General features: G+C 41.7%; 1 protein-coding gene across 1 annotated transcript; it reads left to right on the top strand.

Annotated features, from left to right (window-relative positions):
* The first annotated feature begins 10,426 nt into the window (after positions 1–10,426).
* On the top strand, positions 10,427–26,210 carry utp11 (UTP11 small subunit processome component). Its single transcript, XM_055656205.1, has 8 exons — positions 10,427–10,575; positions 12,739–12,800; positions 14,955–15,057; positions 18,494–18,607; positions 21,239–21,332; positions 22,543–22,673; positions 24,023–24,133; positions 25,808–26,210. The coding sequence occupies exons 1-8, from the start codon at positions 10,513–10,515 to the stop codon at positions 25,889–25,891; spliced, it is 762 nt and encodes a 253-aa protein (XP_055512180.1). The 5' UTR covers positions 10,427–10,512; the 3' UTR covers positions 25,892–26,210.
* Positions 26,211–72,089: the final 45,879 nt, after the last annotated feature.

A 72,089-nucleotide genomic window follows, 5' to 3' on the forward strand; every position in this document is an offset into this window, starting at 1 on the left:
AGATATATGCATAGCAGAGACACATATAAGGAAAATATATGGATGTAGAAATTTCTCCACACTCCGTCAACTTTAAGAGTTGTCTGAAAGAAATATGGTGCTGGAATGGCTCAACCCAATTGGGAACTCAACTTTGACATTTTTATGCAGGATTTTCATTCACACTCGTACCTATTTTTCAGTGTAAAACACTCTCAATCGGCATCAACATCAGTGTAAGTCACAAAACTCATCACATGTGATTCTTCAAATGTCATCAATCTGAAAGATGACTGTCTTCATCTGCACATTGAACAACCAGTTTTAATTAACATCATTTTCCACAAAACCAGATCACTGAACGGAGCAGAGTATTTCCCCTCATTCCTACACTCATCTCTGATCCCCGAGTCCCTCATTTCCCTTGCATTCTCCCCTCTTTCCACTTTCCCCTGTTGCCTTCCACCTATACTCCTCCCTTAGGTTTTACATTTCACTCCTCTCCTCTACTTATCTGACATTCTTACATCTCTTTTTCACCTCTCGCCTTTGTCACTTGTTCCGCCTATCTGCCCATTAACCCCCACTCTGTCACTTGCCAGGTATTGTCCCACCCCCTACCTCTCTTTTCTAGCATTTTCCCCCTTACTACAATCAATCTGAAGAAGGGTCCTGACCCAAAATGTCCAGTCCTTCCACAGATGTTGCCTGACCTACTGAGTTCCTCCAGGACTTTGTGTTTTGCTCACGATTCCAGCATCTACCATTCCTCGTATCGTCAAGGAAGGAGAGTTCATTCACTTTTTCTGCAACTAACACAAATTGGAAGTGCGGAGATTTGTCTGCAATGCAAGATTCCTTCGAGCGCAAGGTGCCTGGTGCACACTGGTCAAATTACTGCTTATAGAAACCTGCCTGACAACTACCAGCTGGTAGCCACAAATGCTGGAGTAACTCAGCGGGAAAGACAGCATCCTGGGAGAGAAGGAACGGGCGACGTTTTGGGTCGAGACTCTTCTTCAGACTGAGAATGACCAGAGAGGAAGTGTCTAGGTATGAAGAAGGGTCTCGAACATCACCCATCCATTTTCTCCAGAGATGCTGCTTGTCCCACTGAGTTACTCCAGCATTTGTGTCTATCTTCGATTTAAACCAGCACCTGCAGTTCTTTCTTACACGGGCTGTACCTGCTGGCTGTGCCTGACTGTCAGCGTTAAAGGGTCTCTTTGCAGAAAGAACGTAGCTCCTACAGAAGATAGACAAAAAGTATATCTGTAGTGTGAGATTCAAAAATCACAAATGCTCTTGAGACAAATTCAGACAAAGAAGTGTTTTTATTAATTTCATATTCTGCAGAATAGGTGCCTCTCCTCTGATGTCCCCTAGAGGCACACAGAAGATGGAGATGCTTTCTATCTTTATACAGTTCATTTCATTATTATCACATTCTCATCCCTCCCCATTGAGCTTCTTCCAATCATAACATAAAGCCCTGTTTCCCACGAGAACGTCTGGGAACGCCCACCTAACGTCAAAGACACCTCCCCTATCATGCATCGCATGTGCATTTAAATTAGGCATCTTGTCATAGTGGGTGTGCGTACATATTCATGTAATCTCATCAAGCATGCGTAGTTGAGCGTGACTTCGTGTCCCTTTCCCCTTCGTTCTAATTTCTTTACTATCTCCTGCTGAAGTCTTTCTACTGCTACTTTTTATCTAGAATTTCTCTCTGTTCTTATATCGTTACTTTCTAATCTACTAGCAGTCTGGTTTTCTGCCTTATTTCTTTCTAAGTTATTTTTATATCCCTAGTCTAAATCAACCATGCCTGCTAACTCTTTCCTCACAATCCATCCTTTTCTTTTTGCTACGCACCCTTGATTTACACTATCTCCTTTTCTAATGCTAGCAGAAGTTTCTTCACCTCCCTATCCTCCTCTCGTAGGTCATACTGTGGTCTGAGGGCCATTATGGTGGCTGCACTGTTCTTCGTCAGGGCTGTTTCTATCAATCGCTGAGCCAATCCCCGTACGCAGGGAATGATACAACATCCGAACAAACACAGTAACCCCACCATGACTATCACTGATGTTAGGGCAGATGTAAAGATGTGCTTCCATTTCCCAAACCAGGAGTCTAGAAACCCGGTCCAGGAGGTGTCAACTCCAGAGTTCTCAGCCAATTCGATAGACAGAGAGGTGAGCCCTGCTAGGGCTCTTGACACTGACCCATCCGGAGCAGTGTTGTTGGGGATGAATGTGCAACATTGTTCGCCAAACATTACACACACCCCTCCCTTCGCAGCCAGTAGCATGTCCAAGGCCATGCGATTTTGCCAGGCCATTTGGCTGGTAGCTGTCAGTTGTTCCGCTAATCCTTCAACTGCATCTCGAGTGTAATTTATAAAGCGTTGTTGATTGTAGTATAACTAGTTGATCCAGTCCACATTTTTATTAATTGTGGACCACCAGAAGAGTATGGACTCAAAGCCCGCAGCTATCTGATTTCTGGCTTTAAATTCATCGGGTACCCCTCTTGGCACCCCTATCGCATCTATATAGATGTGTGTGTCGAATGATCCTCTCACCTTTCTCTTTTGTCGTCGGCTTCCTTTATTGAGTTCTACAGCATGTTCTACTGCTATGGTGAAGGGCATCATCAGTTGTATGAGGGTACAGGTTCCCGTCCATGACCCTGGTAACCGGGGCCACAGGGTATTCTCCCCGCACCACCACCAGACATCGGCTCTACTGACTATCTGCTTGTTCAGCCAGGAGCTATTGAACAGTGGCCCCTGTTCCTCAGCCGTTATGTTATACGTCTGATTGCAGTTGAGCACCTCCCCCATGTCCTGTCCCTCTGGGTTATTTCTTGTATAGCACTCAAACCCCTCCTCCCCAAAAGGAATGGTAAATGGAGGAGGTCGAGGATCTTCCCTTCGGCCCTTCGTATTGTTGTTGCTGGTCGGAAATAGGTAATGATAACTCTGGCATATCTCATTTTTTTGTAAGAGGGGATTCGTGAATAGCTGCAGTATATATGTCATAGCCCTAGGTGTTCTATCCCAATTCAGGGGAAATGGTACTGGGACCAGCTGAGGCCTAGCTCCAGCGCAGGCGTAACAATTGGTTTGTTGCATACTTCTGGCTGTGTACATCATCCAGGCAAGCCAGGTGTTGGCTCCTTTTCCCCCTGTTGGTATTCCCTTCTCATATAACTGCCTTAATCCTGTTTCTCCTGCTACTATCATTATCTTCAGCTTCTTAGACTCATTTTCCCTGGTGACATTGCTGACTACTGGTGGTGCTGGTGTTGCCCCGGGATCCCTATTCTGACTGTCATCTATCTTGAACACCTCTCCCCTATCCTCGTATATTACCATCTTCCCATCTCGCTTTACTTCTATCTCAAACTTCAGACATGCGTCCTTCCCTGTTTTATCTGCACATATCCAATACCTACCACTTTCCTGTATCTGAACACTCTGTATGCTCACATATACGCGTCCTGGCAATTTCTCGTTTGGGTTTTGATATACTCTCCACCTATCAGTTTGATAGGTGGTCCGATGCCACCCATATTTTGATGAAGTAAACACCGCGTGCCAATCTTTACAGGGATGGGTGCATACATACATTCTATAGCCGCACCACCTTTTTCCTTTACATACATTAAATGGGATGGTGGTGGACCTTCTATTCTGTGGTATTGTGATTTTTATGCATGTTACATTACTTACAAGTTGGGTAACCACCCAACACACGACCCACCAACACGAAATCTTCATTTTTCCTGCGGGTTCTTGGTAAATATTAAAGTCAATGGTTCTTCTCCTTTGCGCACTGTCCACGGGCTGATATCGTCTGGTGGGGCCTCCACAGGACCCTTAACTCGACTTGCGTGTGTCCACCTTTCTCTTTTGTTCGTACTGCTGTCTCCATGATTAGTAATGCCAAGTAGGGTCCAGTCCACTTAGGTTGCAGCTTTTCTTCTTTCCACGTTTTTTATTAATACCCAGTCTCCAGCCTTGACTGAGTGAATTGGAAAGTCCAGTGGTGGGCTCTGGGCCAGCAATCCTTTAATTTTTAGTTCTGTAAGAGATTGGGACACTGCCAGTAAATAGTTCCTCAGGAACACATCGTTCCCTTGTATTGTTGGGACCCCTTCTATCTTCCCTAAGTATGGGAGCCCGAATAACATTTCATATGGTGATATCCCTATGTCTTTTCGAGGTGCCGTTCGGATTCTCAACAGGGCTATCGGGAGGCACTTAGTCCAGGGGAGTCTCGTTTCCTCTATCAACTTGGTAATTTGGGTCTTTAAGGTGCCATTCATTCTTTCCACCTTTCCTGAGCTCTGGGGATGCCATGGTGTATGCAATTTCCATTCTATTCCCAGTGCTTCACATATCATTTCATGTGTTTTTGAGGCAAAATGGGTCCCTCTATCTGAGTCTATTGTTTCCACAATCCCATATCTGGGTATAATTTGTTCTAATAATATCTTGGCTACCGCCTGTGCGGTGGTGGCAGTTGCCGTGGGGAATGCCTCTACCCATCTGGTGAAATGGTCCACTACCACTAACAGGTACTTCCATGTTCGTACCCGGGGCAGCTCGGTAAAATCTATCTGTATTCTTTGGAAGGGCCTAACTGCTAATGGTTGTCCTCCACCTGGGACTGCTCTCATGATTTTCTTATTAATTCGCTGACGTATCACACAGCCCCTTATGACCTGTTTGGCCATGGTAAACATCCCACAGCAAGCGTAGGTTCTGAGGAGGGTGTCACAGAGGGCTTGTGTTCCCCAATGGCTTTGTCCATGTAATCTCCCTAATAACTCCCTCATTATTTCTTTGTTCAATAGCTGCTTTCCATTTGGTGTCCACCATTTCCCATTTGAAGTACGCTGAGCCCCCATTTCTTTCATATTTTCCTGTTCTTTCTCACTAAAGATAGGTATCTTTTCCTCTGGTTCCCTTAACGGTATTAGTGACTTCATTTCTACCATCTGTTCTGTGGCTGCTCTTTTTGCAACCTCATCCACTGCCCTATTTCCTCTGGCCTCCAGGGTGTTACCCTTCTGATGCCCTGCCACATGTGCTATGGCTATTCGTTCTGGTTTTTGCAAGGCTTCCAGTGCCTGTCCTATCAATTGCCCATGTGCTAGTTCTTTACCTCGAGTTGTTATCATTCCTCGCTCTTTCCAGATCTTCCCAAAGGTGTGTACTACTCCAAAAGCGTATTTTGAATCGGTATATACTGTTCCTTCCTTCCCCTCCAATAATTCCAAAGCTCTCATTAATGCATATAATTCACAAGATTGAGCTGACCAACTACCAGGCAGCCTGCCGCTTTCAATTTCCTCCATAGTTTCCCCGTTCACTATACCGTACCCACTATGTCTTTTTCCATCTATGCACCTGGAGGATCCATCTATGAACCACCGGCTGCCCTCAGCCAGAGGTTGCTCTTCTAAGTCTTCTCTACTTTTTGTCTGTAAATCTATTATTTCACTACAGCAGTGTACTGGGCCCTCTTCCTTGTCACCCTGTTTCTCTGCTGGATACAGGAATTGGGACGGGTTAAGGTTCTTATCCGTAATTATCATCAAATCGTCTTTTTCCATCAGGATGGCCTTAAAAGTCTGGAGTCTGTTAACCATCTGTTGGATTTCTGAGTTAGTATGGTTCTTACTGTGTGTGGTGTAGAAACAACCAGAGTGTCTCCAAAGGTTAATTTCCTACTCTCTTCCACCAATATTGCGGTAGCTGCTACCGCTTGTATGCATCCCGGCCATCCCCTGCAGACTGGATCTAATATTTTTGAGAGGAAGGCCACTGGCTGTCGATTTCCCCCTCTTTTCTGGGTGAGTACCCCTAGTGCCACCCCCTTGTCTGAATTTACAAACAGGTGGAAAGGTTGTTCTACTGAGGGCAGAGCCAACACGGGAGCAGTAATCAAACTGTTCTTTAATTTCCCAAATTTCACCTCCTGTTCTGGAGTCCACTGAACTTTGTCTTTTTTCTTCTCCCAATTTATCATACAGGAATTTTACTTGTCTGGAGTAATCATCTATCCACAGTCGACAGTATTCTATCAATCCCAGGAATTTTCGGATCTCTTTCTTATCCTTTGGTAGTGGTATTCCCGTGATCCCAGCTATCCTTTCGGGGTTTATTCGTCTCTTTCCTCCACTTATCAAATGTCCCAGATATTTTACCTCTTGTTTCACAAATTGAAGCTTGTTACGGGACACTCTTAACCCCTTCCTTCCCAAGAAGTTTAGCAGGCTTATTGTGGCATCCCTCACTTCCATTTCTCTTGCTCCTGACAAAAGGAGGCCATCCACATACTGTAATAGTTGCGTTTCCCCGTGACCTGGGAAATCCTCCAATACCTGCTCTAAAATTTGGCCGAATAAATACATACACCTTGTCTTCAGGTTTAAAGGGTCCTTCCTCCTGGTCCATCTCCGACAGCTTTTACTTTACCTGTTCATAAATAGACTTGTATATCATTATTAACTGTTTCATATACTTTTTAAATTCTATCTGTAACTGTTCCAAACTCGGTCCCTTGCAGGAACTTCTCCATTGTGTCACCTGCTGGTTAGTTTGCATGCAACATTTCTTCAGTGCCAATGGCAGAGCATTACACAAATCTTATTTATTTTAACCTTCAATGTTCCATTTATTCTTTTCATCAAATGAAAACAATCCGTTGTCAAAGCTGATTTCTGTGGGTTTACCAAACCTCTTAATTACCTTATTCAGCATAAACGACACTACAGTGCTCATACCTAAATCGATTCAGACTTACCCTGGACATCTCTTCCAGATGCTGTTTCAGCTGCTTGGTCTGCATTTTAATTTAACTTCTTTGACATGTACTTTTTCCATTTCACCATACAATTTCAAAATTTCCAATCTAGTCTGAACTATATCCTGCCTTTCCCAAGGTCATCATCTGCTGTCTTATATTCTGAAGTATTTCTCTCTCTTCACTTGTGGAACAAACCAACAAATTGTCCACATCAGCAAATACTTTCTAAGGGAATACCATATAACCATATATCGAACCTGCCTCCACCACCTTCACTGGAAGCTCATTCCACACAGCTACCGCTCTCTGAGTAAAGCTGCCTGGCTCTCCCTCTCTGTCTGTATCTCTGTGTCTGGCTTTCTCTCTCTGTCTGTATCTCTGTGTCTGGCTCTCTCTCTCTCTGGCTGTATCTCTGTGTCTGGCTCTCTCTCTCTGGCTGTATCTCTGTGTTTGGCTCTCTCTCTCTGGCTGTATCTCTGTGTTTCGGTGTCTGTATCTCTCTCTCTCTCTGTTTCTCAACTTGAATGTCTACCATAAAACAACAAACCATAAAAGCTGGTCATGTTTCATCAATTAACTTATTTCCAATTATTTCAATCCATATTCACCATTATTTTAAATGTCCAATTCCTAGTACTAGTAACAATTTTCCAAATTAACTTTACTGACAAGAAATCTAAAAGAACATTGAATCTGAAATCTAAACCAACATCAAGAAACGATTAAAAGAAAATCAAAAGCTGATTTTTACAACTTCCCTTTTTCACGTTACGAGGATACAAAGAGTTAATTTTACAGCTTGTTCGCAATCCAATTTGAACTACAGTGGAAATTTTCGCCCCCGCCACAAGGGGGGGGGGGGGGGGGTCTGTGTTCAATTTTACAACTTGCTCATTCCAACCTTTCATCTTACAACCATTCGTTCCAAACCGGTTTTTACATACAAATCACATTCGTTCCATTCTTCAAATAGATTATTCATTTTATATTTTCTCCCTGTCCTGAACTCTTGTCCCCGGCCTTTGCCGTCTTCTTATCTGCTACTTTCGGGAGTAACTCCCTCATCATCCTGTCTCTCTCTGTTCCTTATTTGCTGTTTTTCTACTGCCTGCAACATAATCTTTACTACTTGTTTTTCACTCCTGTGAAAAGGAATTGATCTAACTGTTCATGTCAGACCTAAAGGATCTTCAAGGAGGCTATTTAACAAACCCCCTCCCCCTCAGGGTCCTCTCCTAGGTACCTCCCTCGGGGGTCTAATTTCAACCAAACTTATCTTCCCCTTCTGCCCTTTGACCCCCCGTCCTGTTGGCCGGGTGATCTTCGTCCACCCCGGCCCCTGTATTCTCTTTCCTTTGGGTATTTTGGCCCCCTCCGGCTCTGCATTTGTCCCAACGGACTATACCTTATCATTGTTGGCTTCTCCAACCCCTGGGTATTTCCTGCCCTCCAGGGTCCAGCATTTGCCCCAACGGACTATTGGGCAGAATGCGGGGATTTGGCCCACAGCCTTTTCCCCTCCCTTTTTCTTAACACCGTGTTTAATTACCTTATTTATCATAATCATATTCTTAATACCATGTTCATCATATTCTCAATACAGTGTTCATCATATCTGCCTTGCCCGTACAAGGTCTTATATATTCTTAATACGTGTTCATCATACCGTGTTCATCATTCTCAAGTGCCCAGGAAGTACTTAATAGTCATTTTCCTACCTGGGTGCCATGCACAGAAATTGCTCGATTGATGTTTCACGATTTGCAACTACTCCCACTTCTTTGCCGAGTCTCTGTGTGGTCCGGATACTACTGCTTAAACAGCTGATGGCAAGCAAGGAGTCTGAGACTGCTGAACTCAGCAGGGTGCACCTTCCCTTCGTCCGTCTACTCCCGTCAGCTGTCTAGAGTATTGGATCCCGGACGAGCCCCCAAGTTGTGAGATTCAAAAATCACAAATGCTCTTGAGACAAATTCAGACAAAGAAGTGTTTTTATTAATTTCATATTCTGCAGAATAGGTGCCTCTCCTCTGATGTCCCCTAGAGGCACACAGAAGATGGAGATGCTTTCTATCTTTATACAGTTCATTTCATTATTATCACATTCTCATCCCTCCCCATTGAGCTTCTTCCAATCATAACATAAAGCCCTGTTTCCCACGAGAACGTCTGGGAACGCCCACCTAACGTCAAAGACACCTCCCCTATCATGCATCGCATGTGCATTTAAATTAGGCATCTTGTCATAGTGGGTGTGCGTACATATTCATGTAATCTCATCAAGCATGCGTAGTTGAGCGTGACTTCGTGTCCCTTTCCCCTTCGTTCTAATTTCTTTACTATCTCCTGCTGAAGTCTTTCTACTGCTACTTTTTATCTAGAATTTCTCTCTGTTCTTATATCGTTACTTTCTAATCTACTAGCAGTCTGGTTTCTGCCTTATTTCTTTCTAAGTTATTTTTCGAAGGGGAAAGGGACACGAAGTCACGCTCAACTATGCATGCTGAAGTCTTTCTACTGCTACTTTTTATCTAGAATTTCTCTCTGTTCTTATATCGTTACTTTCTAATCTACTAGCAGTCTGGTTTCTGCCTTATTTCTTTCTAAGTTATTTTTCTATCCCTAGTCTAAATCAACCATGCCTGCTAACTCTTTCCTCACATGTAGGATCGCAAAGCCTGTGCTTGGTCTCAGCGATGTAGAGATAGGCCTAGTTATTAGTGGTTTTCAGTGAGAAACACCTGCCCCATTGCTTGTAAGGCAAAACTCCGTGCCTCAGGGTCCTTTCTAATTGGTACAGGATATTTGTGAGGGATGATGGACATACCCTTGAATTGCAATTCACTAAGGAGCACCCATAGCTCTTGATGCCCTGCATAAATTACTGGAGATACTGGAGAATCTCTAGATTTCAAAACAGCCTTATCAGTGCTAGACTATGTGCATCCTCTGTCCCTCTGTGGCCAAATGAGCAGAGGAAAAACTATGTGCTAATTTGTTTGTGAGCTCTATTCAATCATGTGTAATGGGAGGATTTTGCAAAAGAAAATGTGGTGCTTTATGGCTGCTGTTGACCCTTTGAACATCATCACTGTCTGAAAGCATCTTCTCAAGTCTGAACATGGTTCCTTTGTGAAATACCTCTTACATTGTTCATAACTTGGAAGTTGTGCATTAGTGACTGTGGCACCTTCACCCACCGCCCCAAGCCAAAATATAGCCGATGAATGTCCACCAGAGATGTTGCCTGTCCTGTTGAGTTACTCTTTTGTGTCCTGCTGAATGAATCTTTTCTGCCTGGTGTTCCCCTATCATCTTTCTCTTCTGCCCTCCCCTCCCCACATCTCAAAACCTGTCCCAACTCTAACTTTGTGAAGTTCTGTAGAAAGGTCTTTAAATTTGAAAAGGCCATTGCTGTTTCCCTCCCATTCCTAGTCTCTAGAGATGCTGCCTGTCCCGCTGTTATTCCAGCATTTAGTGTCTGTCTCCCTCCTCACAGATGCTGAATTGGACCTTCAGCAGGTCCAAGCCAAAGATGCTAGCTCCTCTAGTATCTTTGGGTCCAAGCTTCCTGGGCCCCTCCTTCTCCCTTGTGGGGCGCAGCGAGTGCAGTACAGGGCCGCCAACAGGCGGGGGCGCTAGAGAGCCGGCCATCATTGACCCCTGACCCGGAAAGGTGCCAGTTGTTCCTGGACACCGGCTCAAGATGGCGGCCGCCTTTCGCAAGGCGCAGAAATCGGTGCAGCGGGACCACCGGGAGCGGAGCCAGGTGGGGACGGGGATGGGGAAGGGAAGAATGAGAGGGAGGCACCGGGCAAGGAGCCGAATAGGCAATGGCTGCGTCTTCAGCGAGCCGGCCCGGGTCAGAGCGCATCGTCCACCCAGTGTTCCCGGTGCCTGGGCAGGACGTGGCGGCGGCGGCAGCAGCAGGAGGAGGAGGAGGAGGCTGGTGGCGCTGTCCACGGGGGGAGATCTTTCCCCTACCGCCACCTGCCTCTCTCATCAGCCCTCGTCTTCTTTACTCTTGCCAAGAGTAAAGAAGACGAGGGCTGAGAGTCTTGGGGTCCTGAACCCAAAATCTCAGCAGCCCCTCAACCATTGGAAGGTCTGGGCACCTTGGACACCGAGTAGCTCAGCACATTCAGTTATTGAGTCAGATCTTAATCTCTAATACCTTTCCTATCCACGTACATGTCCATTTAAAAAAAAACGCATTACCACTTCCTCTAGCATCTTGTACCACATACCCACTACCCTCTTGTAAGAAATATTTGTCCCTCAATCCCCGTTTACATCTTCCACTCTGACCGTAAATCTATTTCCTTTAGATTTAGTGTCCTATCCTAAGAAAGAGACTGACCCTGTACTTTTTGATTTATCTTGCGTCTATAAGGTAACCCCTCCAGTCCTGATAACATTGGTGGGCACAAGGATCTACAGGTGCTGGATTACCAAAAAAAAGACAAAATGCTGGACTAACTCAGAATGTCAGGAAGCCTCTCTGGTGAACACTTCCTCCAATTCTGCCTCTTGCAAAGATGATATCCCCACATCACCCTCCGACATTTCTGTGAACTCAAATAAGATTCCACCATCAATCACATCATCCCATTTTCACCTAATGCACAGACTGCTCCCTCTGCAATTCCTTGTCTCACTCATTCCATCCCACCCAAACCATCTGCTTCCCAGGGAATTTCCCCCACAACCGTAAGTGATGTAACACCCGTCCCTATACATCTTCCCTTTGCTGAAGGATCCCGACTGGAAACATCACCGATCCATGTTCTCCGGAGATGCTGCCTGACCCGCTGAGTTACTCCAGCACTGTGTCTTTTTCTGATAACATTGGCAATTACTATTGATGATTGTTTTGGAAGTGTAAAGATCACTCTTGCCCAGTGGTACAGCTCATTATTCTATACATGATTGAGAGGTTGCAGTGTTGATTGTGTCATCTTTTAGCCAAGACATTAAAATATGGTCCCATCTACTGATCCAGATTATTGTAAAGATTTAAGTTTAAAATCTTAACCTAGGATCTTGTAAAAGTTCCCATGACAGAAGTGCACAAACAATTTAATAGATTTTCTGACCATATTTATTTGAAAGAAGATTATTTCCTCATTATCTCGCTGCTATTGTAGCAGCTTGTTGTGTGTACATTGGTTGCTGTGTTCCTTACATTTCAAGTCTGGGATGTCAGAAATAAATCATAAAGTGCTCTAAGATATTTTGAAAGTGATGTGAAAGGCACTTTACATCTATTATTCTTTATTCTTTTCGAGTGAAATTAAGTAAACACACACGCACCTAGGCGTGCACGCATACTTAGCACTGAGAAGTCGAATCTCTGTTGTGGATATAATATAATATTCAAATCTTTAACTGCTCTGTTTGTAAAATTAACAGCTGTGCACAGCCTTAAATGACCCAAGTGTGTTTGATGCAAATGGTAAATGAGATGTTTTCCTATAATCGATGAATTAAAGCAGAAGTCTATTTACCAACCTGTAATAAATGTGATTATATAGACGGGAGGTAATTCTTGTACTTCATTCATCAATCTCTGCCACTTCTTTGGAGATTTGCTTTGTACAAATTGTATTCACCATGGATGTAAATGCCTACCTCTTATGTTTGGCATCATCCATGTATAATAAGTTATTTTTACTTTTAAGTTGGTCAACATGATTTTCACAAGCACTGCAAACTGGACATTTTACTGATTAATCAACAATTATGTTTACAGTTAGGCAAATAATCCAATTTTATCAGTGCAATTATATCTCTTGAATAATACCATTATACCATGCCAAGTTATAAGAGAGTGTATCATTTCAATTGTATGTACTTGCACAACCATAGAATTTCACAATTTTACAAACATTTCTATATTTTCTGGTAACATACTTTTTCCGTATTTTTACAGCTTGGATTTCGAAAACAACTGGGCTTTTTGGAGAAGAAGAAAGATTACCAGATCCGTGCACAGTGAGTGCCTCATGAACCATAAAGCCAAAGCATTTGGTGTGAATTATTTGTCATAATTTAAAAAAAAATTAAACTACAGATGCTGAAAACGTGGAATAAAAATAGGAAGTGCTGGAAATATATAGCAGCTCAGGCAGCATCTTTTGCCTCTCATAATTTTATATACTTTTATTATATGCTTCTACCAAATCTCCCCATATTCTCCGATGACCAAGATAAAACAATCCCAATCTATTCAACCTCTCCTTGTAGCTGTAGCAGAAACCTTCTAATCCAGGCATAATTCTGGTAAATCTCGTACCCTCTCCAAAACCTCTGCATTGTTCATGTAATGGGGTGACTAGAACTGTACGCAATACTCCAAATGCAAGCTATCCAAGGTCTAATAGAGCTGCATCATGACTTCCTGACTCTTATATTCAATGCCCCTTGTGCTGCCACCTTCAGTGAGCTATGAACCTGGACTCCAAGACTCCAAGATCCCCATGCATATCAATGCTGTTAAGGGTACTGCCATTAACTGTAAACTCTCTCCTTGCATGCAGCACCCAAAGCACCTTGCGCTTACCTGGGTTAAACTCCATCAGTCATTTCTCTGCCCATTTCTCCAGCTGATAAACATCCCACTACATGGTTTAGGACCAAAGTATATCACTGACATGCTTCCACTATATAAGCCTTCTAGACCGCTAAGATCTTCTGAAACCAATCTGTTAGTGATTCTTAGAGTAAATGCAAAACATGGGAAAGCAGGATTTAGTTACTAGGCAACAAATAGCTGGAATAAACTTCCTGAAGATTTAAGACTTGCCTCAACTTTGACCACTTTTAAAACAAGACTGAAAACTTTTATGTTTACTTTAGCTTTCAGCTAAATCTTAACTGCATTGCACTTTTAACTTTTGCACTTTTTATAATGCATTTTTAATTTTGCTTTTCTTTTCTTTTAATTCTTCTATTTTATTTCATTTTATTATTTCATTTTATTGTATGACATGTTTTTATGTGAAGCACTTTGAGTGCCTCGTGTATGAAATGTGCTATATAAATAAAGTTGCCTTGCCTATCTTTTGGCAGCATTCCCCACTGTCTGAAATCTGTCTACATTTACGTCTAGGTCATTTGTATCTATCACAAAAGCAGACGTCTCAGCAAAGATTTTCTTATGTGTTCTCTCTAACTACCCTCATTCCACTATTAAATTGAAGACTCAGAAAACACTGCAACATTTGGACAACCTTAGACACTCCTGTAGTTCTCACCACTCTCCTCTTCTGGAAGTTATCATGAAGAACTGAAATGTTAACTCACTCTTTCTCTATGGGTACTGCATGATCTAATTTTCCTGCATTGCCATTTTAATTTGTCATAGTTTTTACTTTGCAAGACTTTAAAATTTGGATATCTTTGTCTACATGTTGTATTCTAGTTAATTTGCAAGTTACTCAGTGCTGTGGTAAGATGTGCATTATTCTTTTTGACTGATTTGTTTGGGCTTTTATCAAAGAAGGATGAGTGTAATTTTCTCTTATTTTTGTTTGCTATGCAATTATTATCCGCAGGAGAGTCGTACAGCTTGGAAACAGGACTGTCGAGCATGATGCCCCATCTACACCAGTGGCATCTGCCCACATTTAGCTCAAGCTCTGTCCCTATTCATGTACTTGTCCAAATGTCTCAAATGTTGTCAATGTAATCATTGTGTGATTTAGTTTAGAGATACAGTACAGAAACAGGCCCATCGATCCACCGTCCACCCCAACCATCAATCACCTATTCACACTAGTTCTGAGTTATCCCACTTTCCCATCCACTTCCTACACAATGGGGGTAATTTAGAGGCCGATTAACCTACATATCTTTGGGATATGGGAGGAAACTGGAGTGCCTGGAAAAAGCCAACATAGTCACAGGGAGAAATTGCAAACTCCACACAGACAGCACCCAAAGTCAAGATTGAACCCAGGTCTCTGGCACTGAACCAGAGAAATGTATTTGGCTCATTGAGTTCCTGCTGGTTCTGTATAAGAATGTGACTTTCTAAGGTTCTTGATAGTATCTAAATATTTAAGATAGATATTTCATGAAACATTTATTTGGTAATTCCAACTTGTCCTCTATGTAATCTTGATAATTTATTATTGTGCTTTTCAGAAACTACCATCGCAAACAAAATGTCTTAAAGGCACTACGCCAAAAGGCATTAGATAAAAATCCAGATGAATTTTACTTTCGAATGACCAGCAATAAACTCCAGGTGAGATTTTTAAGGTACTGAAAGTTTGATTTGTTCAAAAGAGATGGGGAGAAGAGTCCTTTTCCACATTTTATCTCTAAATAATAATATGGACCCTAGATGGCCAACAAAATGATCTTGCCTTTGAACCAAATAAACCACTTGGGACATCCTCTCCTATCCAGATACAACCAGACAAAGTGTCGGATGTTCCGCTAACTTTATGCATTTCCAAATGTTTCTTGCAAAAATCAATTAATCAGCATGAAGAAGGCTCTAAACCCTAAAGCAAAGAGTAGGAGTGAACGGGTCCTTTTCACAATGGCAGGCAGTGACTAGTGGGGTACCGCAAGGCTCAGTTCTGGGACCCCAGCTATTTACGATATAAATGATTTGGATGAGGGAATTGAATGCAACATCTCCAAGTTTGCGGATGACAGGAAGCTGGGGGGGGGGGGGGGGGGGGCAGTGTTAGCTGTGAGGAGGATGCTAGGAGGCTGCAAGGTGACTTGGCTAGGTGGGTCAGTGGGAAAATGCATGGCAGATGCAGTATAATGTGGGTAAATGTGAGGTTATCCACTTTGGTGGCAAAAACAGGAAAGTAGATTATTATCTGAATGGTGGCCGATTAGGAAAGGGGGAGATGCAACGAGACCTGGGTGTCATGGTACACCAGTCATTAAAAGTAGGCATGCAGGTGCAGCAGGCAGTGAAGAAGGGGAATGGTATGTTAGCATTCATAGCAAAAGGATTTGAGTATAGGAGCAGGGAGGTTCTACTGCAGTTGTACAGGGTCTTGGTGAGACCACACATGGAGTATTGCGTACAGTTTTGGTCTCCTAATCTGAGGAAAGACATTCTTGCCATAGAGGGAGTACAGAGAAGGTTCACCAGACTGATTCCTGGGATGTCAGGACTTTCATATGAAGAAAGACTGGATAGACTCGGTTTGTACTCACTAGAATTTAGAAGATTAAGGGGGGATCTTATAGAAACTTACAAAATTCTTAAGGGGTTGGACAGGCTAGATGCAGGAAGATTGTTCCCGGTGTTGGGGAAGTCCAGAACAAGGGGTCATAGTTTAAGGATAAGGGGGAAATCTTTTAGGACCGAGATGAGGAAAACTTTTTTTACACAGAGAGTGGTGAATCTCTGGAATTCTCTGCCGCAGAATGTAGTTGAGGCCAGTTCATTGGCTATATTTAAGAGGGAGTTAGATGGGGCCCTTGTGGCTAAAGGGATCAGGGGGTATGGAGAGAAGGCAGGAACAGGATACTGAGTTGGATGATCAGCCATGATCATATTGAATGGCGTTGCAGGCTCGAAGGGCCGAATGGCCTACTCCTGCACCTATTTTCTATGTTTCTAAACGTCACCCATTCCTTCTCTCCAGAGATGCCGCCTGCCCCGCTGAGTTACTCCAGCATTTTGTGTCTACCTTTAATTATTTATATGGGTCTGCTAGTTCAATTAGCTTTGCTGAGAAAAAAATAAACAGATCACGATGCAAAAAAGGAAGCCAAATTTTGCTCCCCAAGTCTATTTCTATGTGTATGAATGGATGTTAACCCAGTAGAGACCAATTTGAGGTTGGTGGTGTTCATGATCCCATACCCCACACTGCCAGACATCTGTAAACATCACATCACAAGCTGCTTGATATCCTGGGCAATTATACCGTTTAATATTATTCAGAATTCTAGGATCTGCTTAATAGCTGAGCATTTACAATCCTCTGTGGTAGACAATTTCAAATATTTGCAATCCTTTCTATGAGCAAATACCTATGCCTCACTACCAACTGGCTGTCTGTATTTTCTAAGATTGCCATGACTTCAAATACCCCATTCAAGGATGTATGTTGTAGCATCTGCAATGTTCATGTGATAGGAGCAGAATTAGGCTATTCGACCCATCAAATCTACTACCCCATTCAACCATGGCTGATCTATCTTTCCCTCTGAACCCCATTCTCCTGCCTTCTCCCCATAGGAGTCCCCATGGGAGTCCAAAATCACTCCCAATATGGTCTGGACAGCACCTTGTAAAGGCCTCAGCATTACATTCCTGTTTTTGTATTCTAGTCCTCTCGAAACAAATGCCACCATTGTGCTTACTGCCGATTTGGCTTGCAATTTAACGTTTTGGGAATCCTACGCCAGCACTCCCAAGTCCCATTGCACCTCTGATTTCTAAATTCTCTTCCCATTTAAAAAATAGTCTACACCTTTATTCTTACTACCAAAATGCATGACTCCACACTTTGACAGTGGCAGTATATCATTTGCCACTTCTCTGTCCACTCTCCCAACCTGTCCAAGTCCTGCAGAGTCCCTACTTTCTCTACACTACCTGCCCCTCCACCTATCTTTGTATCATCCGTCCTGCCAAGTACTGAGAATTATTTGTGTCAATAAAATAACTTCTGTACCACCTGAACAATGGGATTATGGGCCCAATCTCTTCAATCTTCAATCATGGAATCAGCCACTTCATCCAAAAAAAGCACGTTTTTAAAATAGCAATCCCTCAAAGATGTAACCCTTACAGTAGTGAGAACATGGTATAATGCAGGTGCATCAAGGACCTGCATAATTACAACAAAACCTCTAATGCTTTTTTTGCAATAAACGTCTTCAACCTGAAATTATAAATTTGTTTCTCCCTTTTTAGCTTCTGTCTGATCTGCTGAGTGCTTTTCAGCATTTTCAGTCTTTATTTCAGATTACCAGTTTCTGCAATAATCTGCTTTGGCATACAATTTGTCTTTTCAATTGATTACTCGAATTGAATGTTGAAAATGTGAGTAAGCATTTGAGGAATTTTGATACCATAATTTTAAGTAATTTTGATAGAAAATGCAAAGCAACCTACCTCTGAAGAGCAGAAAGTACATTTCTTAACTCATATCTTTGAGCAAATAATCTGTCTCAGTGCTTTTTCTTATTCCCATTGATAGACTGTAAGTTATAAAGGTTACTCATTTGATCTGCCAATTTCCCTTTGTCTTGGATATTATGACTGCCTTAAAATGGAATGGTTTGTAAAAGCATTGTTTAAAAACAACCGGAATTAGAAACTTATCTGTGTTCAAGATCAAAGAGATGTTACATCATCAGCTACTCGCTGCATTGAATTGTTCTCACTTAAATTGAATATTGGGATGGGAATACTGCGACTGATTGTACAATTCCTGTTTATTGTTTGCGATTAATGCCAAATTTCTGCCTTTTTGTGCCTAAGCTGTGCTAGTACATTTTCTGTGTTTCATCACAAAGCCTCTAAAATCTTTCACTTCATTTGTTGCATATATTTTATTTAATTGGCCAGGCTACATATTAGTTCCAGTTTATGTCTACTTGCACTCATAAAAGTAATTTTCTTCTTGACTGAAATCTTTGGGCAAATGTTCCAGATTGCTTCTGTTCATATTTTTAGTGGGTTCCTTTGTGTTTAGGATGGAGTTCACATCATCAAGCAGTCTAGAGATGAAGCAACAGAGGAGCAGCTGAAGATTATGAGAACACAGGATATTAAATATGTGGAAACGAAACGCGCTATGGAGGCAAAGGTGAACTCAAATTTTTGTTATATTTATGCTTTGACAAGAATTTTCCAAGAATGCCCCCCGCCTTCAATTGATTAGGATCTGTCTCTGAATTTTAAAGATAAATATACCAAAGTGTTTATCAGCATAGATATTTTTTGATATTTGTGACTGTAGAATTTGTTTTTTGAAGAGAAGGGGAAATCATAACTTCCGTCTCATACTTATTATGGCCATCGTAGAGATGGTTAATTAATCGTCGACTGCTGTTTCTCATTACAAAATTCTTTTCAGAAAATATTTCATTAGTTGCAGTAGTGATGGAATGTCCACAAGATGGCACCAAAACATCTTCAGTTGAATTTTTCACTGTGCTGAAAGAATGAATGAGACCCAACAAAATGCCGGAAACATTCAGCAAGTCAGCTGAAAAGAGAAACAATTAATGTTTCTTGTCTGAGACCCTTTGACAGAACTTAGGAAGAAAGAAAGAAAAGTTAAGAGTCATTCAGCAGGGAAACGACTATCGTCCCAACTTGTCTATGCCATACAAGATGCCCTATCTACACCAGACTCCCCTTCCTGCATTTGGCCCATATCCTTCTAAACTGTTCCTATCTGTGTACCTGTCCAAATGTAAGTTAAATGTTCTAGCACCTGCCTCAACTACCTCTGGCAGCTTGTTCCATATACCAGCCACCCTCTGTGTGGAAAAAATTGCCCTTCAGGTTCCTGTCAAAATGTTGCCCTCTCATCTTAAATTTATGTTCCCTGTTTCTTGATTCCTCCACTCTGGGTGAAAGACTGTTCCCCTCATGATCTTATACAACTCTAAGATCACCCCTCGTCCTCCTGCACTCCAAGGGATATAGTCCTAGCCTACCCAACCTCCCCCTATAGCTTAGTCCTTGTAAATATTTTGTGCACTCTTTTCAGCTGAACAACATCTTTCCTATAGCAGGGTGACTAAAACTGAACACAACACTCCAAATGCCGCCTCACCGACATCTTGTACAACTGTAACATAACATACTCCATACCCAGACTGATGCCATAACTGCCAGTGTACCGAAAGCGAATGCACTGGACAAGCGAAGAGTTGCTGTAGCGCAAACTTGTATGGTGCCTCGTTTCAACTGCAGAAAGCCACAAGTGCATTTGGGGAGTTAATGTTAGGCAACGGGAAGTTCTGGGTCACTCCTGCGGACTGAACATCTGGGCTCCAAAAAATAATCGCCGATTCCACACTTGGTTTTTGCAATGTCGTGGAAACCACATTGTGAACAGGACGATAGATTGTAGAAGTGCAAATGCATCATTCTACACCTGGAAAGATGTGTGACAGGAAGGGAAGAGGTGAAAGGACATGATTTGCAACTCATGCATCCTTTCAGAGATAACCTTGCTGTTTCCAACCCTGGTTAATAAAGTACATTCCATTTTTGGACATTCCAACTTTAGCTAATGGTTCTATGAGAGACTGAAAAGTCTCCTGGAAGTTATTGTAAATGATTACACTGACTTCAGTCACCTCTTCAAAATAAAATGTGATTATTTTTCGACAACCAAGATGTAGTCTTTACATCTATACCATCTCTGCCTTGGTCAACTGGGAATTTTCAAGTTGTACATCCTTCTACTAATTATAGACACTAATAATTATCCAACAGCAGATGTTAGGCTAACTGGCCTATAATTCCCTGGTTTCCTTTTCTTTCTTTTCTTAAATATTGATGTGACAAGTGGAATTTTCCAATTTAAAGAAACAATTCCCAAATTAAAAGGCTGTTGGAAAGTTATAATTAAAATGTTAAGAATGGAAAGATTTTATGAAAGCTACATTGCACCAGTAGAGGGCGCCGATAATGAATTAGCTGCTAAATTGAAGAAGGTAGATTATTACTGAAGAAACATTTAATCGACATTCCTTGTAATAAATGATGGAACCCGGTAAATTTGGTACGAGCCCATCTTCTGAGGCTTCTGCATTTTCGCACTTTGCAGAGTCTGTTAGAAAATATTTGATTTTTGTGTTTAAAACGCTGTCTGCTTATTTATTACTTGCGTATACATTTTCAGGCAGACACAAGAAACCTTGTCCTCCTTCCCTTTGACTTTACATTTCAATCTTCTTACCTTATCTGAGACCCTTTGTCTCCATTTCATCTCTAGCCTTTGTCCACCTATCTGCAAATCAGAACCTCCTCAGTATCCACCTATCAATCACCAGGCTTTGTCCTGCTCTCGCCTCTCTTCCAGCATTCTCTACTCTACTACAATCAATTTGAAGAAGAGTCCAGATTCGAAATATCACCTATCTATTCCCTCCGTGGATGCTTCATGACCAGCACTTTGTATTTTTCCATGCCTTTTGATTCCATATAATATTTTTCTTAATGTTGCCCCATCAGCATTAACAGGCACCATCACATCAAACCATTGATCGTACTACTTGAGCATAAAGTTTACCAAAGGATATTTGAAATAGACAATTAATATGGCTTTGACTGATCTCCAAAACTGACTACAAATTTGCACATTTCAAATATTTGGAACAACTATTGATGAATGAAATAGTAGAAGTTGTATTGAGACTATTCAATGTTATTAGTTGATATCTTTATTTGTGTTTGTAACTTTGCATTCCATTTACAGAAAATCGAACGGCTCAAGTCTGAACTTCACTTTTTAGATGCTGATGGAAAGTCCCGAAACAAGCACATCTTTTTCTGCAAATCTAAAAAGGAAGGTACTGTATTCTGTGCATGATTTTTACAATTTGTTTCTAGAATATGGTAATGCTTTACCTTAATTGTAGAGGAACACTTTATTAAATCGAGTATAATTTTTGGATTATTTCTATTTTATTCTGTTGCGTTTAATATCCTACTTTGAAATACTCAAATTCAAAATACTTTGAGGGAATATTATTAATTAAAGTAAAAATTGCCATTTATTGCTCAAAAGTAAGTGTTTTGAACAGAATAGATAGTCACAGTCTTGATATGAAAATAGGTCCTTCAACCCAACTTGGCTGGGCCAACCAAGATTCTCATCTACGCTTGTTCCATTTACCTGTGTTTGACTCGTATCACTCTAAACGTTTCCTATCCACCTACCTGTTCAAATGGCAGATCAAATCAGTTGACTGGAAAATGTGCAAGGTTTATGGTGGTCAACACAGTGGCAATGCTAATACAGCTGGGTCACGGCCCCAGCAAGTTGGGTTCAAGACTGACCTGGAGTTTACACATTCTTCTTGTGGCTGTGTGAGTTTCCTGCAGATACTCTCTGGGGATCTCCCATTGGAGATTAGTAGGTTAATTGGCCATTTTTAATTGCCCCTAGTGTGGAGACAAGAGGTACAATCTGCAGATCTATAATGACGAACTATTGAATCATTGGCTTTTCTATCCAAGCTTTGGCTGTAATTTTCTAATTCTTTATAAAATCCTGACTTGAAGCATGATCTTCAGATATATTCAAATACCTGCAGTTTCTTCACCTACATCCTTTAAAATTCTGACGTGGATACCATTGAGTTCCAGCGATATGTCAGTTTACCGTGACTATATTTTTAATGCCCCAAATATCCGGGTATGTTGTTCCTTTTGTATGACAATTGAAGTTTACTGACATTTACTGAGTGTCTAATATTATTTTTGCTTTTAAAAGCCACACATTGCCTTTGCTTCCCTCTTTTTCATCTAACATACTACATCCCCCTGTAACAGTAACATTGTGATAGTAGCATTGCTACTCTAGTTGAGATACTTAACAGAAATTACAATCATACTTTAATTTGTTTTGCACCATTCTAGTCTTGATAAAACTAATTTTACAACATGCTATTGAAGTTGCTTGTGAAGTGATATGCTTTGACTCATTTTCAGTTCACTGTAATTATTTCCTTTCTATCATAATAGTTGCTAAATTCTCCCATTTAAATTTGTGAACAGTGAAGGAATTTAACTTGGCAAAGCACCTCAACACTTTACCAGAGTTGGTGGGCCGAGTATATAACCGACCAACCATTGAAACTTTACGAAAGGAGAAAATTAAAGGAGCCACTCATCCCAGTGCTCTGAAGGTAATGAGAAATCTAATTTATAGTACATTTTGCTTTAATAAAATGCGAGGAATTCCCCTGGCGTTCTAATGTTTTAGAAAGATAATTGGTTTGGTTTAGTTTATTATTATCACCTGTACTGAGGTACAGTGAAAAATGTTTGTATGCTATCCAACTAAATCAGATCATACTACCAATCCAGACACAAGTACAATAAGTAGTGCAAAGAAAATAATACCCAAGTACAAAATATAGGTTTAGGTTTATTATAGTCACATGTACCGAGGTACAATAAAAAGCATTGTTTTGCATGCCATCTTGATGCCACATCGGGTAATACTATACGTAAATACCATCAGTTCAAACTCAATTACAGCAGGTGGAGGGAAGGGAAATATAGCGTGCGGGTTATAGTTCTCAGTGTTGTAATAATAATAATAATAAATTTTATTTATTGGGCGCCTTTCAGACATCTCAAGGACACCTTACATAGGTTAACAGGAAATATAAACATATAATCAGAATAAAATAAATAATAAAGACATCACAGAAACACAAATTAAAAACGGAATTCAGTCCAAAAACAAAAATCAAAAACACAATGTGCACTAGTTCCATGGACAAAGTCCAGTGTCTGCAATGGGGTAAAGTGAATCAGACAGTACCCTAGCTTATAGTATTGTAGCGTTAGCTACAGAGAAAAAGTTGAGAGTCCACAATGATGGTGTGTTGGAAGACGGGACTGCCCTCTAACCTATAGGGGGACCATTCCATAGTCAGATAACGGGGGATGAAGCTGGTCCCGAATCTAGTGCTACTTGCTTTAAAGATTTACAACTTCTGCTGGACAAACGATGGGAGAGGAGAGAATGACCAGGGTAATAATGGTCTTGGATTATGTTTGCTGCTTTCCTGGGGCAGTGCGTAGTGTAGATAGAGTTGATGGTGGGGAATCATGTCTGAGTGATGGACTGGGCTACAACCTCAACTCTCTGCAGTTTAATTGTTAAGTGGATCCTCCTGTTCAGGACCAGGAGTTAGTGTGTGCAGTTGGCCAGCTGTCTCAATTCCAAAGGAATGCCCAATTCAATTGTCACTTTAAACCTGTTGCTCTTAGCTGTACACAGTCATTCTTCCAGCTATGAAGAGCATTGTGATGGTGTTGCTGATACCCTTTGTTTGCTGTGAAAAGCAACACGAATGTAATTCCAGCATTAATTCTAGCATTCATTAATTGCTACTATAACTATATTTTTAACGAATATGCAAAGAAGCATAAATCAGTCCTATTTCAAGCTCTCTTTTCCCCTTTGTAAATGATGCAGTGACTATTTATCTTTGCCACAATTATTTGTAATTTGCCCTTTCAGAAACTCGCTCGACAGAGGAAACATCAGTACTCCCTACTGAAACAACACATAGAGAGAGAGAAGAAAATGTTTGTAGTAGCCCAGAAAATTCAGACACGAACAGACCTAATGGTAAGTGTGCAGCCTACATAAGTTTACAGTATTTGGTGGATTTCTTATTCGAATTAACTATTTCTATAATCTTCAAAGCAAGATACTGTATTGTTTGTTCAATCAAAGGCCACATATATAAGAATTAACAATTTTCAAATTGATTGAAATAAGTTGCAGCCAACTTTGGAAGCTTGAGTGGATAATACCGCCTTTCTTAAGCCCCTGTCCCACTTTCACGACCTAATTGGCAACCTCTGCCGAGTTTGCCCTTGACTCGTACTCGCAGCATGGTCGCCACGAGGTTGCAGGAGGTCTTTGTAACTCTTCCTCATGCTCGTGAGTAGTCTCCGCGTACTCGTGGCCTCAAGTAGGTCGCAGCGTTTTTTCCAGCCTGATAAAAAATGTCCATGAGTAAAAAGAAAAGTCGGCATGGAAAAAATGGATGCTTTTTACTCGTAGGTAGGTCGTAGTAGGTCGTGATGCTAGTCGTAGGTCGGTAACTGGCCCGCGAAAAAAAGTGCAAAAATTGACATAATTTTATCATGTGATCATTTTCAATTCGTAGTTGGTCTTAGGTGTGGAAGACTGAGGTCGAGGGGGGTTGTAGGAGGTCGTAGACATAGTCGTAGGAGGTCGTAGACACAGTTGTAGCAGGTCCTTTCTTTCAGCGAGTCAACACAACCTTGACATTTTTTTCAACTCGTCTAGGGTCTTCTAAACTCGTGGATTAGGTCGTCCAAGTGGGACAGGCCATTTACACTAACTAACTCGTCCTTTCACTGAAAAAAAAATCACATGGCATGGATGAAAAGAGAAAGATTTGGAAGTGTTTTTGACCAATGCTCTGCCGTATTTGTAATATCTGAACAAGTGGATCTGACCGTGTGCCAAAATCAGCACTTGGCATGAATGCTATAAACTATAAGACGATGAAAAAGGTGATCCTATGCGGTACCGCTGGGATATTCTAGTTTTTGTTTTGCCTATATAGAGTCTTAGTGGGCATAATAAAACTTGGCTTGTCTCCATCAATTTGCATTTAACTAGATCATTGACACCAAAGAATCTTCCCTATGCATTAAGGAGACTATGGCACTGCTAAAACAACCCATTCCAACTACCCAAGTCAACTGTGTTAAGCTTGACAATTCCAGTGATAATATTGGAACATTATAATGAGCCCAAATTTGACAATGCTATTTGTGTTTGGAGGACCAGAGTTTGGGGATTGTAGGTCTTGGAGTGTTTTTCTGCCCTGCTGGTCGAGTATCTTCTTTTATGCCTGTCTTAACCTGGGAAATTAGTCATTTGCTGCTACGGTACAAGAAAAAAAATTACCCCTGCTGTATGGAATTTTATGAATCAAAGATAATCCATTGGTTTGGTGTAAAGCCAGCCCTTCCAAAAATATAGTTCAGATTTCTCAACAGACTACATCAGCTTTTCTTAAAAACTCCAATTCTGTTTGTGTACATGCTGTGAATGAAATCAATTGAATTTCTACTCGTATTGGAAATGATAGGTCACGGCAACCTTAAGATAGTTTGCTACTAAAGCTATTCATTTTAAAGACTCGCTAAACAGATTGGATTTGTTTAAAATATATATTAATATAATAAAAAGGCCTGTGGGGATTTTGTAAAGTTGGACCTTTTAATCAATTTTACCTGAATTCGAATAATCTTTTCACAGGACAAGACCAAGAAGGTGAAAGTAAAGAAAGAAACGGTGGACTCTCCAGCTATTTACAAATTCCAGTTTAAGAGAAAACGTTGACATATCTTCAAAAAGCAATACGAGTTCTGCAATCCCTTTTCTTAATTGTTTTCTGGGAATATTGTTTTTTCAAATCCATGTATTTTTGTAACATTTAATATTGTTGTCAATGTAATAAATTAATGGGGGGAGGGAACAGATACTTTAGTTTGGATGATGAGCTTTCTGTCGATGGCTTTTAACCAAGTCACTTGAAAGTTAAGTAAAAAGTTATTGTATTCAGATGTAATTTTATCAATATGATATCGATCGTGTACTTTCAAGTAAGAACATTTTGACCAAATGAGTTATCCTTTAAAATAAATTTTATCGTGAGCATGTTTTTGACTATCTTTCTTGTCACTATCCTATGTCTTTTTGCGTCCATCACAGGAACAATCAAAAGTTGAATACAATATTAAAAATTAGTAAGGTACAAAACTATAATGAAAACATACCTGTTTTGTGCTGGCAGTTTAGATCATGCTGGCTCTTTGTTGTAGAGGTTCAGACAATCGTCCTTCAGTGCCCATGAGGCAAGTAGGTACTATTAAAGACCCAGAATACCATGACGGTAATTTGGGAACTGTTTCTAGATGACTCTGAACTCAAAGCTCCTTAAACAGATTTTGCTTCAAGCATACCAACACGTTTAAACAATACTTGAAAAACTAGTAAGGAATGTAAAAACTTTAAACTGAATGTAAGTAAACTCCTTGCCTGTTCTTGCCTCCTTCCACAGGAACTCAATCCTATTCAAATAAATGGTGCCTCTGTCTGAATGCTCACCAGTGCTGGCTTCAAACTGAGGATGTGGATGTGAAGTGCATCTGGCCATTTTCCCCAGCACATAGAACATAGAAAAGTACATCACAGGAACGGGCCTTTGGCTCACAATATCTGAGACGAACATAATGCCAAGATAAACCATGTGCCTATCTAAAGTATCTTAAACATTCTTGCCCTGCTGCTGGATTCAAGGAATGAAAGGTCAGGTTCTTACACTTCTGACCTCCAAGGTTTCTTTTGGTTTCTATGTTTGGCCTAGTGTTTGTTAAAATCTGACATAAACTGAGCTGTGCATGTCTGACAGCCCTTCCCTCTGGAACTGCCGGCCGTTAATTAGTTTAATTTCAGCCAAACTAATATGTTTTACATTATTAAGGGGAGAAGGGAAGACAAATATGTTTTTAATACAATCCGTTGACCCCCTGTTGAAAGTTGTTTTGTGACAACGGGATTAGACTTGGCTGTTGGTTCCATTCCCCCTGCATCTTGTAGTTGGATATCTGCCAAAACCCACTGGAACCAAACCTCACCCGGCATTATCTTGAGAGAAGACGGCCACAAATTGGCCAAATAAGAACAATCTCTAATGATGACACACAGCGCTCTAATGTTCTTATTCAAATTTGAAACCCATAATCGTTAGCTGCTGATTTCAAGCACACTGATGAAAGATAATTTAATACATGGTCATGGTTAATGTTGAGTATGTACATCGCTAGTTATTCCTTCGATTCCAGCGCTGTGGAAAGCATTGCCATAATCGCTGTCTATTTTGAACATCAGTGTGTAATAAATTTTCCTGCTCCTCTTTGAAAGTTCCGACTCTCAGTATTTAACTGTGCACCATGTGAATTTCTGGACACAGCGCTGGGTTTTGTTGGCGCGCTGACAAACTTGCTACTCCCACATTGCATTCTAAATGGATTTGATTACCCAAGCAGTTGCCACCTGTGTCCCTTACCTGAAGATTGCTGATTTATTATTCACCGTCATTCTGGAGCAGCGAGAGTCTTCATTAGAGCCCAAGGAAGATCTGTTTTGTCTGCCTCGTCAGCATCGCTGAACCTCATCCCCAGGAGGCTTGATACAAATTAATTAACCTAATTAAAAGCACTGATTGCAGAGATGATTGGTGTGATGCTGGCGGCACTTGCACATAAGCTGTGTGGGGCGGAAATGCAGCCAACTGATGTGTGACTGCAGAGACAAGACCGCAGAACTAAGCAAACCTCATTAGAGCAGATTTAATTTTGCAGAACTTGTTCTTTTTTTTAAAAATAAATGCAAAGTTTGAGCTGGTTACCAACCTTTCCACTTAAAAAATGCTAAATAATCAGTGATGGTTTATTCACTAGTTACTAGCAATGGATCATATCAAACTTGTGCAAGTCATATGTACTAGTGACTAGTACATATGTCTTGCACAAGTTTGATATGATCCATTGCCAAGTTTTGCTGCAAAAGACCATTTGCGATTCATTCCGAACCAACTAAGCAAAGTAAAACATGTTAATCTCTTGCATGCTTTTTGTTTATAGTCTTCAGGCTGATTAAAGCTGAAGTGTAATTTTAAAATCTACTATTAAAAGCTAGAGTTAAATATCCCTTTGTCCTTACTGACTTGCAATTGCAACATGGTTAAGGGATAGGGCAGCGCAGTGGTGGAGTTGCTGCCTTACTGCGTCAGAGACCTGAGTTCGATCGTGACTACAGGTGCTTTCTGTGCCGAGTTTGTAAGTTCACCCCGTGACCTGCGTGGGTTTTCCCCAGGTGCTCCGGTTTCCTCCCACACTTCAAAGACATAGGTTTATTGGCTTTGGTAAAAATTGTAAATTGTTCCTAGTGTAATGATGATCGCTGCTTGGTGCAGACTGTAGGACGAAGGGCCTGTTTCCACGCTGCATCTCTAAACTAAACTAATGATAGTTAGTGACTGATTTATCTGTGAGTGCCAGCCAGGGATTTAGACCTCGTATGTAAGTGAATAGAACAGCCAATGAAAGACCACCATACTTTAGTAATTCATCATTTAGCAGCTCTTTTGTGTAATTATTTTGATAAATGTGATGGTTTAACCAGAATGTAGTGTGTGAATTGATTATCATTGTAAGCAGACTACACAGGTGAGCAGGTGGCAGCAAGTTTACTATTTCAAAATTAGATGAATTATATTGTGCAATGAAAACAATATTTCATTCCAGTTTGAGAAAGGATGTGAAAATTGCAAGGATTTCTCATGCACGATTGTCACCTGAAGAATGCTGAGGCATTATTTTATAGTGCATTTAATGTCAGCGGACTATTCATCTATGAAAGGCTGCAGAGTCTGATTCCCATTACCATTATCATCGGAATTGCAAGGGCCTATGAGGTAACACAGCTAGTAGAGCTGTCGCCTTCCAGCTCCAGAAACGCAGGTTCATCCATAGTTCTGATGCTGTCTTTGTGAAGTTTACATGTTCTCATTGTGATCTTAGGTATGTCCTTTGGGTGCATTAGACCCAAAAGTATGTAGGTTGGTTGTTAATTGAACACAAAATTTGCTGCAAATGTGTGGATCAGTGGTAGAATCTGGAGGAGTTGATGGGACTGTGGAGAGTAGATAGAATCGGTCATTGTACAGGTTGCTCACATGCTTCAGCTTACACTGTAATCTTTCTACTTAATGTAACTGTTCTTTTTTTGTTTTATAGCTTATTGTATGTTTATTTGTTGTGCTGTTGCATTAATGTGCCTGTAAAGCTGCGGCAAGTCTTCTTTCGTGTCCATCTTCCATGTTTCAAATGTTGTCATCGCTGTAATCATCCGTCCTGAAAAGGACGCAAACTTCTGGCGACAATCACTGGGAGCCATCGCTTGTTGCAATAGATGATGGTGGTAGCAGAATTAGCTCGGGATACTTCCAGTTTCCAGCCCCGTGACGTGGACGCTTCTGCTATGGGGCCGCTGTGGCAAGTAACAATTTATCTGTTCCTGGTGCATATGACAATTAAACACTCTTTTCTCGTCATCCCAAAACTTGGTTAATTTGGTGAGTAGGTGGACCTACACGCAGCAGGAAAGCTGTCGAATGCAGCAGTGGGAAAGGTGTTGTGAACTAGTCCAGTGTTCCCATGCATTTGGTGATGGCAAGGGTGCTACCTATGAGCCAAGCTTGCACAGACAATCAGTGTATTCCTGGCATCAGTTTAACCAAAACAGCTTGACCAATGCAAGGCGATAATGGCAGAACTTTCAGGAGCATGAGGTACAGAAGATTCTTGAGGTGTAAGTCCATAGCTCTCTAAAAGTGGCAATACAAGTAGATAGGGTGATAGAGTAGGTACATTGTCAATTTGCCTTCATCAGTCAGGGCAATTAATGTAAAATTTGGCAAATAATGTTGCAATTGAATACCATTTTGGTTAGGCCACATTCGGATGCACTGGCCACATCTGTCCTGCAAAGTGACGGATGTGAAGATTTTGGAGAGAGCGTCGAAAAGGTTCATTAGAATGTTGCTAAGATTTCAGACTCAGCTATCAGAAGTTGGACAAATTTGGATTGTTTTATCTGAAGCGTCAAAGCTTGAGGGGGTAAAATGATCATAGTTTATAAAATTATGAGTAGTATAGATGGGGTCCTTCCCAGAATGGAAATATCAATTACTATAGGGCATAGGTCTAAGCTGAGAAAAGGAATGGTTAAAAGAGATTTTCAAGGCAATATTTTATACAGAGAATTGTAGGTGCCTCAAACATGTTGCCAGGGGTGGTGGTGGAAGCAGATATGATTACAGTATTTAGGAAGAATTTAGACAGACACATGAACTGGCAGGGTAAAGAGGAATACAGACCATGTATAGGAATATGGGATTGGTTAATTTGGCATTATGGTCGGTGCAGATGTTGGGCCAAAGTGCGTGTTCTTGAGCTGCGCCATTATACGTTCTATTTTCAAATTTGTTTTTAGTTATTTTACAATAAATTGAATCATTTCATTTCATTTCATTTCATTTCATCTAATGAAGGTTGTTCTAAACTATGATAAATTGAGGCTTCACTGCAACGTTGCCCAGTTTTAGAGAGTTGAAGATGAAAAGTTTAGCGTTTGTTTAAAATTATGATGGTCGTGGCCACGGTATTCAGCGAATAATTCCTCTGTTCAACAAAATAACAAAAGACATATCATTTTACCCCATTACATTCCTGATAATAGTTTTCATTTGGTGGTATTATATTTGCAAAGTATACTCGAATAACTGTTAAAAATAGATAATTACTTCGACAAATGCCCTGGTGCGGCTAATAAATATCAGAGTTGTGCGTAGGTGAGAATGTAGCTACTATCTCAACCAAATTCAAACTAATCTCAACTACAGGCAGAATCCCATTATAGTTATAGTGCCATTGTAACATAATGAAGTACAGCATGCTGCAAGGTAATTTAGGGAAAGCTTCATCTATACCTTTTCAATATAGGAGCATCCAAAATGAAACAGAAAGTGTCAGTAAAGTCAATATATCACAATTATAATAATTCACTTGAAATATCAAATCTGTTTCTGGAAATGCTGCCTGACAAGCTGAATATTTCCAGTATTTTGTTTTATGTAAAATGTCCAGTATTTACTGATTTTTTTAAAGCTTGTCATTGATTAGTACCAAACCTTTGTGTGTAAACATCTATTAACATTATCATGCTACAGTCGACGGTCACAATCAAGTTGGAAAAAACCCGGGGACGTATTTTGCAGCACGCATTCCTGAATGTTGCTCTGTGCATGCAATGTCTTGTGATATGTTAGTTAAATGTGACTTAGTGTTTAGCACTTTGGAGGCAGCTGGACAGGGCAAGGATCTAATATGCAATGTACATGCCAGTCTGAACTTTGCAACCCTGATCTGAAAAAAAAGGGTCATTGGCTGGAATACAGAGAACAAGAGAGTTCTCTTTGTGCAATTGTTGTACAATAAGTTAAAGGAGTAAAGAATAATTTAGTGAAAGCTTCAGTCTGTGCGTGTTTGGCTTTATGTACAGCAATGAATTTGAACTTGCCTCAAGAGATAATGTTTCCTTCTAGTCCGCTGCCATCCACCTACACAAGGGTCCAGCACATAATATTTCAAAACAAGCCCTCATTCTTTCAGTTTTCTAAATCAAAATGCCTCTTTTGAGTATAATTGTCACATGTATCAAGAGATAATGCAGTATGTCTTATTACAACCCACACTCATTGCAGCAAACAGCTGAAGTCTGCACGAGCCAGGTCACAAGGCTGCATACTTTTTATAAGTCATCTTTTGTATGTGTGTGACCATTATTCCTTCAGAATGCATCTTGTGTTATCTTTGAACCAGAGGAAAAGCTCTAAACTATAACCTACACCTCCGGTCCATGTTTACTGGCCTCCGTTAACGCTAACTCTTTGATCCATTTGTGTTGGTACCAATGTCGGGTGGTCAGGCCCACGTGCACAGAATATATTACTTTTTCAAAGATTCAGATTGGCAGCGCTAGATCCGGTAAAGATTTTGGTTGTAAAAGGAACATTTATGGTTTTAATGTACATCATCCAATCTGTGATACCAATAGGTTTATGGCAAATCAAGAGAAATTTCAGCTTCCTTAAAGCTGCAGTTTAAAGATGGTGGAATATTTAGGGCAACGCATCATGATATTAACCACATCGGCTAACATTCTTTCTCAAAGTAGAAATGTTTAAATATACACAATTTTTGTCCAAATGTACCGTTCCTTTATTTTTTTCCTTCAATTTTATCAGTCTTTCACTTTTTCTTTCTTTCCATTGTTTGCACTTTTTCTTCAATGTCTTCTTCCTTTATTCTCTTCCAATTATTTTACAAATGGGAATGATACCTGTTAGCTAACAAAAACCTGATAAGTTAATGTGAGATAGGGAGTGCACTTGATCATTGAAATATATCAACAGTAGTTTATACTTTCATAGAAACCATTAATTGTCATGGGTATATTATCAGTACATAATTTTCCCAAGTTAAATTAAATTAATTCATGTAGAAATAAGGATAGTGTATCACATGTTTCATATAGACTTACATCCAAAAACCTTTTGCAGTTTTTTCAAATAGAAAACGAGTAAGATGCCTCAATGGCAGTGATAATCTGAACAACTTCTGATATCTCTGCGATATCTAATGCTATCAATAATTCGGAGCAAGATATAAAACGGCAGATATGATGGTGAGCATTGCCTGTAATTCCTTCAGAAATCACAGATGTTGTTCTGGGGACTTGGCCACTACTTACCCTCAATATTTCTACTTAACATATTGGCACAGATCTTCCATTCAGGGCTGATGCTGGGTCTGAATCACATTTCTGCACAGATATCCCGGTTTTCAATGCTGAACTTGACCTAATCATGCTACAAAATCTTCCACCCTGCTGGAAGTACCTCAGTGGACTCCTTCTAGTTAAGCTTTGTACAAGCATAGCTGGCTCCTTGAAGTTAATGTGAGGAATCACCTACTAGGAGACGGGTAAGGAATGCTTTAAAAAATATATTTTTTGATTGGTTTCACTGCTTTTGATCATACAAAATGTATTTTTAGTGTTTCAGTGACGATTTGTTAAGGGACTCACATTTTATCAAATTACTTTGGTGTACGCATTCATTTAAAGTACAACGTTGACAGCTGGTGAGCCAAGGTACAAGGCCTCACTCTTTGCCAAAGTCTTCATGAGGTTGCAGTGGGCTGACCCAGCAACACCATAATGTTGGGAGCTGGATTCCCCACACTGTATCAGGGACGGCCAGCTCAAACAATGAAACCCACTGGCAAACAACTAGTAATTTGAGGAAAATAGATGTTAGGGATTATGTGTAGGAAGGAACTGCAGATGCTGGTTTACACCGAAGATAGAAACACAATGCTGGAGTAACTCAGAGGGACAGGCAGCATCTCTGGAGAGAAGGAATGGGTGACATTTCGGATCGAAACCCTACTCCAGATGTCGGGGAATATTCAGGAGTTGTAAAATTATAGCAGCCATTAATTCAAACAAGAACCAATCTTCAGAAACCCTGTACTGATGTTCCTTGGAAGTGGTAACCAGTCTGTAATTAAAAGTGCAGCTTAGAAAAACCGTGATCTACTGACGTGGCCATGAGACACCATCATATGCATTAACCCAATGTAAAACAATGGTGTATGTTAATAGGCCTACATCAAACCAAACTTTCAGCAAGTTGTTTTGCTCCTTTGTGATGCCAATGAAGGAAACTTCCAGACCAGACATTTTGTCACTTGGTACATCAAACTTGGCCATAGGCATATTTGTATGTCTATTGATAGTGAGACCACACCTGGAGTATTGCGTACAGTTTTGGTCTCCTAATCTGAGGAAAGACATTCATGCCATAGAGGGGGTACAGAGAAGGTTCACCAGACTGATTCCTGGGATGCCAGGACTTTCATATGAAGAAAGACTGGATAGACTCGGCTTGTACTCGCTAGAATTTAGAAGATTGAGGGGGGATCTTATAGAAACTTACAAAATTATTAAGGGGTTGGACAGGCTAGATGCAGGAAAATTGTTCCCGATGTTGGAGAAGTCCAGAACAAGGGGTCACACTTTAAGGATAAGGGGGAAATCTTTTAGGACCGAGATGAGGAAAACATTTTTCACACAGAGAGTGGTGAATCTCTGGAATTCTCTGCCACAGAAGGTAGTTGAGGCCAGTTCATTGGCTATATTTAAGAGGGAGTTAGATGTGGCTAAAGGGATCAGGGGGTATGGAGAGAAGGCAGGTACACGATACTGAGTTGGATGATCAGCCATGATCATATTGAATGGCGGTGCAGGCTCGAAGGGCCGAATGGCCTACTACTGCACCCATCTTCTATGTTTGTATGTTTCTATGTCTATAATTGCAATACTTGTGTACTAAAGGGTCAGCCCGCAAAACACTAATTTTGGATGTCCAGGTTCCATAGGTTCATAAATCATAGGAGCAGAATTAAGCCATTCGGCCCATTGAGTTTACACCGCCATTCAATCATGGTTGACCTATCTCTCCTTCAACCCTATCTTCCTGCCTTCTCCCTGTAACCTTTGATGCCCGAATCTCCACTTTAAAAATACCCAAAGACTTTGCCTGCACAGCTGACTGTGGCAATGGAATCCACAAATTCACCCACCGTCTGGCTAAAGAAATTCCTTCTCATTTCCTTTCTAAAGAAAGGTATATCCTTTTATTCTGTGCTGTGATTCTGGTCCTAGACTCTCCCACTACAGGCACCACCATCCATCTTACTTGCTGCAACATTAACACAATAGCACCACAAATCAATATGCAATAATCAATAATACAATAAACTCTCAGTAATACTAGGTAACCAGATCTTAACAGTTCAAATCAAAGTACTTAGTGGAACCTAAACAAAGTCCATAATAGTCATTATGAGGTGGGGTTGTGGTTAGGGTTGTGCAGTGTGGTTCAAGGAAGAGGCTGTTCGTGAATCTGGAGGTCACAGTTCTTAGGCTCTTGTGCCTGCCGCCTGGTGGTAGCAGCGAGATGAGAGCGTGGCAAGGGTGGAGTGGGCCTTTGATGATATTAATTGCATTTCTGTGACGGTGATTTCTTTATACCCTTTTGACATTTGCTTATCCTGAAGAATAAAGAATTTATATCTCCAAGTTCAGTGTGTCCAAGAGATTCAGTTCACTGGTCACAATAATATCTGTCACCCTATCGTAGGAAAGCCTTGAACAGATTACAATAGATAAATGAATACTTAAAGATGAAGAAAGAGTTTCCTCCCTACCCCAGAACCTTAAATCATGTGCTTCCAAATGACCTCCCATCATACCAGTATCCAAATAATTAACTCAAAATGTAGTACATTTTTACCCAACAGATAAATAGCAGATATGTTATAGATAGGACAGGTTTGGAGGGATTTGGACCAAATGGGACATGTTGGCCGGTGTAGGCAAGTTTTGGCCGAAGACTCTGTTTCCACACTGTATCACTCTATGACTCTATGTTCCGCCACCTTATTTGTTTGCCCATAGGTGCATTTTTAATGTCTACCCCTTCAAAGATACATACAGGAATTGTTGACACGCATGCACATTGCAAATCTGATTCATGATCATTAACAGTCAATGATTTTCAATACTAAGTTGCATTTATAATTTTCAGACAATTTGTATCTTTCAAAGGGTGGAAAACAAGGCCTGTTCAATCCTAATAGTATACATTGTACATAATCAGGTGTAAAATCCATAATAAATGCTGGAAACACTTCACAAGTCAAACAGTATTTGTGTAAAGAAAAACAGTTAAAGTTTCTCCTCTGAAACCCCTTGCCAGAAAAATCCATAACCTATTCAAGAGTTGAATTCCTTCTATTATGTAGTACTTCCAACAAAATACAGGTTCATTATCAGCTGTGACTTGTGATTCAGGTCTACAGTGTAAAATTGAGTAACCTGATGGGAATGCTGGTTCACAGGCAACCAATGGTCACGTGAAGAAGAAGTTGAACGTGAAGCACAAGTAGAACATATTTAGTAAAGGTGCTCACATATTCCTTTGCAAACACAAAGCCTACATGACACAGACCTGTTAGTATTATATTTTCTCACTCTGGCAATGCTGCATTGCCTTTAACCACCACCGATGTAATAGGCGTGGATGAGGTAGTATGATGGGGCCCTTTCTCTGATGTACATGCTTTTATGATTCCACATTTGCACAGGACTGTTTTTGGATTCCACACAGCACAGGATGACACATCGCTTTTTGCTTCCTTCCTCGGGTATCGACTAAATCTCTCCCTGCACTGGAGACCCGACCTTTTTTCGTCGGGTTTCCGTTGTCGTTGGGGCCGCAACGAGGAGCGGCCTCCAACAGGAAGAAGCCGGGGACTCTGGTGCTACGACTCACCGTCGCCGTCGCGGGGCTGGCCGAGTCCGGAGCGGGTGGAGCGGTGGAGGAGCGCTGATGCTGCTGCTGCTGCTACCGGAGAGTCGGAGGCTCCAACGGCAGGTCTGTGGACGGTGGCACCGGGAGCCCGCGGATCCCTGGAGGGAGACCGCTTTTCAGGGCTCTTGCAACGGCGACTTCCCCCGCCCGAGTTGCGGGGTTGAAGAGCTCCTGGAGCGGGGCCTTTACAGCACCACCCCGCGAGGCTTGGAATGGCCTCGGGACTCTGCGAGCGCACGCCGGGGGCTCTAACAGCAAGACCCGGTGTGCGACCTCGCATCACCCGGTGTGGCTTTAATGGCCGCGGGACAATTGCCATCGCCAGCCGGGGGTTTTGACTTTGACTCTGACATCGTGGGGGGAGAGAGTGCAGTGGAGAGATAAGTGTTTTTGGCCTTCCATCACAATGATGTGATGGATGTTTATGTAAATTATGTTGTGTTGTTGTGTCTTGGGTCTATTTGTTTGTAATGTATGGCTGCAGAAACGGCATTTCGTTTGGACCTCAAGGGGTCCAAATGACAATTAAATGTATCTTGTATCTTGTATTAACCTTTTGTGTTTCTTGTAGGAACAGGAGAGCTCACTGTAGAGGATTAGACCATAAAGGTAACTTTCACCCTGGGATGGCACTTGGAGTTCACTTTGTAGCATTCTGACAAGTAGTTCCAGCGTTAAATCTAATTGTATAATACATCCATTGAAAGTGAACCCCTTGCTGCAGGAGTGCCAATTACTTCAACAAGACATGTGAATGGATGTTTTCAAGAGAGAGTTAGATTTAGCTCCGAGGGCTAAAGGAATCATGGGATATGGGGAAAAAAACAGGAACGGGGTACTGATTTTAGATGATCGGCCATGATCATATTGAATGATGGTGCTGGCTCGAAGGACTGAATGGCCTACTCCTGCACCTATTTGTCGATGTTTTTAAAGCATCGTGGCAGTACAGTGAACCCTTTCCATTTACTTTGTGCAAATGCACACTCACTTATACATTGGAAGATTAAAAAAGGGACTAAAAATGTAAATTTAAGAAAAATTGTCGATATAATAGAAAACTTTTTTTTTGTCACAGTAAACTGCACCAGTGAACATGAGATATTATTCCAGGGACTAGTCTGGTTGAGTAACTTTCTTAAGGTTGAAGTATGCAGCACACCATATACTTCATGTCTTCGCCAAAGGTTCAATACAGTCTGATAATCCCTTATAATGCCCTGCATGCTTAATATAGGAGCATCCAAAAGTAGAAGCAAGCCAAAATCTTAAAAAAGACTGCACTATTTAATCTTAATATTATTTAATAAATTCCATCTATCCATCTGAGCTGCATGATATTTATTCAGTTTCTAACATGTGTGAATTTGGTGGATGTCTACCTTTGTCTGCACCATTTAAGCTTCTTAAAATACCGAGTGTTCAAGCTGATGGATATCCCAGAAATTACAATCCTTTGATTTCTTTCAGGAAGCCAAAGTGAGAAATTCTTGTCGCAACAAGGTGAAGCAGGAGACTTCCCACAACAGGACCGGGATCACCGCACTCTTGATTAGTATTGCATCCCTCACAGACACACAGGTATAAAAACATCATCCACTTTTCTTGGAGATACTATTGTCGCTGTACCCAGGATGACATTCCAATGAATTGCTGAGGGAATGCTGCACTGTTGAAAGTTCACATCTTCAGAGGAGACACAAAACTGATCCCGATGTTCACTCAGGTGGACTTAACAGATGTCAAGGCATTATTTTAAATACAATTTGATTTACTCCGCTGTGTTGTAATGAATATTTGTTCATCTCTTCATATTATTAAAATATTATCCTTTCACTAGCACTTTTGGGACCTTGCTGTACACCAATTGACCACCTTGTTTGTAGGAAGGAACTGCAGATGCTGGTTTAAGCCAAAGGTAGACATAAAATGCTGGAGTAACTCAGCGGGACTGGCAGCATCTCTGGAGTGAAAGAATGGGGTGACATTTTTGGTCGAGGTCCTGAAGAATGTCACCCATTCCTTCTCTCCAGAGATGCTGCCTGGCCCGCTGAGTTACTCCAGCATTTTGTGACCACCTTGTTTGGTACTTTATAGCAGAAATACACTTCACAATTACTTAATTCACTGTAAAATGCTTAGATACATCTGACTGAGCACAGCAGGTATTTATGCATGGAACTACTTCATTACGTATATAGTTGTGTGATAATGGGTCTGGACAAGATTCAGATTTATTTATTGTCATATGTACCAGGGTGCTATGAAATTCCTTGTCCGCATAAAGCTCACAGAGTAATTAGTGTATATACAATAATGATAAATACAATGAAAAGTGCAAAATAGCAGAATGTTGGCACGATTATGGTGCAGTGTGAAACGGTGACAAAAGATTAAAGTACTGAAACAGAATAACCAAACAAAGTATGAGTAAGAGTACATGGCCACGCCTCTGGGAAGTGGATATAAAAGAAGTGACTGGTTCAGGAATCTGATAGCATCCAAAAAATAAGCAGGTGGAGATTTTGTCAATAAGGGTTAATAAGATGATCACAAGACAAAAGAGATTCACAAACCTTAGATTAATAGCTAATAGGGTTTCTCTAAAAAAAAAACCTTCCTGACAGGTAATAACGATGCACTTTTTAATAGACATTTTGAATTGTATACTTGAAGCCGCATAGAATCTGGAAATGAAACCAAGAAAATTAAAAGCTGTATTATTATAAATTATGTGTAGGAAGGAACTGCAGATGCTGGTTTAAACCAAAGATAGACACAAAAAGCTGGAGTAACTCAGCGGGACAGGCTGCATCTCTGGAGAGAAGGAATGGGTGACGTTTTGGGTCGAGACCCTTCTTCAGACTAATAATAAATTATACTTTGGTTGCTAATGAAATTCTGACAGGACTTTGGGTGAGAAAGAACAGTGGCAGGGAGCCAAACCTGGTAACTTACAGAAGCCGTGGTCGCCAACTCGTTATTTTGCTGCTCAGCTCTACTTGCTCCAAGATGTGTTGATTAAAACCTATTGAACTAAAGTCCAGCACATTCAGTATTCCTCACAAACATTCAATGTTTATTGACCATTGTAAGCATGTAAAATTTGACAAGCACAGTATGTTGCAATTATCTTCTGCATAAGTCTCTAATTCACATTCATTCTCTGTTACAAAGAACATTTTTATACCAGAGTACAGATCCTGACACAGCAAAATGTACTAACTTTGAAGTTTGATACTGACAAATATGTGAGACAAAAATGTAAATCAATTCCATTAAGCTTGTATGGCCGAAGTGAAAGGAGTGCATTTAAAAGGAGTCTATGCAAACTTAATAAATTGGCAGGGTGTGGAGTGTGGAGTTCAATTCCATTAGAATTAAAACCACTTGCACTAATGTACAAGATTAACATTGAAGTCTTCCCAAAGGGGGAAGAAATAATAAATCAAAGATCTGAAGGAATAGATGACAAGAAAAACAGGGAGGTTACTGAAACACACTCAGAAAGGAGTTTGCAAATGTTCCTGATTTCTACTGTCAAATGTAGATATGTTCTTTGACTGTAACTCATAGCCAAACAAAGAACACTGAGCAACATTTAAATAGATCCACACTGAGACAAGTTTGCCAAAACCTATTCCAGGGCCAAGGTATTGTTTATATCGAGAATTTCAATACGCATTTACTGAAAGGCTGTTTTTGAACAATGTCTTGGACACTTCATTCATTTAAAACAAATAATTCCCCAAACTCTTCTGTTGCTGGTTGAAATGAATGGTTGCTTGTCTTCAGCTACGTAATTAGGTGGGAGCATTGCAACATCTCTGAATGCATCACAGCAATTGAATCTACAATGAGCTACTATCAAAATAAAGATTGATACAACTGACCTGTATGGATTCAGTGCGCAGTCCTGCTTCACATTAAAAATGGCAGGATATAAATATTTTATAATGCAGCAAGCATTATATATGCATTATGGTGACCACGTTGTAACAGCTAAAGTATAGGAAGCATTATAAAAATGTAACTGTGTTCTCTTGAGCAAAACACAAAGTGCTGAAGGAACTCAGTGGGCTAGGCAGCATTTGTAGAGGGAATGGGCAGGCAGCATTTTGGGTCAAGACACTTCTTTAGACTCCCGGCCGAAATGTTGCCTGTTCTTTCCCTCCACAAATGCTGACTGAACTGCTGAATTCTGTCAGCACTTTGCATTTTGCTCCAAATGTCAGCGCCTGCAGTCTCCATTTAACTGCTTTCTCTTTTCCCCAACTTTCTGTCCTCCAACTCTGAAGAGAGGTCACTGAAAATAAACATTGGTTCTCCTTCACCTTCAGGGGAGCTGCCTGACTCACAGAGTGTTAGAGACCTCGTTGCTGTTATTTCTCTGCCCTTTTTACCAGGTTCTGTTTTCACTGGTAGTTTCAACATTCCATCATCTCGCCCCTCTCAACCATTTCTTTAGTAGCCTACAGGATCACAGGCAAATTTAGTCTAGTCTCCACCTGATATTTCGGAGTGATGAATCTGCAAAGAAGAATGGGCTGAGGTATGGGAGATGGGGAGGGCCGGACAACTGTAACTCTGGTTCATTTTTCAATAGTCGACTGTAGGAGCCGTGCTAACTAACACACACACACATTTTTCTGTCTTCAGTGCCTCAAAGCCACATCACATGTTCCACTTCCTTACTGAGCTATGTGGAAAAGATGTAATCTCTAATAGAACCACCCAGTACCAAAGGAGGCTTTGCGGCCCATTGTACCGATGCCAGCTGACAGTGCAATGGAATTAGACCCACAACCTTGTTCTTACCCCTTGGCGCCCAAAAGTTTCCTTTTCCAAGTATGTATCCAATTCCCTTTTGAATGTTACTGTTGAATCCGCTTCCACTGCTCTTTCCCACACTACATTCCAGATCATAACAACTTGCTCTGTAAAGAAAGATCTCAATACAACCTTTCTCATTTTCCTGCCAGTCAGCTTAAATCAATGTAATTATTGATAGCTTTTTTCACCTTTGCAATCTTGAAAATAATATTTTCTATGAAGGCAATCTTGTAACTTGGAATCCTTTAAATTGCAAAGCATATTCCAATTAAGTAATTAATTTGAGATATATTGCAATGCACCAGTTTTTTTACTTAAATTATGAAGCAATTTTAACTATCTTTATCGGGCTTTGAAATGGTGCTTTCTCCTTGAATGTGCCCATGGCATGCCTTCATGCACTGTTTTTAATTGGATATTTTGGTATAACATGTTAGCTGTTGAATGATGGAAGTTGTGCAAGTCAGAATGTCATAGACAAGGAACCAAAAATAAAGCATCAACAACATCCCAATCCCCCAAGTAATAGCTCAACTAAAGATGGACACATAGCGTTCGAGAAACTCAGTGGGTCAGGCAGCAACTCAGGAGAAAAAGGATAGGCTCAAATGTCCAGCTTTTATGAGGCTGATTAGTAGAAGTAGAATGTGACTCCCAACTTGATTTCCTTCCCAGATGATTAGACTTTTGATGTGAAATGGGAACTACTGTATAGTTTATCGATCAAACCATTCTTCAGATATAACTGCGGACATGGTGTCTCGGTCCAATCAAATCCTGATGTTTTCATCTATGGGATATGGGCATCAGTGGCAAGGACAGCATTTATTGCAACAAAGGTAGACAAAAATGCTGGAGAAACTCAGCGGGTGCAGCAGCATCCATGGAGCGAAGGAGATAGGCAACGTTTCGGGCCGAAATCCTTCTTCAGACCCTTCTCCATAGATGCTGCTGCACCCACTGAGTTTCTCCAGCCATTTGTGTGTACCTTCGATTTTCCAGCATCTGCAGTTCCTTCTTAAACATTTATTGTAACAATACTGTTCCGATGCAGAGCTATTGGTGGTGACAGTATTTCGCAGTGCCATTAAGGAGTTCCAGAATTTAGATTCGAAGGTAACTGAGGAATGGTAGTATTTTTCCAAGTCAGGATAGTGTTTGGGTATGAGTGTTCCCTTGTGCATGTGGCCCTGAGAAGATTTACAAGGATGATCCCAGGAATGAGCAGGTTAACCTACGATGAGCGTTTGTCGACACTGGGCCGGTACTCGCTGGAGTTTAGAAGAATGAGTGGATGTGGAGAGGATGTTTCCACTAGTGGGAGAGTCTAGGACTAGAGGTCATAGCCACAGAATTAAAGGACGTTCTTTTAGGAAGGAGATCAGTTGAAATTTATTTCGTCAGAGAGTGGTGAATTTATGGAATTCTTTGCCACTGAAGGCTGTGAAAGCCAAGTCAGTGGATCTTTTTAAGGCGGATAGAGATAGATTCTTGATTAGTACAGGTGTCAGAGGTTATGGGGAGAATGCATGAGAATGACACTCATGCAGGAAAATTCACTGACACTCATGCAGAGCAAGCACTACTTACTATTTTTCGATCCATGCCTGCATATCCAGGTCTTGCTCACTGTCAAAATGGACTTCTTCATTAATTGAGGAATTATAGTTGAATTCAACAGTCATTGGGAATCATCTCTATTCCACATCAGGCACCCCCCTCACCAGCATTCACTTATGACCTGCCAGGCGATGTCCTACCACTCCACTCTTCCAGTTTTTCCTCTCCACCCTTGCAATCATTCTGAAGAGGAGTCCCGACCCGAATAGTTGCCTGTCTATGTTCTCCAGAGATGATGTCTAACCCGTTGAATTGCTTCAGCCTTTTGTGTATTTCCATTTCTAAACTCACAATGGTGGGTTAGGGGAAATCTTGGGCAAAGCAGAAGAAGAAGTATTGTAGTGAAAGATAGACACAAAGAAGGCTGAAGTCTGAAGAAGGGTCTCGACATGAAACGTCACCTGATCCTTTTTTCCAGAGATGCTGCCTGACCCGTAGTGTTAGTCCAGCATTTTGTGCCTATCTCTGGTGTAAACCAACATCTGCGGTTCCTTCCTACACATCCTAACCATTGTGGTCAAGTTTGACTTGGTTTCCCCCGAGCCCATAACCCATACAATTGGTTGCTGATTGGAACATTCAACTTCACTGATATTTCCTCCTCCCCCCACCAGCCCCAGGGGATGAAGGGCAGTTGTGTAGGAAACCTAACAAGTCTTTGTACACACAAAATCAGAAGCTCAAAAAACCCTTTTCCAATTAATTAGCTGTGCCAGAACTGTACTAGACTGTTTAAAGGACCAGTTAATCGACTTTATTTAATGAATACACACACACAAGCAGAACTGAAAAGCATGAAGCTGCCCTTGAATTACTCCTTGGGATTGGAGGAAAATGACTGACATGGTTAATGAAGATCGTGGGTGCAGAGGAATTTGGCCAACATCCAGACTGAATACAGGAAGCTGCTGGAATATACAAAGGACACTTCACATTCTGCTGCAGGTCTTAAGTACCATTTTCCCGTCAACACACTGCCCTGATACATTCCGATTTTATTCTCCAAACCAAAGGAATTTAAGCTCTGTTTGCAGCTTTATATTCAAAGAAATGTGTTGGCAAGCATGTGGCTGCTTCAAGTGTGCACGCCGTCGTTTTTGATAAAGTGCAGACTGAAGCCTTCAAGGGTTCCTAGCGGGTGTAGATGTTTCACATTTTACTTTGCAAAATATTTGTGGGAACTGAAAATGTGATGAAAGTAAAGAACGGGAAACACTCAACCTTAAAACCAATACAGTCTGGTGTGTGCGAAGGAAGCTTAAATAATGTCTACATAATTGTACCAGTGCTAATTCAGGTTTAAGTTGAACTTTGTCTAGGAAGGAACTGCAGATGCTGGTTTCAACCAAAGATAGCTGGAGTAATCAGCATCTATGGATAAAAGGAATAGGCAATGTTTTGGATCGAGACCCTTCTTCACACCTTCTTAAGTTGAACTCTGTTATTTTATGCCCATGTACTGTTGGTCTGGGATATTATACCTTAACCGTTACACTGTTACTGTGGCCAAATAGGAATAAATTCCTGATTACTTCTGCTTCCTGAGTTGGTTTTAATACAGTGGGTAACAGCATGAACTCAGGGTGGAGGTTCCATGACCTTCTCCACAATGAACAAATTGTTCAATGCATTTCTTGGTCAGAATGCAGATGCATTTACTTGTCAGAGTTCTGCTGAACCTAACTATTTGGGGCATGATAGCAACACTGGAGAAAAAGAGGGACTGGTTGATATTGGGATCAGTCAGGTTGCTACAATCTCTGTCAGACATCTAAGGGAAATTAAGCCCAAGCCTCACACAGGGTCAGTGATCTTAAGGTGGTGGAGCTGCTGATGGATCTCCTGACATCAAATGGACACAAAATGCTGGAGTAACTCAGTGGGACAGGCAGCATCTCTAGGCTAGAACAGATGGGTGACATTTCGGGTCAAGACCCTTCTTCAGACCTCTGCTGCCTCCAAACCAAATTAGTTCCTCCAGCATTTTGTGTTTATCTTCAGTGTAACCCAGCATCCACAATTAATTTCTACACCCTCACATCAGATGCCTTGCTTGGATGAACATGCGGTATCATGGATAAAGTCAAATATAGAGTGATGGATGTTGTTGCCTTTCAGCAAATGTATTGCTTTCCCATTGTGGAACCAATGGGTTTTGGGGATCTTTGTTCTAGTATTAAAATGGTTGTGTAAACATGGAGGGAAACAAGCTGAATTGTTCAGTAAAGGATCTGGAATTACAGGACTTAATTTTGAATGTTGTGTTCTCCCAACATGGACAGAAGAAGGTAGAAGAGGAAGTGAATCAAGGTTGGGCTTCATTCATTCACTGAACCCAACTGATTTTCCTGGATCAGGCTGTATTAAACTTGCAAGGTCAATTCACAGTGGGTTCTTGAGGGTTCTCTCAGCGAAGGGAAGAACAGGCTCTGTCATGGTAAAGAGTTAAAAAATGAAAAATAACAGCTCAAGGAATATAGCACATTTAAGGTTACACAGAAAAGCTGGAGAAACTCAGCGGGTGCAGCAGCATCTATGGAGCGAAGGAAATAGGCAACGTTTCGGGCCGAAACCCTTCTTCAGACTGATCAGGGGTGGGGGTGGGTGGGGACAAGAAAGGGAAAAGGAGGAGTAGCCGGAAGGCTGGAGGGTGGGAGGAGACAGCAGGGGAGCTGAGGAAGGGGAGGAGACAGCAAGGACTAACAGAATTGGGAGAGAAGTCGATGTTCATGCCCCCGGGGTGCAGACTCCCCAAACGGAATATGAGGTGCTGTTCCTCCAATTTCCGGTGCTGCTCGCTGTGGCCATGGAGGAGACCCAGGACAGAGAGGTCAGAGGCGGAGTGGGAGGGGGAGTTGAAGTGCTGAGCCACCGGGAGGTCAGCTAGGTTATTGCGGACCGAGCGGAGGTGTTCGGCGAAACGATCGCCCAAACTCCGCTTGGTCTCACCGATATAGATCTGCTGACATCTAGAGCAGCGGACGCAATAGATGAGGTTGGAAGAGATGCAGGTAAACCTCTGTCGCACCTGGAACGATTGCTTGGGTCCCTGAAAGGAGTTGAGGGGGGAGGTAAAGGGACAAGTGTTGCATCTGCTGCGGCCGCAAGGGAAAGTGCCCGGGGAGGGGGTGGACCGAGAGGGCAGGGAAGAATTGACAAGGGCGCTATGGAGGGAGCGGTCTTTGCGGAAGGCAGATATGGGGGGAGATGGGAAGATTGGCCAGTAGTGGGGTCACGTTGGAGGTGGCGAAACTGACGGAGGATTATTTTTTGTATGTGATGGCTGGTGGGGTGAAAGGTGAGGACTAGGGGGACTCGGCCCTTGTTGCGAGTGCGGGGATGGGGAGAGAGAGCAGTGTTGCGGGGTATGGAAGAGACCCTGGTGCGAGCCTCATTTATGGTGGAGGAGGGGAACCCCCGTTCCCTGAATAGTGAGGACATTTCAGATGTCCTGGTGTGGAACGCCTCATCCGTGGAGCAGATACGGCGTAGACGGAGGAATTGGGAGTAGGGGATGGAGTCCTTACAGGAAGCAGGGTGGGAAGAAGTGTAGTCCAGATAGCCATGGGAGTCAGTGGGTTTATAGTGTATGTCGGTTAGAAGTCTATCACCTGCAATGGAGATAGTGAGGTCAAGGAATGGTAGGGAAGTGTCGGAGATGGTCCAGGTGTATTTCAGTGCCGGGTGGAAATTAGTGGTGAAGTGGATGAAGTCAGTCAGTTGTGTGCGGGTGCAGGAGGTGGCACCAAAGCAGTCGTCGATGTAGCGGAGGTAGAGGTTGGGGATGGGGTCCTGGTATGTATTGAACAAGGATTGTTCGACGTAACCTACAAATAGGCAGGCATAGCTGGGGCCCATGCGTGTGCCCATAGCTACGCCTTGTATTTGGAGGAAGTGGGAGGAGTCGAACTCGAAGTTATTGAGGGTAAGGACCAGCTCCGCTAGGCGGAGGAGAGTGTCAGTGGCTGGGTATGGGTTGCTTCTCTGGTCGAGGAAGAACCGGAGGGCTGTGAGACCATCGTGGTGGGGGATGGAGGTGTATAGTGATTGGACGTCCATGGTGAAGATGAGGGGGTGAGGGCCTAGAGAATTGAATGCGCGGAGACGACGGAGAGTGTCTGAGGTGTCTTGGACATAGGTAGGGAGGGATTTAACCAAGGGTGATAGGATGGAGTCAAGGTATTTGGAAATGAGTTCGGTGGGGCACGAACAGGCGGAGACAATGGGTCTTCCGGGACAATCTGGTTTGTGGATTTTAGGGAGAAGGTAAAATCGGGCTGTGCGGGGCTGGGGAACGATGAGGTTGGAGGCTCGGTCGGGTAGGGCATTGGAGTGGATGAAGTTGGTGATGGTGCTGGAGATGGTGGCCTGGTGCTCGTCAGTGGGGTCATGGTCCAGGGGTAAGTAGGAGGAGGTGTCCGATAGTTGGCGCGTGGCCTCAGCTTTGTAGAGATCGGCGCGCCAGACTACCACGGCACCTCCCTTGTCAGCGGGTTTGATAACCAAATCTGGGTTGTTGCGGAGTGAGTCGATGGCAGAGCGTTCCTGTGGTGAGAGATTGGAGTGAGACAGGGGAGTGGAGAAGTTGAGGCGGTTGATGTCGCGACGGCAGTTATTGATAAAAAGTTCTAAAGCCGGAAATTGGCCACGAGGGGAGTTCCACGAGGAGGGGGTGCGTTGGAGACGGGAAAAGGGGTCATCAGTGGGGGGCGAGGACTCCTTCCCATGGAAGAAAGCTGTGAGGCGGAGGCGACGGTAGAAGCGCTCCAAGTCGTGGTGTGCGCGGAATTCATTGAGGTGGGGACGGAGGGGGACAAAGGTAAGACCTCTGTTGAGGACGGACCGTTCGGTGTTGGAGAGGGGGAGGTCGGGGGGGATGGTGAACACTCGACAGGGATGGGGGTTGGGTCCGGAGGAAGGCAGGTGGGGACGAGGACGAACACATTTAAGGTTCAATTGAGCCTATATATTGATAAACACACAAAATGCTGGAGTAACTCAGCGGGTCAGGCAGCATCTCTGGAGAAAAGGAATAGGTGACGTTTCGGGTCGAGACCCTTCTTCAGACATAAGAACGATCTGAAGAAGGGTCTTGGCCCAGAACGTCACATATTACTTTTCTCCAGAGATGCTGCCTGTCCAGCTGAATTACTCCAGCATTTTTTGTCTGTCTTCTGTGTGAACCAGCATCTGCAGTTCCTTCCTACACTATATATTGATACATTCCACATATTGGGGCAGAAGAGGGGCAGAGCTGCTAGGAGGAATGTATCCTTCTGCAGCTTCAACCATGCTCTTTCCACCAATGCATCTCTCTGCAAAGTCTTCATTGCCCAATCTAATCCGGAACCAATGAGGTGAGGAGGAATTACTTTTCACAGGTTGTAATTCTGGAATTTCCACCTTTGAGGGCCATTGACGATTGGTGATTGATTAGTTGCAATCGCTTTTAAATACATGATATGAGGTTTGGGAACACATTGAATTTGAGGCATTTAACTCCAATGAATGGCAGTGCAGGTTTGAGAGTTATATGGCCAATTTATATTCTTATATTCATATGTATTCATTTGAAAATACCTAAGTAAACATAACTTTGTACCGGATTAGATGTTGGCCTGTTTGGGATTGCATTCCATGATTTTGTCTACTTACAAACTGCTGTGGGACCCGATTCAAATCCTGTGTGCGGTACTTAGAATCAGTCAGTTTGGTGACCTTGCTCATTATTTATTCTTTTGGCCAAGGCAGATCAATGGCAGCAGGATATTTATTACAAGAACTAATGCCAATTCTTCACCTCTTGACACAAAGGCACGAGTCTCTGAACACTGATGTGAAACAGGAATCCGAGCTGATTTTCCTCTACTTTACCTGAAGCTGCTGTGCTCCACCTGGTGCAGGAAGCTGCATTTTACTTCATTCAGGTAAACCAATTATCATGGAAATCTTTTCATATAACGTATAAAGCAGGTACTGTACCGACGTTTCAGAAACATTTAGACAGGTACATGAATAGGACAGGTTCAGAGGGATATGGGCCAAGCGCATGCAGATGGAAATGGTGTAAATGGGTTGTTGGTCGGTGTGGGCAAGTTGGGCTGAAGGGTCTACTACCACGATGTATGACTGTGACTCGAACCAAACAAATGAAAAAAAGTGATTTTGAATCACAATTCTAATCTAATTGATTCTTGCTCTATTCTTCTCTGTCACAAATACTTATTTGAGGCACTGAAATGAGTCATTTCCTGATATACAACACTGAAGATTCTTCCAGAGTGCCATTTACCAGCGAAATGGGAAAATGGTGCAATATTAAAACAACTGGAATGTCACTCTACCAGTAAGTTTGGGACCCTTTGCCAGCCATTGGAAGTCCACCCTGAAGAGGGATGAAAGGCAACATTCATCACAACCTTTGCTCGAATTAAGGTTGTTAAACCTTCGGCAAAAGTGATTTTTATTTTTTATTTATTATTTTATTTTATTATTTATTTCGAACAGAATAAAAGAATAAAAAGCAAGTGTGAAACAGTATACAAAAAACAAAACAAAAATATTTATAAAGTGTCATAAACAATACCTATAAATAAATGAAACATAGAAACATAGTATGTGTCCGAAAAGGAGCATCCAAGAAGCCAAAGCTTATTAATTCCCACCCCTTATTCAACTGCTTGTAATTATCTTATACAAATTTAGAAGCTATATGTACACCATATGTACACCAGCCACTATATGTACACCAGCCACTATATGTACTCCAAATTATTTACATTTATACACTAATCAAATATTTACAAAGCCATACAAAAAATAAAAAAATAAAAATAAAAGAAAAAACCCTCATATACTATACAGTATCTTAGTCCTATATACAACCCATCACTCTATACTCACCCTATATAGTCATTATATTTACTTGCCTGGTATCTCGACAACTCATCATGAATTACTTTCTGTCAATAAGAAAAGTAACAGTGGTTCCAAACAAATGCTCAAAATTGTCCAGGTACCTGATGACATTGAAGTAAATCTTTGACAGAACAAAACTAATCGGAACCATCTGCTTTAAGCTAAAGGGTGTGGCAGGTATTGTAAATTCTTTCAACAGTGTAAAGAAGTAAATAAAGGGTCTAACAAAAAGTTTGAAAATCCGCAACAGTTCTTATGTAATGTTAATGTCTAAAAGTTATGAATCCTACAAGACCTGTTGTGGTTAGACTGTAGAATATCCTGAACAACTTGCCATTAAACTGACTGACAGAATATACTTGGCTGAAAGACTGAACCTGAATATTGGGACTATAATGAATGGAATAGCAATATACTTACCTGAAATCAGATGGGTTTCAAACTATTTGCTATGGGATCAGCAGCCCATAGTACTCCCTCCAGAACATGTTTGCTGATTCGAGTTTGGTCATGGTTTGATATGGAAAGAGGCAATTATTTCAACAAATCAGCCAGCTTCAAAACACAACACAGAGACATAACTCTGCCTGCTACAACATCAGAATCTGCAGTTCCACATTATATTCACAATGTGGGCCAGCCTACCTTTTGACTGAAATAGGAGACAAAGGACAGAAATGGAATGGAACAGAATGAAGGATAAACGTTGGGTTGATTCAACAAGTCATTGTTAGTAATGTCCTTGAAGTTGGTCCACCCTATGAGCAGAAGACTCATCCATAACCTGAGAGCTTTGCACAATGATTGTTTCAGGCTTCATTGTTAATCAATGAACTGGGCATTTATATAATGATGATAAAACCACAATGAGAGAAAATTATCTCACATATCTCACAAGAGATTTCCTTATCTCACATAAAGGTGGCGCAGTGGAGTTGCTGCCTTACTGCGTCAGAGACTCAATTTGGATCCTGACTACAGGTGCTGTCTATGTGCAGTTTGTACGTTCTCCCTGTGACCACGCGGGATTCCTGTAGGCACTCCGGTTTCCTCCCACATTCCAAAGACATACACGTTTTGTAGGTTAATTCGTTTCTGCAAATTATCCCTAGTGTTTAGGATAGAACTAGTGTATGGGTGATTGCTGGTCAGCATGGACTCGGTGGGCAGAAGGGCCTGTTTCCACACTGATGGGTAATTATAGCCCCAGTATTCAAAACCAGAGATGAAAAAGCTTGTGGCTGATGGCAATGAAAGCACCCCACAAGTTCTAATAATCTCTGTTGTCAGACTTTGCTCTTATCGATGTTGCCATCACACATCAATTCAGCTTAGTATTTCTCTGCATATCCATGTGGCTATCCAAAAGTCTCTTAAATGCCACCATTGTATCGGCTTCCACCACTGTCCCTGGCAGTATGTTCCAGGCACTCACCACCTTCTGTGTAAAATACTTGCTCTACATATCTCCTCTCACCTTAAAGCTAAGTGCTCTAGTATTTGATATTTCCATCTTGGGAAAAACATGCTGACTGTCTACCCTATCTATGCCTTTCATAATTTTACATACTTTAATCATCTCCCCTCAACCTCTGATGTTTCAGAGAAAACACTTCAAATTTATCCATCCTCTCCCTGTAGCTAATACCGCCTAATCCAGGCACCATTATGACTAACCTCCTCTGCACCCTCTCCAAAGATGCAATATCCTTCTTGTTATGGAGCATACAAAATTGGTTACAATACCTCAAATGCACCCAAACTTAAGCCTATAAATGTGTAGGAAGGAACTGCAGATGCTGGTTTATACCGAAGATAGACACAAAATGATGGAGTAACTCAGTGAGACAGACAGCATCTCTGGAGAGAAGGAGTGGGTGACGTTTCGGGTAGAGACCCTTCTTCAGACTGAAGAAGGGTCTCGACCCGAAATGTCAGCGATTTTGTGTCCATCTTAAGTCCTATAATCTGCATCATGCCTTACTGAATTTTATGCCCGATCAACAAAGGCAAGAATATCATATGCCATTTAAAATATATTTTTCTGGATGGCATGAGAGAAAGAGGTGTCTATCCATCCCACCACCATTCTTTCCTCTTCTTGGAGAGCATTTATTAATGAGTCAACATGAAAATGAAAACAAAATTCCCATATAATAATGAAGTGGCCAACATTGTCATTGAGAGATAAAGCACTCAATACTTCTATTTATATTTCAAGACCCCACTCTGTACTTTTAATAATTGTTTGAACTAGAGTCTGGAAATTGCTTCAATGATATTAGCAGATGAACATTTAAAGCATTCTCATGTCATTTTTCAGACTGGTCTTTTAGTCGGGTTGTTGACCCATTACAAATTAGCAGGTTAATGGCTGCATTAAAGTAGTGAAATGTCATGTGTCAAGTGTTCATGTGCTTATATGTGATTGCTAAGCTATTGTGGTTCAGGACTCTGCCGTGTGAAAATAGTCATCCGGAGAAAAGAGGGAGAGGCGAATCAGCTGGCAATAAACTGCGCAGCACAATGGCGCAACTGGTAGAGCTGCTGCCACTATTGTATAGATCTGGGTTCAATCCTGACCTTGGGTGTTGTCTGTGCTGAATTTACACCAAAGATCCTATAGCGAGCAAGATAGTCCACTCGACGAAAAAGACATAGTATGGTCATGGGCAGATTCATGGGTAATTTAAGGCCCCATTTCCGTAACCGGCTTCTGTCTCCAAACCAAAGATCCCATAGGATAATAGTGCGGAGACGGAAGCCGGTTACGGAAACATCCAAATAAAAATAAAAGTTATTTGGTAAAAATCTTCTCCTCATTTTCAGAATTTAAATTTATTAACACAAACTGGTCCCCCGCAACGTTAATTACACTGCAAGTCAGGTCGGGTCGGGTCCGGTTTACGGAAATGGATGAAAAACAGGCCCACATTCCATTCCGTTGTGTACTACATGTCAGCCCATTGCATTTAGCAGGAGTGGTCTATGTTGCTCCGTTATAGGATCTTTCGTTTACACATTCTATACTTGTCCTCTGTAAATTGCCCCTATTGTGTAAGGAGCGATGTGACAGTGAGATACATAGAACATAGAAATGCAATGGAAGGCATTTAAAGACTGCATGGATGAACTACAACAATTGTTCATCCCAGTTTGGCAAAAAAAAAAAATCAGGGAAGGTAGTGCATCCGTGGATAACAAGGGAAATCAGGGATAGTATCAAAACAAAAGATGAAGCATAGAAATTAGCCAGAAAAAGCAGCCTACCGGAGGACTGGGAGAAATTCAGAGACCAGCAGAGGAGGACAAAGGGCTTAATTAGGAAAGGGAAAATAGATTATGAAAGAAAACTGGCAGGTAGCCCCAGAAATAGTGGATGCATTAGTGATAATTTTTCAAAACTCTTTAGATTCTGGAGTAGTTCCTGAGGATTGGAGGGTAGCTAATGTAGCCCCACCTTTTAAAAAGGGAGGGAGAGAGAAAACGGGGAATTACAGACCTGTTAGTCTAACGTCGGTAGTGGAGAAACTGCTAGAATCAGTTATTAAAGATGGGATAGCAGCACATTGGGAAAGTGGTGAAATCATTGGACAAAGTCAGCATGGATTTATGAAAGGTAAATCATATCTGACGAATCTTATAGAATTTTTCGAGGATGTAACTAGTAGAGTGGATAGGGGAGAACCAGTGGATTTGTTATATCTGAACTTTCAGAAGGCTTTCGACAAGGACCCACATAAGAGATTAGTATACAAACTTAAAGCACACGGTATTGGGGGTTCAGTATTGATGTGGATAGAGAACTGGCTGGCAGACAGGAAGCAAAGAGTAGGAGTAAACAGGTCCATTTCACAATGGCAGGCAGTGACTAGTGGGGTACCGCAAGGCTCAGTGCTGGGACCCCAGCTATTTACGATATATATTAATAATTTGGACGAGGGAATTGAATGCAACATCTCCAATTTTGCAGATGGCACGAAGCTGGGGGGCAGTGTTAGCTGTGAGGAGGATGCTAGGAGGCTGCATGGTGACTTGGATAGGATGGGTGAGTGGGAAAATGCATGGCAGATGCAGTATAATGTGGAGTGAGGTATTCGCTTTGGTGGCAAAAACAGGAAAGTAGACTATTATCTGAATGGTGGCCGATTAGGAAAAGGGGAGATGCAACGAGACCTGGGTGTCATGGTACACCAGTCATTGAAAGTAGGCATGCAGGTGCAGCAGGCAGTGAAGAAGGCGAATGGTATGTTAGCATTCATAGCAAAAGGATTTGAGTATAGGAGCAGGGAGGTTCTACTGCAGTTGTACGGGGTCTTGGTGAGACCACACCTGGAGTATTGCATACAGTTTTGGTCTCCTAATCTGAAGAAAGACATTCTTGCCGTAGAGGGAGTACAGAGAAGATTCACCAGTGATTCTTGGGATGTCAGGACTTTCATATGAAGAAAAACTGGATAGACTCGGTTTGTACTCGCTAGAATTTAGAAGATTGAGGAGGGATCTTATAGAAACTTACAAAATTCTTAAGGGGTTGGACAGGCTAGATGCAGGAACATTGTTCCCGATGTTGGGGAAGTCCAGAAAAAGGGGTCACAGTTTAATGATAAGGGGGAAATCTTTTAGGATCGTGATGAGGAAAACATTTTTCACACAGAGAGTGGTGAATCTCTGGAATTCTCTGCCACAGAGGATAGTTGAGGCCAGTTCATTGGCTATATTTAAGAGGGAGTTAGATGTGGCCCTTGTGGCTAAAGGGATCAGGGGGTATGGAGATAAGGCAGGTACAGGATACTAAGTTGGATGATCAGCCATGATCATATTGAATGGCGGTGCAGGCTCGAAGGGCCGAATGGCCTACTCCTGCACCTATTTTCTATGTTTCTATGTTAACTAGTGTGAATGGGTGATCGATGGTTGGCATGGATACGGTGGGCTGAAGGGTCTGTTGCCATGCTGCATCTCTGAACGAAACTAAACTGATGGATAATTAACAAATTCTGGCCAAATTCTGTGATTTTCCATGGGAATATTTCAGCTAATGCTTCATCAGTGTGGCTGTTCTGAAGGTATATTCACAAGGGTCTGTACAAGTGCGTAAACTGAGTTGATGCCACAGTGGAGATTTACATCAATCTGCTTTCAATATTCAATCCTCTGTTCCACAGCTATCTGAAGGAGTGAAAGGAGGAAGGACCCAGGTCTAAAAATAGATTGTATTTTCATAAATTTAAAGTTAAAGGTATGGTAGCTACTGACTACAGAGGCTAATTAGTATTGGGTGATTTATTTTTTTAACCTTACTGGCACAGAGGAATTGAGAATAATTGGCACTATTGTAAGCCCAGAGAAAGACAGGTCTGATAATATCAAGCAGCAATACCAGTGATTACAGATCGGACTTTACAGGCTTTGTTTACCCCGCACTAAACGTTATTCTCTTGTCATGTATCCACACATTATGGGTGGCTTGATTGTAATCATGTATTGTCTTTCTGCAGATTGGTTAGCATGCTACCAAAGCTTTTCACTGTACCTCGGTCATCATCATCATTCAAAACTAGTATGACTGTCCTCTACTCTCCATAGGGTCGTCTACTTGTGGGTCTGCAGATGTCTGTAGAGGCCGATCCGCGATCCACATACCTTGGTGCAACATGGGCAGTGGAGGTTGGCGGTGGTTGGTAGTCATCGAGCCCCCTTCTCTCTTTCCTTACGGTGCTGTCGCTCTGTCTCTGCGACATGGCATGGTTCCATTTCATGACGTGCAGCTCCTTCCTGCACGGATTTCCTCCAGGAGTGCCTGTCCAATGCATTCTGCTCCCAGTTGCTTGATGTGATGCGGAATTTCTTCAAACTGTTCTTGACGTTGTCTATGAAGCGTTTCTTTGGCCCGCCAGGGGCTCGCCGACCTTCCTTCAAATGAGAGTACAGGATTTATTTAGGGAGACGTGTGTTGGACATGCGGATGACATGGCCAGTCCATCAAAGTTGGTGTTGCATTATTGTGGTGGTGATGCTGGTCATGTTGGCTTCCTCGAAAATGCTGATGTTGGTGCGTTTGTCCTCCCAGCTGATTCTCTGAATCTTTCGTAAGGATCTTTGATGGTATTATTTCAGGGCTCTCAGGTGCCTGCTGTAGGTGATCCATGACTCGGCTCCATACAACAGGGTGGAGAGGACATCAGCTCTGTAGACCAGCAGTTTTGTTTGAGCCTTTAGGTCTCGGTCTTCAAAGACTCTTTTCCTGAGTCTGGCGTAGGCTCCACTGGCACAGCTCAGGGGATGGTTGACCTCAGAGTCGATGCCAGCTTTTGAGGAAAGAATGCTGCCAAGGTTGGGGAAGTGGTCACGTTTTCAAGAGTGGTGCCGCCCACTTTTATCGTGAGCTGGGTTGACGGCTGGTTGGGTGGAGGTTGATGTAGGACCTGAATCTTCTTGATATTTAAGGCTAGGCTCAATGCTCTGTATGCCTTGGCAAAGGCATTCAGGATGCCCTGGAGGTCTTCTGCAGAATGTGCTGCAATGGTGCAGTCATCCACGTACTGAAGCTCCATGATGGCAGTACACATGACAATAAACTAAAACTGAACTGAACTGAAACAATAGAAAATGGTGAGAATGGAGATGCAACCATCATTACGTGGTTCTAGGAACAATTGAAAAAATTAGGTCATAAAAAAATACAACACATTTGAGAATTGGATGGAGGGGATGTAAAGGAGATCTAAACCAAACGATAAGGGTAAGAGATGATTGCACATACAAGGAAACCTTTACATTACCTGCTCTGAAGGAATGATCGCAAACTGTAGCAGGTAAGCCATTAATGCATGTGACCAATAAGCACCATGGGCAGCTGATTGTAATCATGTATAGCCTTTCCTTTGACTGGTTCGCACACAAGAGAAGCTTTTCACTGTACCCCGCTACACATGACAATAAACTGACTAAAACCAAACAAACACATAGCTGCAGGATGAGGAATAATAGCAGCTTTCTTCATCATCACATCCCTGATGTTCAGAAACAAGCAATATCTTGACGAGGAAATACACACAGTACTCGTGAGTAAAATTGTATTCATGATAAATTGTACTCACATTGTTGTACTCACTGCGCTTCAGTGATCATGCTAAACTTGCAATTAGATAGTGGTTTTTTTAATTGCTTCCCAGTATGGGTTACATAGATAAATTCATAAAATAGAGTTATAATTTACTCATTCTTTACGGAAGTACATGAATAGATCTTGGTGTGAGGGGAAAAAAAGAAGTGTTATGAATAACTCAATGAGCCCATTGAATAGAATAGCCTTTTCCATTCGTGAAATTCTTTGAACTTTGGCAACAAATTACAAAAGAGAATAGTTGGCTTCTGCAGGGAATTAGATAAAATGCATTAACCAGACAGAGCACAACATAGCACTCAATGGAATGGGGGAAAGTATCACCTTTGGATAAATAATATGCAAAAAATCATACAACTGTTTTGATAACAGTGTTTCATGAAACATTGCATTTCTAAGGCTGCACACAGTCTATTGATGTGTCAGAATCCATTTTTCTTAAAGTCCTTCCAGTTGCCAAAAGCTGGTCTGGTGGGGATTTCTTTGCTGAGGTCATAGACACAAAATGCTGGAGTAACTCCGTGGGACAGGCAGCATCTCTGGATAAAAGGAATGGGTGACGTTTTGGGTCGAGGCCATTCTTCAGACATCATGTTGCTGTAACATCAATACATATCCAGTTTCACTGTGTGGTTATTAACCACTGGAATTACTTTGAGACCTGACCTCTGGAAACCACCGTCTCTTACCTGCTACGTACATCCCTTGGGCCATCGATGAGCTCTACCATTACCTTCGCTAATACAATATTTTTAACTTTGCTTCAAAACCAAAAGTGGTGGCAAAGCTGACATGGGAATGTACCTTCATTTTGCAAACGCATATTCCATAGGGAAAAACCTCACATTTTAAACTGACTTGGTCATCTGCCGATTAAAATATCACCAGATGTCCGACATATTTCTCTTCATTTGTTGGAGTTGCAGTTGGTGAAAATAGTTACAACATGTGTTTGCTTAATATTGCTAGATTAAGAATGGTGCTGCTGTGTTTTATGATTGCATGATTATTGCATTAAATTGATTTAAATCTACAGTATCCAGAGTATGATAATGTTAGATAATCACAGCCATTTGGAGAGCACAAGTAAATCAAATTTAATGGAACATAAACATTGTTGTAGTCCTTATTTGGGTTGGAGCTAATTTAATTTTACACGGTGCATTCATGTAAAGTAAGTATTATTATAGTTGCCGAATGTAATGCAAATGAATTATTTACAAAATGGTAACGACTCTGATTATTGAAATATATTGATGTGATAACCTAGACATATTTATTTTTGAATAATTTAGAGAGTGTCACTTCGTATATCTTAGAGATTAATTATTCTAATAAATCTTCATACAATAAATAGTGTTGGAGCGAGTTCTTGCACATATATGGATTTTGTCACCAAATCTATTGCTGACTGCTTCATTCTTGAATAGGAATCCAAAGGGAAATGTAAATAAGATAATACAATTGAGCCACTTTGTAGGATAAAGGTTGGGAACTGGTGAGTACCTAGGTTTCTCCCTCCTTCCCCACTCCCTTCCCAGCTCTCCCACATAGCCCACTGTCTCCGTCTCTTCCTCTCTTTTTCCCGCCCCCCTCCCCCGACATCAGTCTGAAGCAGGGTCTCGACCCAAAACGTCGCCTACTCCTTTTCTCCATAGATGCTGCCTAACCCGCTGAGTTTCTCCAGCATCATTTTTGTCCACCAAATAAGGATAAATCATCAGAAATTCTAGAGGCTCTTTATATTCTATTAAGGATTATTTACTTCTGCTCCCCCAGTTTTCCACTCGCGCAGCGGGTAAATTCATTGAATAATATGGCTCTGAGCCATTATCAAGTAACAAGGTCCCAGATTCAATCTCTCATCTTGCTGTGTTGGCTGATTGCAATGCTGGTAGGGGCACCACAACTATTCTCTGTTAAATATGCTGCAATTATTTACAGTCAAGGTACAATCAATTTAGACACATTTAACTAAAAGTTAGATATTTTGCCCCGAGTAGCTGATCCAGCTTTGTGTTAGATCCTGGTTCATCTGGAATTTTAACTTCAGTGACTTAGCCTTCTTCCACACTCAGATGAGGGCAGATATTACAAATATTATTGGTCAATTCCATTTACTTGTATTCATTGCAAGGAATAAAGGCAGTCCCTGGGTTACATAGGGTTCTGTTCCTGAGAGCTTTCAGCAAGCCAATTTTTCTTTGTCAGAAACATGCGCTTTCTATAGCTACCCAAAATCATATCGCTTTGCATACACTTCCTAAAATTCTTTCATTTCTTCGAATATTCACCATAACACTTGCCCATAATTAAACTAATGATTACACTGTATCCATTTGCTAATGAAACCACAAAATGTTTTATTGTTATTATTACCCTGAATTTGTGTAGCTTTGTATTTCCATAAGTAAGGTCTTCTGCAACCCAGGGTATCCTTGTACTATAATCACCCTTGGGCAGGCAAGGGCCATAACTATTCACAATTGGAGGTGAGAACTCCATGTATTCTTTGTGAAGTATGTTACAATTATTCTCAGATAGGTACAGGTGCGACTGGTACTTTCAGTTTACTTCGTAATTTTGTCGAGTTATCATATGATGAAAGGTAGATTGTTGGGTGAGGACACGACAGTGGTCTACTTTGGTGACTTATAGTCAAGCATCCTTTTGATACACTGTAAAAGCATAAGAAAGTGGTCATAATGGCACTGTAACAGACAATCAGTTTGAGTATTGTTGCCACACATTGCTGAAGGGAGGAGATATTTTAACCATAATCCAGCGTTGCCTTTGTATATCCTCCACAATTTTATTTATCCTTAAGGCTTCAAATGCAAATTTTAGATAAACTTCTATTTCAAGATCCACTTACCCAGCAGTGCATAAATACACACTCTTCACTGGTGGTACAGTATGCCTGTAAGCTGTTACAACTATTGTACTGCAGCAACTTGCCAAACTTTCTTAAACAATCCATGGTCTCCATCATTAAGAAGATTAGATATTGTAAGTTCATTGTAGCACCATACCTCCAGGTTCCTCTCCAAGTCGTTTGAATATATTTTGCATTTCTCTTGAAGGTCCTGGCTTAAAAATCGTGCATGCCAATAACATAGTGGAACTAGGTTCACCATTTAGACTACTGAGGTCAGGATCAAATCCAGATCACTGTGGCTGTGAGGCAGCGACTTTATTAGCTACACTAATGTGCCACTCGCGATTATCTCTCAGATACCCTGAATGATGATAATGTGTTCGGTCATGATGTCCCCAGTCAACAAAGGATGGGGTAGACTTACCTTGTTCATCAATTTTGTATAGCCTTCAATATACTCTTTCACAGATGAGGGGCACATATTATTACGTTAGCATTGTGAACTTTGTTTCATAGAGATTTTGGTTCCTGTTTCAGACTGATTTATTTCGTAATATTCCTAAAACTCGCAATCAAACTCAATCGCTCACTAATTTAGTTGGATTAATGATTAATGTTATTTCTTCAAAGTGAAGATAACATAAAGCTCTAATGCTTATTCCTTTCCTCTGTCATAAAAAAGGAATACTTCAATAAAACTAGTGATTTAATCACCAATTTAGTATGTTAAGGTTTCAATCATAAGCTAATTATCTGTGACAACCATGAAAAACAGTTTGCATTTAATATTTAAAAGAGCACCAGTAATATGGCTGAACCATTTCCACTAAAATGCAGTAGTGATGTTTATTGAGCCGCTGTTCCTGGAACATTCTCCCTTTTTTTTGTGTGTTACTAACTGCTGTCTTTAAGTTATCTGATCAGAGCAGTGTGATGAATGCAACAATGAACTATCCCTTGACCTCGATGTCAATATAGCTCAATAGTTGAAGTGGCAGGAGCTGTGTTGTTATTTGAGATGGACAGGTGATCTGTTTTCTCCTGCATTAAGTTGGCTTCTGCAAGGGCACCTTTGTGAAATGACAGATGTCATTCCACATCAAGCAGTTACAAAGCAATGCTGACTAGCACACACTGCTGGTACAGTGTGAGGTTCAGCTGGCTGAAGATAAGGTGAACAGCAATATTACAGGACCTTTACTCATGTGAATTATTGAATGTGAGGAAAGTTATCCATGATTTTCTGCTATGTAACAGAATATTGCACAGAACATAGAACATAGAAGAGTACAGCACAGGAACTGGCCCTTTGACCCACAATGTCAGTGCCGAACATGATGCCGACCATCCCTTATCTATCTGCAAATAATCTATATCCCTCAATTTCATGCACACCCATGCACTTCGTCAAAAGTCTCTTTAATGCTTCTCTCATATATTCCTCAACCACCACCCCTGGCAGTGTGTTCCAGGTACTCATCACCCGCTGTGTAACAAGTTAATACCACCTAATCCATGCAGCATTCCGTTAAACCTCTCTGCACCCTTTCCAAAGCCTCCACATTCTCCCTGTAATGGGGTGACCAGAAATGCATGCAACACTCCAAATATAGCCTAACCAAAGTCCCGAAAAGCTGTGTCATGTTTTCCTGACTTTTTTATTTAGTGCCCCAACCTATGAAAACAAGAATACCATATGCTTTGTGTACCACTCTATCTACTTATGTTGCCACTTTCAAGGAGTTATTGACTTGAACCCCAAAATCCTTCTGCTCATCAGCGTTGTACATCTTTTACTTTAGATATGCAGTGCAGAAACAGGCCCTTCGCCCCACCAAGTCCATGCTAACCCGCCCTAGCACTATCCTACATTGAGACAATTTGCAATTTTACTGAAGCCGGGTAGTGGGCAGGTGCTATAGACCTGCACGGGAAGGTAGACGCTCCCCCCCCCCCCCCCCCCATGAGTCTCAGGCAGATGGGGCTCGTCAGCCTGGGAAGGCAGTCCATCTAGGAGAGGGAAAACTCTGATTTAAAACCTCCACTGCCTCGTGGCCATATCCAGTCATGGAAAAGGCTCCTGGAGTAAACCCCAAGAAAATCCAGAGTCGGAGCCCCTAAGGCAGTTTGTCGTTGTCTACAACCTCGCTCTGGCAGCTCCTGCGATGGCGCTGGTGCCAAACTGTAACGGCCCTGCTGTTCCTTTGGATCAATCAGTGATGTGGAGAGGGGGGACGTGCTGCATGGGCAACAGCCTGTCCTCCATATGACATCGCCCAGGCTTGCATCCGACCAGGATGCTTCACCCATGGTCAGTCATGACCGAAGGGGGCCTATTACCGAAGCCAAATTAATGTACAAACAGGAAAGTGGGAGAAAACCTGAGCACCCAGGGAAAACCCACACGGTCATGGGGAGAACGTACAATGTCCGTACAGACAACACCTGTAGTCAGGATCAAATGCAGGTCTCTGGCACTGTAAGGCAGCAACTCTACTGTGGCACTACTCTGCCGCCCCACCTGTTCGGATCAAATTCCATCTGCCTTTTCTCTGCCCATTTAGTTTTGGTTTTCACTTTAGAGATACACCGTGGAAGCAGGCCCTTTCTGTGGCTGATCTATATCCCGCTGTGTACCTTGACAGCCTTCCTCACAGTTCGCAACCTCAGCAAACTTGGTATAATCTGGAAATTTACTAACCAACCCGCCTGCTTTTACATCCAAGTGATTTATATATATATATCACAAGCAACAGATGTCCCAGCATGGATCCTATGGAACTCCACTGGTCAAGGACCTCCAGCCTCTGTCTTCTATCAGTAAGTCAGTTCTAAATCCATACGACCGAGTCACTGTTAATCCCATGCATTTTACTAGGGTAAAGATTCTGATGAACAACCCTTATATTATCTGTGTGTAGGAACTACAGATGTTGGTTGAAATGGAAGGTAGACACAAGTCTTAAATCAGTCTGAAGAAGGGTCTTGACACAAAAAGCCACCCATTCCTTCGCTCCAGAGATGCTGCTGAGCCACTCCAGCATTTTGTGTCTACCTTCGATTTGAACCAGCATCTGCAGTTCTTTCCTACACATCGTTTCACACTTGGTCAGTCAAGTGTGATCTAATGAAAAGTATTTTATGAATTTTTAACTAAGCAAAAAGATTGAAGGAAACCAGCAACCTTTCACAAACTGAGAACGTTCTAAAGCAATCTACCATCTATCAAATCGATAGTAGACTTTTTTAGACTTTTGCAGATACAGCACGGAAACGCGCCCTTTTAGCCACCGAGTCTGCGCTGACCAATGATCATCCCATACAGTAGCACTATCCTACACAAAAGGGACAATTTTTTTACAATTTACCAAAGCCAATTAACATACAAACCTGTACCTCTTTGGAGTGTGGGAGGAAACTAGAGCATCTGAAGAATAACCTATATGGTCACGGGGAGTAGGTACAAACTCCATACATATGTAGTCAGGATCTAACCCGGGTCTCTGGTGCTGCAAGGCAGCAACTCTACTGCTGTAAACATCTCTAAGTTTGTAAATGACGCAAAGTTGGGTGGCAGTGTGAGCTGCGAGGAGGATGCTATGAGGCTGCATGGTGACTTGGATAGGTTGGGTGAGTGGGCAGATGCATAGCAAATGCAGTATAATGTGGATAAACGTGAGGTTATCCACTTTGGTGGCAAGAACAGGAAGGCAGATTATTATCTGAATGGTGTCAGATTAGGAGAAGGGGTGGTGCAACAAAACCTGTGCTTGCAGGTAAGCATGCAGGTACAGCAGGCAGTGAAGAAAGCCAATGGCATGTTGACCTTCATTGCGCGAGGATTTGAGTTTAGGAACAAGGAGGTCTTACTGCAGTTGTACAGTGCCCTGGGTGAGATCGCACCTGGAGTAGTGTGTACAATTTTGATCTCTTAATTTGATGGACATTATTCCTGTTGAGGGAGTGCAGCGTAGGTTCATCAGGTTAATTCATAGGATGGCGGGACTGACGTTTGATGAAAGAATGGGTCAACTGAGCCCAGCTGGAATTTAGAAGGATGAGATGGAAACATATAAAATTCTTAGAGGATTGGACAGGGTAGATGCAGGAAAAATGTTCCCCATGTTGGGGGAGTCCAGAACCAGGGGTCACAGTTTAAGAATAAGGGGTAGGCCATTTAGGACTGAGATGCAGAAATACTTTTCCACCTAGAGTTGAGAATCTGTGGAATTCTCTGCCACAGAAGGCAGTGGAGGCCAATTCACTGGACATTTTCAAGAGAGAGTTAGGTTTAGCTCTTAGAGCTAAAGGAATCAAGGGATATGGGGAAAAAGCCGGAACGGGGTACTGATTTTGGATGATCAGCCATGGTCATATTGAATGGCGGTGCTGGCTCGAAGGGCCGAATGGCCTACTCCTGCACCTATTTTCCATGTTTCCATGTTTCCATGTTTCTATGTGCCACTGTGCCGCCCAGTAGTGTGTAAGTGTTCTTTTGAAACCAATTGTGTATGCTCCCCCTACGATATTACTTTTAATCTCGTAGACATTTTAAGTTAAAAATTTCAAAGTAGATTAAGCAAAGGTCAGAAATGATCATACTGTTTAAAAAGCTATCAGTGAATCATGTCGAAACTTTGTGATTGTGGTTTCATCATGTTACGATGTAATTACCTTACTTCCCCAAGATGCTGGGCCATTCTAAAGTATGTTAGAACATTTAAACAATTCCATCTTTGACAAATTCAGTCATTGGTGTAATGTAGGAAAGAGAGTGTCTAGTTTACACTAAGGTCCCACTAACAACAATGTAATGATGATAGGATTATCTGTGTTACTGATGTTAAACTGTGAGTAAGTGTTGTCCAGGAGGACAGGGTAAATCCCCTGGTTGTTTTTCAGTGGTGTCACAGGGTCTTTTAAATCCAGGGCAGAGAGAGCCTTCAAATTCACATCTTACATACAAAACAGCAGCCACCTCAGTGCACCTTTACTGCACTGAGCCCTGGTCTTGTGCACAAGTTACTGGATCCACGGCAATTACTATCCCTGAAAAATTGCTAAACATCCACAATCTTGTCGTAAGTTCACAACCCATGGGCACCTTTGAGCTGCTGTAGAGAAGGGCATAGACACTTAAAAAAAAAGAACATCATTTTGATGGGGGGGGGGGGGGGGGGGGGGGGGGGGGCGGGGGGGGGGGTTGCTAATGGAAATTGGCGATGGCTGCAATGGTGGTGGTGCTGGGGGAGGGAAGGAGGGGGGTGGGGGGGGGTGATCTTCTGGCAAAAATGGTGCTAACCTTAAATTACCAAGTGAATATATGAAAACTGACTTTGGTGCATTTCAGTAAATGTCAGCTGAAATGGTGCCAAGCCTTTTGACAGGGAGCGCATTGTTTTCTAATCACAGTGTCTCCTGATCGTTTGAATGTCACTGATTCATACGGCCCAACACGTAGGGCCTTCAGCTGAAATGTGTTTCAAGAAAAGCCCAGTATAGAGCAACAATTCACAGAATGGCTAAAGGACATCTCTATAAAGCAATCAACCACAGAGGGCCTTCAACAGACTGAATGCTCTTTGTGCAGAGTGAGATGCCAGAGCCACTGGAGAAAAGAATGGCAGGACAAATCATTTTATCTATGCAAATACAAGCACTGGCTGACTGGCTGAATATGTTAGTGTCCTCATTATGGAGATGGGGACTTGAGTCTTGACTTGTAGGCGGTGACAAGCCCATATGCTGCCTTTGTGTTTTCACTGATATTGTATGTGGAATAAGCTGGCACATCACAAGAGATTTTCTCAGGTTCACAACAGACGAATAGCAAATTCATTTTATTTTTTTTAACCGCACATAGTCAATGAAGTCTAGGCTGTCTGATATATTAATAACATTCCATTTTTAGCCAAAGGTATTTTTTTTTTAAACATGGAAGATATTTTTAAAAATTAAACAATTTTTCGTTATTTTACTGACACAATGCCAAGTATTTTTCTTTAATCCTCTATGCTATGAATTTTTAAATTGTTGAATGCTTGCACCCCTTCACATCTTTCCCTCATATCCTAACCTCACACTATATACCTCTTGACTCATTACCTTTTCTTCAACTGCGATGGAGGGGAGCTAGAATAGTGGACCTCTTTATGGTCTTATCTACACCAGTTACACATGTTGCTTTATGAGCTTCAATACGGTTATAATGGGATGTGTTAAGAGTCTGTCCCACTTTCACGACCTAATTCATGACCTTTTTTACTCGTGGACATTTTTCATCAGGCTAGAAAAACGCCCCGACCTACTTGATGCCACGAGTACCTATGACTGGCATCACGACCTACCTACGACGTCCTATGACCTTGTGACAACCATGATGCGATTATGAGTCAAGGGCAAACCAGGCAGAGGTCGTGAATTAGGTTGTGAAAGTGGGACTGGCCCTTTAGATGGGGAGGAAATCATTAATAAATGGGAGTCAGTGGGGTGATATGTGGATGTTGTTCATTTATTTCTGGTCAGTGTGCACTTTGCTAAACTGTAACCCAAATTTCACTGTACCAATTGGTGCATGTGACAATAAATGTAAACTTGAAACACTCACACTGTCTATGTTCTGCTGAAGCTTCATGGCACAAGCCGATATTTTTAAGGATAAACAGAAAATACTGGAAAAACCCAGTCAGGCAGCATCTGCCAAAAGATAAACTGTTAGTGGTTCAGGTTGAACTATTTTGGAGAAGGAAGGAACTGCTGGTGCTGCTTTACATTAAAAACACATGACGTGCTGGAGTAACTCAGCATCTCTGGAGAACATGGATAGGTGACGGGACCTTCTTCACACTGATTGTAGTTGAGGCGAGAAAGTTGGAAAAGAGGTGGGGGTGGGACAAACCAGGGCAAGTGATAGCTGGATATAGGTGAGGGAGGGGGGGGGGGGTGGAGTGGGGTGTGATTTTCAATGGGTGGACAGAGACCAGATATGAAAAAAAAACAAAAGGATATAAGATACGGGGAAAAGAGAAGTGAAATGCGAGGAAGGAATGTAGTTAGAAGGGACTGGGGAAATGGGACGGGTTAGTATGAAAGTTGGGTGCACAGCCAGGTGGGCCACAGGGAGAGAAGGAGGAAAAAGGAGTGTGGGGGTTGTTATCTAAAATTGGCAAATTCAATGTTCATACCTTTGGGCTATAAGCTTAACTGTTCTGTTGTCCGTAGATGCTAAGCGCTGAGTGTTTCCAGCATTTTCTGTTTTTATTTGAGGTTTTCAGCATCTGCAGTTTTTCGAATTTCTATTGACTGGCATTCATTTTAAAGATTATTGTACATGTACCAGTAAATGTTGCTTACCTCACAGTCTACACGTTCATAATGGAGAATGGGATGCCCAGTGCCATGAACCCAGCTTAACTGCTGACTTGGTGTGTCACTATGTGGAGTGGAGATCCTGATTAGATTGCCCTCTGTTTGCACGATGCCTTGGTTGAACAACGTTTCTCAGTTCCAGCTCCAACTTGTTAAATTTCTCTTCCCCCTGCCTGAATATAACAAGATGCAAGTTTTAGAAAAATGCTTGACGACACTTGTTTTACTACACGCCTTTCTACACAATTATGACACTTATGTTCTACGCCTGCTGGTCTTAAGTCTCCAGCCTTTACCTGCTTAACGAAGATGTCATCAAAACAAATTTAGGGGCCTTGCTTTGTCCAGGAGCTAGGGTAGAGACGGACCAATCTTCGCCAATCTTGGCTGAAGGAATCTTACAGCAGCAGACAGAAGAGACTTTCATTCCATCAGACTGGGCAGGGTTCAAACCGGACCATGGAAATGAAAGGAGAGTGTGTTATCACACTGTGGAACCCTGTTTTCCTTGCGTTAATCACTCCGCAAAACAAGGCAGTAATCAACAGGGTTTTTCTTTCCAGCTCCTGATTGCTTCCCTGATTAGTAGAAACTCCACGAGCTTCTGCTGTCTGTGTAAATGACTTGAACAAGGCAAGCATTTCATTTAAAGCCCACCGCATCCAGAGTAAATGCACTGGCACAGTGCATTTGCCCATTGGTTTATTCAAGCTATTTTAGATCTTCAGTAAATTTAAAAACTGGCAAAACTTCTCCAGTGCCAGGAAGTTTGAATGACATCTGCTTGATGTGTAAACCTTTTGCAATAACATCTGGTAGGCGTGTAAACTTTTACTGCTGAGATCCTCAGCCCCGGACAGGTTAAACTTGTGAACAGCTTAAGTTGTAGTCTGGTAGGGTTTTAAATGGGCAGCAGCGAGAACATTGATTTTAAAGTGAGGTTTCAGTAGATATGCATCGCGTCAGTGGGGATGTGCACCACGTATATCGCCTCTGATCCTTTGGTTTGTGACATGCCACTGGGTACACATCAACCATGAGTTAAGGTTTTGCTCTCCTGGGTGACCTTTACAGACACTGGTGGCAGGGGAGCACCGGACAGCCATCTAATCAGCTCCTGGTCCACTGGGAAATGTAATGTGACCTGTAATGATTTATGTGATTCTCTTGCGATTGATGTGCTCCGTGCCTAGGGACAGATTAGATTGTTTAAATGGTGGTTTTGCCATTAGTTTAGGCACAGGTTAAAGGTGATCAATAACAAGGGCTGAGCATTCAATTGATCACTGTTCAGACCCCGCTTCCTCCCATGGTGCCGTACAATTTCCTGACACATACCAATTAAAGCTCTAATGATTATTCTGATAATTAGCCAATAATTAATTGCCAAAGACATTGATCTGCAAACAAGATTAATTGGTGTATAATTTGAATAGCTAAAGAAATACGTACTTTCAACTGAAAATAAGAGCGGAATAATTTTTGCAGGTTTCAGGTTGTAGTGAATATATTTTCTACCCAAATTTTCTTTATTAAAATGGGAGGCAAGGAAGAATTTGCCATAACTAACAAATAAAAAAAGTATTTCAATATTAAGGCACCATCATAAAAGCATTCAATAGTGACAATTTCCTTTGATACAGTTTCTCTATCATTGATAGGTGGAAGTGCCAAAACGCCCTAACTGAAGTACAATTTTATAAAAGGTCATTAAGTTAAAGAAAGGGAGAAACACAAAGGTTTGGTCCAATAGATGCATTTTAATAACATCTTGAATGAAAAGAGGATATATATTGAAGATTGAAGCTGAGTTCTAGAGTCTTGTACCTATGGGTCTCACCCGGTGAGAATGGCGAGGAACATTGGCCCTCCGTAGAGGCAATTGCGGTGGCCTCAATAGGCCTGACTTTGGGGTGAACTTGGGGTGGGGACTGGACATTGTCTGTAATGTAATCCTGTTAGTCTTTGTCCAAGATGGCTGCCGTGAAGGGAGAGTGGACGCTGGCGCGCTTTGGCTGCCGCTGCTCTCTCTTCACATTGTGTTTTTGATTTTCTGATTTCGACTGAATTCTGTTTTTAGTTTGTGTCTCTGTGATGTCTTTATTATTTATTTTACTCTGATTATATGTTTATATTCCTGTTAATCTATGTAAGGTGTCCTTGAGATGTCTGAAAGGCGCCCAACAAATAAAATGTATTATTATTATTATTATTATTATTCAGTAATGGGTATCATTGCTTGTGGTGGTAATTTTCCAGTCCTAGTGAATCTTGGAATGTTTTTTGGGGAATAATCAGAGTGAGTGAGGGTCAGGAACATTTAAAAAGATGATGGAGAATGTTGCAGTCAATGGTAACATAGAAAAGAGCAATGGAGCTGCAGTGAATGAAACAGTGCGGAGGTTGGCGGGTGAAACATACGAGTATTGAGGTACACTGAGATCTTGGAATGGGAGTTCACAAGGTGCTAATGAAGGCATGTGGCATATTTGGCTTCTTCACTTGGGGCATTGAGGATAATGGTTGTCTAGTCATGTTGCATCTGTATAAAATTGTAGTTAGGCTATATTTGGAGTGCTGTGTGCAGTTCTGATTGCCTGGATAGGAGTATATTAGCTATAAGGAGAGGTTGAACAAATGTGGATTATTTTTTCTGGAGCATCAAAATGGGAGAAATATGAGATCAATATCCAATAGAATCTTTGGCCAGACTGTACATCATCTGACTATATGGATCTGAGTTTTTCCATCGTACATTTATACAGTGGTTTTGCTTTATTTGATTTATTTTGAATGGTTATTGACCAATGTCAGAAAGTTGTCCACACTTTCTTGCAGAAGTGAATACATTAGGATGACTGATAGAATATAGAACATAGAACAGTGCAGCACAGGAATAGGCACTTCAGCCGAAACGGACTGTGCCAAATATGATGCCAGGATAAACTAATGTATGCCTGCACAATCCATATTCTTCTCTTCCTTCCATATTCATGTGCCTATTAAAAATCTCTTGAAATGCATTGTCTTATCTGCCTCCGTCACCACTCCTGACAGCCCGTTCCATGGACTTCGTGGGCTGTTTCTACACTGGAGTGCAGTTTTGTCAGACAGAGTACTTGCAGGCTAGCTCTTTTGGACTCTGGTCCAAACTGAGCCAATAGACAAAGCTACACATTATTGTTTTCATGTTAACTATGCCTGAATGCTCTCAGTGAAGCTCTTCCATTATTTCATTATTCTCCCATTATTTCTTCCATTATTCTGTTTTGTCGTTCGTTGGGTAGAGCTACACAAAGCCCCACTGGATGTAGTTCTCTTCTGTGGACTGGTCAATATGCCAGATGGAAAGACTTTACACACTCAGTCCAATGCATGTTTGAATCAGTGCAGTTGCTCAAAATGTTTGTGTATACAGTTCAATTCTGGACCCTTCTCCTCCAATCTCATTATGTACACTGTTCTTAGGGGAAAATCATCATCTACTGCCTTGAGGATGAATGCTGCATTCTCTAGATCTATACCGGTGTGGTCATAAGGCAACTCGGCCACAGTGGTACCTTTGCTTAGATACTTGATAGCCAAAATAATGAACATACTTGGACAAGGTCTTGGTACACCGTAGCATGCCTGGGGCTGCCAACAGGCAAATCATGGATCAGGGACCAAGATTAGCCCAGAAATAGACTCATAAAGTTATAATGCATTACAGTGTGGAAACAGGCCCAACTTACCCACACCAGCCAACATGTTCCAATGGGCCATAACGTTGGGATTGTGGACATCTACCAATGTGAATGATCTGCTGAACAAGAACCGGTATCTCAAATATTAATCCTGATTCCACTTTTTGATGTGAGCTTGACTTGTGTGCAATGCAAAGGCAATGGATTTTTCTTATTCTATGTCCATAATGTGGCTAAAACCTATACTGCTCCAAAAGGCATTGTCTGCAAGTTTTGGCATGTGAATGGTGTCATACAGCACCAGGAGGAAATCATTATAAACATTTCTCTTACAGTGTTTTGTTGTCCTTTCTCCACTGCCATTATTGGTCCTTCCCGTAACTGGTGCATTGGTGTTGATGTTGCTGGGATATTCAACAGAACATAGCATAAAATTGGAATCTGGATAATAGTCTCAGATATTGTGGCCAAGATAATAATCTCAACCTTTTCCTTCTCATGTTTCATATTTCCTTGTGATATAGAATGGGGCCATATGGCCCATTGAGTCCATACCAACTCTCAGGACAATCTCATTTCCCTCATTTATTTTTCATGTAACCGGTCTCCCTCACATTCCCAGTAATCCACTCTGATTTTCTTTCCATCTGCCCACTCTGGGGATTATATGAATTAACTTTGGATTTGGGAGGAAACCAGAGCATCTGGGGAAACCCACGTGGTCACATGAAGACTTGTGCAGATTTCACACAAGCTGAGGTCAACATTAAACCCGGGCCCCCATTACTGTGCAGCAGCAAGACTATCTGTTGCATCACATTTTTGGGTTGCTTGCACAAACTTCAGGTTTAATAAATCAATTATTTTTACACAAAGCTACATCTACTTCTGCTGAGCTTAATGTTGTGCTTGTGAAGCCTCTTGAATACTTCTTCAGGTATTCAAATATTTTTCTCCTCTGAGGCAACTGTGACATCTTCATGAATCATCTTCACAACATAGATGGTATTGCACTACTTTGAATATCTTTTCCATAATGG

This window comes from Leucoraja erinacea, chromosome 26 (assembly GCF_028641065.1).
Source record: "Leucoraja erinacea ecotype New England chromosome 26, Leri_hhj_1, whole genome shotgun sequence".
NCBI classification, from domain to species: Eukaryota; Metazoa; Chordata; class Chondrichthyes; order Rajiformes; family Rajidae; genus Leucoraja; species Leucoraja erinaceus.

Excerpts from the sequence above, each read along its gene's own strand:
- utp11 (XM_055656205.1), top strand. The coding sequence starts at position 10,513 with ATGGCGGCCGCCTTTCGCAAGGCGCAGAAATCGGTGCAGCGGGACCAC. Across the intron at positions 21,333-22,542 it reads CTGCAAATCTAAAAAGGAAG|TGAAGGAATTTAACTTGGCA; the intron begins GTACTGTATTCT and ends ATTTGTGAACAG. Across the intron at positions 22,674-24,022 it reads CTCATCCCAGTGCTCTGAAG|AAACTCGCTCGACAGAGGAA; the intron begins GTAATGAGAAAT and ends TTGCCCTTTCAG.